This window comes from Rhinoderma darwinii, chromosome 12 (assembly GCF_050947455.1).
Source record: "Rhinoderma darwinii isolate aRhiDar2 chromosome 12, aRhiDar2.hap1, whole genome shotgun sequence".
Classification (NCBI taxonomy): domain Eukaryota; kingdom Metazoa; phylum Chordata; class Amphibia; order Anura; family Rhinodermatidae; genus Rhinoderma; species Rhinoderma darwinii.
Window position 1 is genome coordinate 12,974,606 of NC_134698.1, and position 72,089 is coordinate 13,046,694.

The window sequence follows — 72,089 nt, forward strand, 5'->3', positions numbered from 1 at the left end:
AAGTCAACACATTTGTTTAAAAATGCAATTTGATTCTCAGGCATACATGTTTTAGTAGATAATGCAGAGCTAATGACCTTTAGGCCTTTGGAGTGGGGAATATTGCTATAGAGGGCAGTTACATCGGCTGTGAGGAAATTGATGGGGTACATAGAATTGGTGATGTTAAGTGAGTGAAGTTCTCTGATTACTTGGGTCGAGTCCCTAAGGTATGATGGAAGGCTGGCTACTAAAGGTTGAAGGTGAGTATCAATGAAATGAGAGAGGTTGCTAGTGAGGGACCCGATCCCTGATATGATCGGACGACCTGGGGGGTTAGTTATGGATTTGTGCACCTTTGGGAGATGGTATAAAAAGGGAATGCTTGGGAAGGGCATATTGAGAAAGCCTCTTTCTTTTTTGGTGATGATCCCTTCATGGAAAGCTGTATCTATAAGAAGGGCGTATTTAGGTATATGAATGGGTAACAGGTTTATAGCTAATTTAACATAGAAACTGCTGTCGTCCAAAATTCTGTAAGATTCATCCAAATATTTATCCTTGTCCATAATAACAATCCCACCGCCCTTGTCAGCAGAACGGATCACAATGGTATTATTTTTGGCCAATGATTTCAGGGCAATTCTCTCCTGGTAAGTGAGATTATGAGGAGTATTAATGGGTTTATCGAGAGATCTGAGTTCATTACCTACTAAAGCAGAAAAGGTTTCTATAAAAGAACCTTGGTGGTGCAAAGGGTAAAAGTTTGATTTAGGCTTCAAATTAGTGGCAATGATTACTTGGGGATTAACTGAAGTGGATGGTTCAGAAATCGCAGTCGGTAATGGAATGGTGGGGGTCATTTTGGACATAGAGAAATGCCTAGTAAGGGTAAGTTTACGGATGAAACGATTAAGGTCCATGAAGAGATCAAAAGTATTGGGTGGGGAGACAGGGCAAAAAGAGAGACCTTTGCTAAGGAGACTAATCTCATGTGTATTAAATTCATAAGAGGATAAATTGAAAAGTTTGATTTTTAATAAATGGTTCGATGTTTCTTCAGATTGGTTGGTGAGGTTCTCTTTGTTTGCATTTCGTTTACCTCTGCTAGTCCTTTTGAATTGTCTCTACCCACCTGTACAGAGAATGGCGCCTTTGCATCATTGCCCAATGATGCAATTTTTGTTACATCTGAAGCAGCAGCCTCAGCGCCTGTATCCTTTCTAGACACTACCACTTCTTTTTTAGGACTTCCTTCCCAACTCACAATGCCACCTGTCACGCCGACCATCAACAGCAACGACCACCTCATCACTTACCTCATAAGTCCAAAAATTCAAACAATTACACATTTTTTTCCCTTAGTTCAAAAAATATCGACAAAAAGAAAATTAGATATAGAGGAAGAAGAGGAGGCCGTAAACGAAATGCAAACAAAGAGAACCTCACCAACCAATCTGAAGAAACATCGAACCATTTATTAAAAATCAAACTTTTCAATTTATCCTCTTATGAATTTAATACACATGAGATTAGTCTCCTTAGCAAAGGTCTCTCTTTTTGCCCTGTCTCCCCACCCAATACTTTTGATCTCTTCATGGACCTTAATCGTTTCATCCGTAAACTTACCCTTACTAGGCATTTCTCTATGTCCAAAATGACCCCCACCATTCCATTACCGACTGCGATTTCTGAACCATCCACTTCAGTTAATCCCCAAGTAATCATTGCCACTAATTTGAAGCCTAAATCAAACTTTTACCCTTTGCACCACCAAGGTTCTTTTATAGAAACCTTTTCTGCTTTAGTAGGTAATGAACTCAGATCTCTCGATAAACCCATTAATACTCCTCATAATCTCACTTACCAGGAGAGAATTGCCCTGAAATCATTGGCCAAAAATAATACCATTGTGATCCGTTCTGCTGACAAGGGCGGTGGGATTGTTATTATGGACAAGGATAAATATTTGGATGAATCTTACAGAATTTTGGACGACAGCAGTTTCTATGTTAAATTAGCTATAAACCCGTTACCCATTCATATACCTAAATACGCCCTTCTTATAGATACAGCTTTCCATGAAGGGATCATCACCAAAAAAGAAAGAGGCTTTCTCAATATGCCCTTCCCAAGCATTCCCTTTTTATACCATCTCCCAAAGGTGCACAAATCCATAACTAACCCCCCAGGTCGTCCGATCATATCAGGGATCGGGTCCCTCACTAGCAACCTCTCTCATTTCATTGATACTCACCTTCAACCTTTAGTAGCCAGCCTTCCATCATACCTTAGGGACTCGACCCAAGTAATCAGAGAACTTCACTCACTTAACATCACCAATTCTATGTACCCCATCAATTTCCTCACAGCCGATGTAACTGCCCTCTATAGCAATATTCCCCACTCCAAAGGCCTAAAGGTCATTAGCTCTGCATTATCTACTAAAACATGTATGCCTGAGAATCAAATTGCATTTTTAAACAAATGTGTTGACTTTATTTTAAATCATAATTCTTTTACTTTTGATAATCAATTCTACAACCAAATCAAAGGATGCGCCATGGGCTCAAGGTTCGCACCGTCCTACGCTAATTTATACATGGGACAATTTGAAGATCAATATATTTACCATGATCACCCATTCAAAAGTAAAATTCTATTTTATAAACGTTATATCGACGACCTCCTCTTCGTTTGGTTGGGCAATGAGACCGAAGCTTCATCTTTCATTGAGCATCTAAATTCGAATAACTTAGGACTGTCTTTTACATACACTTTTTCCACTCTGTCTATCGACTTTTTAGACCTGACTATTTCATTTGACACCAGAATTAACAAATTTTTAACAAAGACACATTTCAAATCTGTTGATGTAAATAGCTACTTAAATTTCAACAGTGCCCACTACCCCCCATGGATTAAAAATGTTCCCTTTGGACAGTTTAGAAGAGTTAGAAAAAATTGCACAACCGACTCTGATTTCACAGAGGAATGTAACCTTTTGGAAAAAAGGTTTAGGGAAAAACATTTTCCTTTAAGTTTGATCAAAGGGGCACGTCAGAAAGCTTCCCTACTATCACAATTTTCGTGCATTAAGCAAGATAGGGCAATCAAAAACAAACAGAACTTTAGTAATAATTTTATCACAACTTTTAATAGTGGAAACAAAAAAATCAGAGAGGTCCTTGATAAACATTGGCACATTTTAAGAAATGATCCTTTTTTAAAAACTGAATTACCGGATAGACCCACCATTACCTATCGACGATCAAAATCTCTAAAAAATATTTTAGCACCCAGTAAACTAAAAAATCCCATGGTACCTGATTCTATTTTGCTTCCTAGAATTTTAGGCTCTTTCAAATGTGGCCGGCAGCGATGTATGTGCTGCACCAATATCACTCACAAGACCTCCATTTACACATCCACAATGACTAAAGAATCCTTTAAGATCAATAGCTTTCTGAACTGTGGAAGCTCTTTCGTTATTTATTTGTTGGAATGCCCGTGTCATCTCCAGTACATTGGCCGTACTACGCAATGTTTACGGACCAGAATCAATAGCCACAGATTCAACATAAATACTGGTTTTTTAAAACACAGTGTCTCTCGACACTTCTCCACTACACATAATAGTCAGTTTAGTAGTTTGCTCATTACACCTATAGAGCAAATTCCGCATAATATCACTAATCGATTTAGCAAACTGAAACAGCGCGAAAACTACTGGATTTTTAAAATGAAAACTCTTCAACCTGATGGCCTTAATGATATCTCTGAGTCCACTTTAGATTAATAAATGGCTTAATTACTAATACAGTATATTTCTTATTCTTTTCATTTATTGCTTTATGTTTCAGTTCATGATATTACATCATTATATATTCATGGCTATACTGTTTTTTGACCCGTATTGTCGTTTTAAATATATTTGTGCAATTTTATGTTATGTACCATTAATGCTTTATCTTCATTGTTGCTTATTTTAAGTTTCCCTTGCATTATCAGTGGTTCTTTCCGTTATAGACAGATCCTTGGGTTCTTTGGAATATATTTAGGACATATGCCCTTTGCCATCATTAGTATTAATAGTACATACTACTTATTATCACTTATTGTCCTTTACAATTGTACATTTCATTATTCAACCTCTTGTCTCTACATCATTCTTCATCTTTATTATTTCGTTCTTCACCTATTATTATTTACCGGCTGCCGGCTTAAATATCGGCTTTATAGCATATCACTATACCGTACCAGATTCATTTGTTCATAAATTTCATATAAATTATTGATATACAGTAGTGGTACCCCTATTCTTTAAGTAAGGCTCACATTTATGTTTTTGTATTCTAAATTTATACAATTGACATCCCTTTTTTCTACATTCGTTGAGCCGCTTTTTCTGTTTTACCGGCATTTACCGGCTGCCGGCTCAAATATCGGCTTTATAGCTTATTATTATACCTTACCAGTTTCAACTGTTCACATATTTCATATAAATTATTCATATGCAGTATTGATACCCCTATTCTCTCACCAATGCTCACATTTATGTTTTGGCATTCTAAATTTATACATATGTCATCGCTTCTCTCTACATTCGTTGAGCCGCTATTTATTAATGTTTTAACGGCAATTGCCGACTCCATTCTTTTGAATGTGTAAGGATTAATGTCCATTTGTCTTTCTGACTTTATTGTTTATTTATTTTACATATTTTATTATGTTCTTATACTGTTTATAATTGTTTTATATCTTATATTGACACCATCACCTATTTATCCGGTTATTTCACGGATTACCCCTTATTTTGTTTTGTTTTGTTTTTGTTCTGCATCCCCTGCGATTCATTCTGTACCATTTGTTTCATTGTTCCTATATTGTTTCCCAGCACATGGACTTTATCTTTCCTTGTTTAACATTTTATTTTTTGATCATTTTTTATGTGCCGGTCATCGTTATCTGTCATTTTTTAACCTCTGAACTCTGACGTCACTTGAACGCCCTGCCCTTGTTCACATTGGCGGGTTTTTTCGAACTTTGAGATTCTATTTAAACTGAGATGTCTGTGTTCTTTTTTCATGACCTGATGAAGATGCCGGTACGGCATTGAAACGCGTAGTCATATTACCATTAAATTTTATTATTTATTACCTTCAATTACCATTGAATATCATTGAATATTTTCATCGAATATTATCATCATTCCGAAGTTTTCACTTCGGTCTCATCCGTGTGCAGCAGCGCCCTTGCAGACTCTTTTTCTCCAGCTCACCCAGCAAAGAAATATAGTGAAAACCTGTTCTATGTAAAATCCCCTCAATAGACAAGGGGCACTCCCTCCGCCTGGGGAAAAAAATGTTCAATCTCCAGAGGCGACAAGCCTTCTTTACTGTGAGAACTGTGAATCTGTGAAATAGCCAACTAATCTATGGCTTTAAAAAAAGGCATAGATAATTCCCTAGAATTAAGAAATATCAGCTCCTATGTCAATGTGTAGATTTTTTGTTTCATCACTTCCATTTTTCCTATCCCTTTGTTGAACTTCATGGACATATGTATTTTTTCAACCATTCTAACTATGTAACTATGTAACCTCTAGGAGAGGAATTCCCTGCCAGAGAGTTTCCGACACTCTGGCCAGGGATTCCTCTCCTGATGGAGCCCCTGACGTCACTGTACATATATGGACTGTGACAGCAGAGGCTACCTCTAGGAGTGGAATTCCCGGCCAGAGCATCGGCAACGCCTCTGTCTTATGTCAATGTTTAGAATACTTGTTTGAATGTTGATTCAGTCAGATTGCCACTTGGGATCAGGAGAGAATTGTTCCTTTCTGAGAGTGCGGCATGTGTCCAGTGTGTGAGTAGGGGGAGTGCTGCATGTGTCCAGTGTCTGAGTAGGGAGAGTGCGGCATGTGTCCAGTGGGTGAGTAGGGGGAGTGAAGTGTGTGTCCAGTGTGTGAGTAGGGGGTGTGCGCCATTTGTCCAGTGTGTGAGTAGGGGGAGTGCGGCATGTATCCAGTGTCTGAGTAGGGAGAGTGCGGCATGTGTCCAGTGTGTGAGTAGGGGGAGTGAAGTATGTGTCCAGTGCGTGAGTAGGGGGAGTGCGGCATGTGTCCAGTGTGTGAGTAGGGGGAGTGTGGTATGTTTCCAGTGTGTGAGTAGGGGGAGTGCGGCATGTGTCCAGTGCGTGAGTACGGCGAGTTCAGCATGTGTCTTGCAGTTTAGTGGTCTGTGGCCAGAGGGTGAGTGGCATGTGTTTATTTTGTGTCCTGGGTCTGTATGGCATGTGTGTATTTTCTTTATTCGTATTATATATCTTTTATTAATATCACTAGAAGTGAGCACATTTTTTCTTGTTTCATATTTGCCAAATCACCATCTGTCTATCTATCTGTCTATCTATTCATCATCTATCATCTATCGCTCTATCTATCTATCTATCTATCTATCTATCTATCTATCTATCTATCTATCTATCTATCTATCTATCTATCTCATATCCAGTGCCGCACCTGCCATGAGGCGAGGTGAGCTGACAGCCTCAGGCGGCGCCACCTACCCGAAAATGGGGGGCGGCATTTTCAGCCAGGGACGGACTGGACCGGGGGAGGGGTCATGCAGACACACATAGCAGACGTGCCGCATGATGGGCACGTCTGTAACACTCCTCCTCCTTTTCCCTGATGCTGTACGCAGTACATGCCGCCAGAGAGGAGCAAGTTCGCAGGAGGAGCGGTCCGAGCGACGAAAAGTGACGAGACGTGACGAGACGCACAAGGTACGTTCCTGCCTTGCTGGGACTGGGAGCTGGGATTATACTGCAAGGGGGGGTCTGGGCATTTTACCAACAGCAAAGGGCTCTATGGGGCTGGAATAATCCACCTCATAGAGCCCTCACATCACTATAATGGAAGGATTAGTGGGAGGGGGGGTCTGGTCTGAGCGCCTGACTTACTGCAGAGGGCTCTGTAGGGGGGATTCTGCCCCCCCTTTAAAGCAGTCAGTCAGATGCTCAGACCCCCCCTAAGCTGGCAGTATAGTAACTAGTCAGGGCTCTATGGGGAGGATAATTCCCACCTATAGAGCTCTCTGCTGTCAGTAAAACGCCCAGACCCCCCCTTTCAGTATACGCCAGGCCCCCCAGCGTTGGCCGAACCCTTTTAAATTAATAGGGGCAGGAAGCTGAGCGCAGTATAAGGGCCTGATCACATCAGCGATGACTTTCCGTTCCGGGGTTCCGTCGGAGGTAACCCCGCAACGGAAAGTCAAACTGAAACCACAGCTTCCATTTCCGTCACCATTAGCGCAGTCGACTGTGCTATTGATTCCGTCAGAAAAACAGAAACCTGCCAAAATGGTGACGAACGGAAACGATTAGCAATGTTTCCGTCACCATTGATATCAATGGTGACGGAAACGGAAGCTGTGGTTTCAGTTTGACTTTCCGTTGCGGGGTTACCTCCGACGGAACCCCGGAACGGAAAGTCAACGCTGATGTGATCAGGCCCTTATACTGCGCTCAGCTTCCTGCGCACACGTTCTCACTCTTCAGCTCTCGGCAGGCAAGTACAAGAGTATATGATCTCTCGTGAGAGATCAGGCTTGTCGTCCTTGTCTGCCGAGAGCTAAAGAGTGAGAGCGTGCGTGCGCGCACAGCTCCGATGCCATGAAACAGAAGAAGAAGAATTCACGCTCTTCTTCTCCTCTTCTGTTCCGTAGTGGTGGTGGAGCTGCGCGCTCACTGGCACGCGCTCTCTCTACCAGCTCTTGCTGTAACGCTGTCCGTTGCTGATTGGACAGTGTCACAGCGATGTTACATGCTCCCTTGCCAATTACCTCCCCATTGACAGCTCATGGGGTTATTTAAATATCGGTCACCAAATATTACAGCACCGATATCTAAATAACGAAGGAGGCTAGGGAAAAAATGTAAAAGTACCCCAGAGTTTGTGCAGCCCTCCCCATTACATACTGCACTCAGCTTCACATGTATGGGGAGGTGAAAGGTTCTCTTTAAAAAAAAGGTGTTATAATTTTTTATTTTTTATTTTATGTTTTATTTTATGGGCCTAATTTTTCAAATTATTTTAATTATTCATATGTTTGTACTTTTGTGGGGGCAGCCATCTTTATTGTTATTTTTCATACTGCTAATTTTTGTTTTGCAGGTTCCGCTGGACCATTTGGACTACGTTGTAGATTCGTTGGACTACTTCACTGATTTCAGCTTTTTTTCTTTTTTTTTAATAAAATGGTTAAAGTGGATTGTGTGGAAGAGTTGTCATTTCAATAAAATAAATTTATTTATGTCTCTGTTTTTTTATACTTCATTACCGCCTTAGTAATGGCAGCTGCCTGATTGGGAGCGTCCATTACTAAGAAAGGGCTTAGTGTTAGCCAGTAATAAAGCTGCAACTAACCCCGTTACCCACCGCCACCTGGAGTACTGGGAAGAGCCGGGTACGATCCAGCACCTGACCGTCTGAAGTGAAGGGCGGGTAATGGGGTGGCCGCAGGTTGGTAATATCAGGCTCGGAATGGGCAAAAACCGTGGCCCTTCCCACCCTGGTAATGCTAGGCTGATGCTGCTTTATTTTATCTGGCTGGTTATTAAAAATGGAGGGGATATTACGTAATTTTTTTCTATTATTTTTTTTTTTTAAATGACGTGGGGTTCCCGCTATTTTTCATAACCAGCCAGATACAATAAAGCAGCTGCAGCCTAGCATTACCAGGGTGGAAAGGGCCACCGTTATTGTCCCTTCCCATACTGGTAAAACCAGCCTTTGGCCGCCCTGCTGACTTACCGTTGCTTCAGATGGTCGGGTACTGGATCATACTCCCCTCGCGGCAGTGAGTACAGGGGTAATAATGGTGGATAGTTGCAGCCTTTTTACTGGCTAACACTAAGCCCCTTCTTAGTAATGGACACTCTCAATCAGACAGCAGCCATTACTAAGGGCGTAAAAAAGTATTAAAAAAACAGACATAAGAAATTTTTTTTTTTACTGAAATCTAAACTCCCCCTTGCAACCCTCTTTCACCATTTTATTTTTTTTAAAAAGTAGATCATTGGAGTAGTCCAAGGAATCTACGACGTAGTCCAAACGGTCCAGCGGACCCTACCAACAAAAAAGTTAGCAGTATAAAAATTAAAAAAAATTAAATGTGCCACAATAGAAACTAGAGGTCAAGGAAAAATAATTCCCCTTCATGTAACTCTGCTACCTATCAACTCAAAAGTCATCCACCAGAGAGAAAAATGTTTCCCCATGGCGGAGTACAAGAAAGTCTTATTCCCAGGTGGGGCTTTCTTGTAGTCCGCTAACAAGAAATGTTTTTCCTCCTGGCGGATGATTTTTCCGTTGACAGGTAGCAGAGTTCTTCCGTAGCGGTGTTAGGGTGGCAAACTCACCAATTGACCTATCTATCTATCTATCTATCTATCTATCTATCTATCTATCTATCTATCTCATATCTATCTCATATCTATCTATCTATCTATCTATCTATCTATCTATCTATCTATCTATCTATCTATCTATCTATCTATCTATCTATCTCATATCTATCTATCTATCCATCATCTATCGTTCTATCTAACACCTATCAGAGTAGGTCCCCACCTATGGAGGACGCCGTGTCGTGGCAGGTGGGCAAACACTTTTTGATCAAAAAGTGCACTAAGAACCTCCCTATTGTAAGTAGATTTAGCAGTAATGCATATTTATTTATATTTAGCGGTTTAGGTGACATTGGTGTTCGCAGTGTGCTGTCGCCATTTTTTTTGTGTGCTATCTCTCCTATCTATCTATCTATCTATCTATCTATCTATCTATCTATCTATCTATCTATCTATCTATCTATCTATCTATCTATCTTTCTACAGTATCTATATATTGATATCTTTATTTAAACAAGGAGGTGCATGAGTAGGTATATAACTCTACAGAGGAAGATTTTCAAACAGTCTAAAAATATTTTATTTCTGAAGAGCTCTATCAGATATCACTATAACTTGGTCCGATGAAGCCAACTGCAGACTTTCAAATGCTGTTAATAGTCACAACTGTGTTTATTACTCAACAGAAAACCTCCTTGCAACAAATGAAGAACAGATGTGTCTCCCTGGGGTTACAGTTTGGGCGGCCCTTTCATGTAAAGGGGTAATTGGACAAATCTTCCACAATACAACGGTTACATCAGACCTGGACCTTATCATGCTCCAAGAAAATGTAATACCACAACTGTAGATGGAGCATGAAAATGAAGACTTCGATATCCAGCAAGATGGAGCCCTCCTCACTTTGCTTTAGCAGTGCATCATTTTCTTGACGAAAAATTACCCAAAAGGTGGATAGGTAGACTAGGTCCGGTTGAATGGCCACCACGATCATCAGACTTTACCCCGATGGACTTTTTCTTTTGGGGAGTTATCAAAGAGCAGGTATATTCAAGAAAACCACACACTGTTGATAACATGATGCAGTTCATAAAAGAAGCAGCCAAGTAATGATGCCACTACAGGACTATGCGCCAAACTTAAAAACTAGATCACAGCAATGTGTAAATAGTGAGTCCGCCAATGTGATCATATAAGAGGTTGTACTTCATTGTTGTGTTATTCTATAAAATACTTTTTAAACTGTATACCTATTATTATTATTATTATTATTATTATTATTATTATTATTATATTTACCTGTTATTTAAACTGTATACCTACTTATGCACCCCCTGTATATACAGTGAAGGAAATAAGTATTTGATCCCTTGCTGATTTTGTAAATTTGCCCACTGTCAAAGACATGAACAGTCTAGAATTTTTAGGCTAGGTTAGTTTTACCAGTGAGAGATAGATTATATATATATAAAAAAAAGAAAATCACATAGTCAAAATCATATATATTTATTTGCATTGTGCACAGAGAAATAAGTATTTGATCCCCTACCAACCATTAAGAGTTCAGCCTCCTCCAGACCAGTTACACGCTCCAAATCAACTTGGTGCCTGCATTATAGACAGCTCTTACATGGTCACCTGTATAAAAGACTCCTGTCCACAGACTCAATTAATCAGTCTGACTCTAACCTCTACAACATGGGCAAGACCAAATAGCTTTCTAAGGATGTCAGGGACAAGATCATAGACCTGCACAAGGCTGGAATGGGCTACAAAACCATAAGTAAGACGCTGGGTGAGAAGGAGACAACTGTTGGTGCAATAGTAAGAAAATGGAAGACATACAAAATGACTGTCAATCGACATCGATCTGGGGCTCCATGCAAAATCTCACCTCGTGGGGTATCCTTGATCCTGAGGAAGGTGAGAGCTCAGCCGAAAACGACACGGGGGGAACTTGTTAATGATCTCAAGGCAGCTGGGACCACAGTCACCAAGAAAACCATTGGTAACACATTACGCCGTAATGGATTAAAATCCTGCAGTGCCCGCAAGGTCCCCCTGCTCAAGAATGCAAATGTACAGGCCCGTCTGAAATTTGCAAATGAACATCTGGATGATTCTGAGAGTGATTGGGAGAAGGTGCTGTGGTCAGATGAGACTAAAATTGAGCTCTTTGGCATTAACTCAACTCGCCGTGTTTGGAGGAAGAGAAATGCTGCCTATGACCCAAAGAACACCGTCCCCACTGTCAAGCATGGAGGTGGAAACATTATGTTTTGGGGGTGTTTCTCTGCTAAGGGCACAGGACTACTTCACCACATCAATGGGAGAATGGATGGAGCCATGTACCGTCAAATCCTGAGTGACAACCTCCTTCCCTCCACCAGGACATTAAAAATGGCTCGTGGCTGGGTCTTCCAGCAAGACAATGACCCGAAACATACAGCCAAGGCAACAAAGGAGTGGCTCGAAAAGAAGCACATTAAGGTCATGGAGTGGCCTAGCCAGTCTCCAGACCTTAATCCCATCGAAAACTTATGGAGGGAGCTGAAGATCCGAGTTGCCAAGCGACAGCCTCGAAATCTTAATGATTTACAGATGATCTGCAAAGAGGAGTGGGCCAAAATTCCATCTAACGTGTGCAAACCTCATCATCAACTACAAAAAACGTCTGACTGCTGTGCTTGCCAACAAGGGTTTTGCCACCAAGTATTAAGTCTTGTTTGCCAAAGGGATCAAATACTTATTTCTCTGTGCACAATGCAAATAAATATATATAATTTTGACAATGTGATTTTCTTTTTTTTTTTTTGTATAATCTATCTCTCACTGGTAAAATTAACCTAGCCTAAAAATTCTAGACTGTTCATTTCTTTGACAGTGGGCAAACTTACAAAATCAGCAAGGGATCAAATACTTATTTCCTTCACTGTATATATATATATATTTATATAAATCACAAAGAAGTCGCAGCCCTCCAGCAGAGCTTCAATTAAATTTGCAGCTATTTGGCATTATACTGTGTGGGAGGCACTATGGTAGCATGATACTGTGCGGGAGGCACTATGGGAGCATTATACTGTGTGGGCTGAACCGGGTGTGTATGAACGTGGATTGAGCGGCATTAGAGGCGTGACTTAAATGAAAAAAGTTGTCCCTCTTTGCAGCAATTGAAAGTTGGGAGGTATGTTCATTGTACAACTTCATCTGTAGCCCAGCCGTTTATTGGGGTCTATCTTGGGGTCCGTGACCTTGAAATCCCCCTGCAGCTAAATCCATATACCCTTTTGAGGGTTCAGGGTGCATACCCAGGTTAGCCGGCGCCAACCCAATTACTGCTGTTCCTTATTCTAGTGTGCCGCACTACAGCTCCTAAATTGCTACAAACTCTGCATTTCTACTAACTATTATTGGGAAGTGTGTTGTTGCCTCGCCTGTTGGACTTCAGACCTGAGAACCGGCATCGATACATTTGCTTTATCAATTAAAGCAACATTCAGAGGCTTAACACTCATCCTGATCTAGTCCTGCTCACAGAGCTGAAAGCCTAGGCAGTTCTCTGTGCGCTGAACAGCCTGGACAAAATTTTACCTATGATCATGACTTGTGATGTTAATTTATTTAGCCTGCTCAGTATTGTCTACAATGGTCACAAATCTTTTAGCTCCGTGGGCAGAACTTGAAGAGGATACGTTTTCAGCCTTTGAATGTTGCTTTCTTCCAAAACCGGGAAGGGGGTGTTTGAAGTAGAGTCACGGGTTAAGTCCACTCCATACATAGGTATTGCATTGTATTGTACCAGCACTCAAATGATCGCTTGTTCAAGAACCCGTGGGGACTGTAAAAACAATTTAATAAAGTACAAACAAATATTAGAAGTTCAAAAACCCCTTTACTCTCTAAGGTAATGTAAAATATATTAAAAACAAGTCCTAATTATTACAATATAAGATAATATATGGAGATACAACAGGTACTGCCAGTGTGTAAGAGAAAGCCTGTCTGTCTGTCCGTCCATCCATCCATCCATCTATCTATCTATCCTATCTATCTATCTATCTATCTATCTATCTATCTATCTATCTATCTATCTATCTATCTATCTATCTATCTACCTATCTATCAATACATATTATTAGAAATTCTTCAGACATGGCAGACAATGTCATACACCTTTATATTATCACATACATATTCATGCATTCAAAATAATTGAAACTGGAACATATTATTATTGATGATGCAATAAAAACTTTATTTCCCAAACAAAGCAAGTATATAGGAGAAATGGAGTCTTGTGAAATAATTTCCTAATCACAACTACAATTTACTAAAGTAAAAGAAAGTCAAGAACAATAAGAGAATTTATCTTCAGTAATGATAAGTCATTTCCAGAATGAATTGTTAGAATTGTATTATATTCCGGTGTGTAGTGATCTCCAGTCATACTGTAGAGAAAAGAAATAAAGATTCATTAGAAAACTAAATCTGTACAATTCTCTACATTTTATTCCTTGTTATTATCAATAGTTGAGCCAAGCATGTGTATGTAGGAGTCAGGAGGAATAGTCAGAAGAACAACCTATTATAAGTATATGGACAGCTTTATAGTGTCTCTCAGCCTGGAGGACCTAGCACTTCTATATATGACATGGACAGCATAATGATCCTCAATGTGTAATGCTCCATATCCCCTGCGGTGGTGCTGTAGGGTAGTTGAACACTTGCTAATCTCCTTCATAAAGAGGGTCTAACAAAGGGATACCTGTGATTTTCCTATCAACAGGATACACTCCTAACAAAAAAGGATTGTCCAATGTGGACTACCCCTTTATTTAATTGTACAAATACATATCTAAAGATTTCATGAAAAAATTGTACATTCAGTTTCTGAAATCTTAGTTTTTAATGTTTAGATTTCAATTAATTATTGATCACTCGACTGAGAGAATTTAGAGGTTTCCATTACTCTCATTGATGACAATGCAGAGATGGTTGTTAATATGAGGTCATGTCTACATAAAAGTTAAGGCCTGGATCCAAATTTTGTACACCTCAGCTGTAATTATCACTGTGAATGATGTGATGTATAATTGACCTGTAATAAAACTCTATAATCAAAACCCTTAAAGGTCTATAGATTTATAATAACAATCATTGGTAACTTGTGTTTTCTAGAAGAATAAGTTGTCATAAAAGCTTCTACTTGTCTGACTCGTGTTCCTTCTGTGTAAAGATTGTGCCATGTCGGCCTCTGCCTATGTGACCCGTGTCAAGGTCTTTACTGGAGGATACAGGTTGACTGTGGCAGTGGAATTAATTCTTCATTAATAGTTGTATGTCTGCTTCACTTGGGAGATAAATAGTATATGTGCTATGTATGTGAAGAAGATATATAGAGGAGACTGTAATACTCACTGAATATATATGACGCCTGGAACCCTCTCATCTGAACGGTGACATCACTAACAAATGTCAGCACCAGGGTGGTCCCAGTAGAGGTGATGGTAGGGATCATGTAGTTACCACAGAATGGACCCTTTTCTCTGGACCCATCCATTATCTTTAATGAATCAGAGAAGCAGAAATAGCCATTTTCCGTCTGGAAATCATTAACAGTCAGGGAAACCTGTAAAGATCAGAAGCAAACATTGTAATTATCCAAGGTAACACAACTGTAATAGAGAATATCGGTATATTTTATAATATATACATTATCAATAAGCCATACATGATAGTAAATTGTGAATGGTTGTGAAAATTCATGTCGATAATTCATGCATTGATTTCTCATTCAGCACTTTATATTATTATGGCTATTATAAATAACATTTGCTTAGATAGATAGATAGATAGATAGATAGATAGATAGATAGATTGAAAGATTGAAAGATTGAAAGATAGATAGATAGATAGATAGATAGACAGATAGATTCATTAGACAATCTTCTTACCCTGTTTCCCACAGGAGCTGTGATTGTGTAGACACAGTTCAGGTTTGGAGGATAGGCATTGGGATAACCGGGGGATGTAATGTTTCTGTCCGGTGTAAAGAATGTTCCTCCACATCGTACTGGTGAGAATATGTTTTAAAGCAGTAAATTAATATAAAAAATGTATAAACAATGGGGAAGATTTGTTCATAATTGTGCAATGTATGAATGGTGTGCCAGTCTGCAGAATGTGCCATATTCATCAACAAGGTGAATCTACCATTCATATATAGCAATGACGGGTCTGACCAAGCCTTGTTTTTAACACTTAGTGTTGTCAAATGTTGACCAATGTGTCATGCCTGATGGAAATGTAAAGTCCTGTCCACTTTTCTTCTTCCATTATGTTCTGCTGATCATTGGAGGTCCTGGAGGTCAGACTCCCACTGATCACAAATGATTGGACTCTCCTAAGAAGAGTCCACCAATATAAATTCCAGGAAAACTGTTTTAGGTAGTGGAACTGAACTACAATGACAATGTATTGAGTTATAATACAAGAATTAGGATCTAATACTGTACCTGAGCTGTATGAAGCACTGAAGCCAGCCCCGGTAACACTGCCATCACTGGAAAACTCCACCAGTAACTGGCTAGTTGACGCAATAATTGGAGGGATCAGTCCTGATCCACAAGTTCTGTCCAACAACAGAGGATATGTCTTAGTGGGACCATCATAAATCTTTATATAGTCAGATATACAATTAGGAGATGACTCGACATCAAATGCCACAAATTTCAGTGCAACCTAAAAATAAAAGAAATAAATAAATATTAGATGTCAAATTAGCTGAATGAACCACCGACGACAGTAGTAAAAAAAGAAAAGTGAAAATAATTGAGACACCTAGAGCGACTTAACTCTAGTATACATGTGTGACAATGAACTTATCTCTGGTATATCTTGAGAACCATGAACAAGAGAAATATTGGAAGAGTAAAGGCCATTTTACACTAGTCAATTATCGGGCAAACGCTCATTCATAGAACGTTTATTGCTGATAATTGCCCTTATAAAAGGAGAAAATGAGCACCGATCAACAAGCTGTCTCATTGATCGGCACTCGTTTACACTGCCCAGGTCGGGCCGAGTAAGAGGGCCTTAAGTGCTGAACATCAACCTCAAAAACAAGAAAAATCATAAAGGATGGTTTAAATCCATTACATAAGGGACGATTAGATTATAAATAATTTCACTAGGGTGATTAACAAAATATGAACAGAAGAGAAATATTAATCAAATTAATATGTTGTGTGACCACCCTTTGCCTTCAAAACAGCTGCAATTCTTCTAGGTACACTTGCACACAGTTTTTGATGGAATTTGGCAAGGATGTTGTTCCAAACCTCTTGGAGAACTAACCACAGATTTTCTGTGGATGTAGGCTTCCTCAAATCCTTCTGTCTTTTCATCTAATCCTAGACAGACTCGATGATGTTGAGATCAGGTCTGTGTGGGGCCATATCATCACTTCCAGGGCTCCTAGTTCTTCTTTATGCTGAAGATAATTCTTAATGACATTGACTGTATGTTTGGGGTTCTTGTCCTGCTGCAGAATACATTTGGAGTCAATCAGATGACTCCCTGATAATATTCCATGATGGATAAGTATCTGCCTGTATTTCTGAGAATTGAGGACACTATTAATCCTTACCAAATCCCAACTCCATTTGCTGAAATGCAGCCCCAAACTTGCAGGAAAACTTCACAATGCTTCACTGTTACTGGCAGACACTCATTATTGTACCACTCTTAACCTCTTCAGCAAACAAACTGCCTTCTGTTACTGCCAAATACTTAAAATTTTGACTCATCAGTCCAAAGCACATCGAAGATATGGCTTTTTGGCCGCAATTCTTCCATGAAGACCACTTCTGGCCAGACTTCTTCGAGCTGTAGGTGGCTGTACCTACGTCCTACTGGTTTCTGACAGTATCAAGTTAATGGCAGTGCTGGACAGCTTGATGTGTCTTTGATCTGCTGCACTAAATTTCCTTGGCCAACCACTGCCCATTTGTTTCTGCTTCTACAAAGCAGTTTGAACAGCATATCTTGAAACCCCAGTCTGCTTTGAAATCTTTGTCTGGGAGAGACCTTGCTGATGCAATAAAACTACCTCTTATTGCTGTGCTCAGTTTTGCCATGGTGGACCTCTGACATGAAACTATCTTCCACAACCTCACATTTGTAGCAGAGTTTGGCTGTTCCTTATCCAGTTTTAAGCCTCTTACACAGTATTATACAAATAATGAATATGTTTCCACCTACATATGAAAATGATGATGGTTAGCACCTGTTTTGTATAATTGGTTATTCATAAACCTGACTATAATCCTACAAGATCCATGACTTGTGTGCAAGTGTACCTAGAAGAATTGATGCTGTTTTGAAGGCAAAGTTTGGTCAAACCAAATATTGATTTGATATAGATTTCTCTTCTGTTTATTGTCTTTGTGTTTTGTTAATTAATAAAAAAAAAATATTAACACTTCTATTCTTGAAAACATTCTTACTTTTCAGCTTTGTTCCACAACTGCCTAACACATTTTGCACAATACAGTATATATAAAGTCCAAGGGTTATTCCATTCTGGATTCAGGTAAAAAAAAAAGCTACAACTTTGGCTCCATGTATATAGTTCTGATTCTTCATTTAGCTACCTGATTCGATGGTGTTCTTATCAGCCAGACACAGTTGGCATTATTTGGGTAGGCTGATGGGTAATTGTCTGAGGTCAGATTTCCAGCATTGTTATTAAGCAAATTAGCACAAACATCTATAAAAATAAAAATAAAATAAATTAATGACTGTTCATATGTATGAAAAATGTATTTATTGGTCCATTATGGTTCTATGGTATAAAGGTGACAGATCTTGGATACATCTTTCTAAAGATACTAGACCTGCAGGAACTTACTGCATTGATACAGACGGTTAATTTTAGCGACATCTAGAACACTCAGTCCATCTCTTTGTCCGATTGGGACGTTTGGGTCCGGCTTGGGCACAATGGTGGGCTTTCCTGGATTGATAGTGAATGTGTACCTGTCAGATACAGGAGACAAATGAGAAAGCACGAAACATGAGATTGTGACAGAAAGATACATCATAGAACTGAATATTTCAGAATTTTAGAATGATTTTTGACTTTATATAATATTCTATTATTACAGTTTACAGTAAACAATGAACTTACTTGTTATAATGCATCACTGATCCATAGTCATACGCCAGACCAAGATTATTAGTCTTTTGAATGTCAAAGTTTGAAGTGTCATCTTTAAGACAAGAAATCTCTATTGTTAGTCTCATTGTTGTAATAAGAACAATATAAAAGTATCATGAGATGAATTAATTATATATTTATGATGAGGCCATTACTTGGTAAAATATTCTCAAACATGATGGTGACATAGTCATCCCGGTCACTCCTCGTATGTTCATGGTAGAAGCCCAGGGCGTGGTCGAGCTCATGTTGTATTATTCCTCTAAACATGCAACCATTTATACCTAATCCAACATACTGACTACCACCTACTCGTCCGATATATCCTGTACACCTGAAAATATATAGGAATTAACATTTTATTATAAATTAGAGAGCGATGAAATTAATCTAAAAACAAGGAAATATAACCAGTAGAATTAAAGAAGACACATAGGTTATCACTAATACATAGTCACATTGGGTCTGTCAGAGTCGGAGTTGATCTTTGTATGAGTTTTGCTCCTGATCATAAAGAGGGGTATAGAGTAGAAAATCCTTTGACATGATATTCAAATTCCATAACACCAGTATATGAACAAAAAGTTGTCTTGACTACAAGTCCATAGACAGAAGGCCAATACAGACTGCCATGGATGTCTTTATTCTACTGACATAAGACAAACTCTAACTGCTCTGTGTTCTCGCTAATAAATAAAGATCCTGAAGGGGAGATCCCACTTTATCAACTCAGAATTCCCTAAAAGAGTTTCTGAAAATCGGTTTTATAAACCAGACAACCTTTTTAAGCTCTTATGATCAGAATGTTCAGTACTGAAAATCGATATAGTCAAATAATAAGACTTCATTAGGGGATTGTTGACTACCAAGGCTCATACAAATAGGAATTCCCCAAATAAGTTAGTAGAAGAGATATAATTCCCATTGCTTCACTTGATTTCAGACCTATAAATTATAATGATATCTTATAATATTCTGCATGAACTACTGTAAAGTTTTATCCCAAGAATCTCAGAGCTTAAATAGTAGAACCTACCCGCCTGAAGACGAAATGTTGAGAAAGTCATTCTCTGCTGTCCGGGGCACAAACTTCACACAGGTAAGTGCTTCAAATTCCTCCATGGAAGTCTTAAACAAGTTGCGGTGCCAATCACCTGAGGATAAAAGAACAGATAATGAATGTATTGTAGGACAGTTATAATGGCCACCTTAGGTATAAATAATAAAACACTCACTATAATTAGAGGAAAGAGTGTAGGGCACAATGACAGTGCCATCTGATGATTTGGGCCACAGGCATCCTTTACAGTTTATAGCGCTGCGTCCTGTTCGTATTAATATGTCTCCTTCTTTTACGGCCATGGTAATTTCTAAATGAAGAAAACAGTGAAATTTGAAATGCTATATTTATGCTTTACAAGACCAATAATTGTATATATATATATATAACATTTAATCTACAGTATGATGAGATCAAGTCTTATGGACAACATAGAGAGAGATTAATAAATGGTTGGACTTTAACTTGAGGGATGATTTTGAAGGAAACTACTTTGTATAATACTGCTTTATGCCCTATTCCACTATGTGTTTGAGGTTTATAGACCACTCTATACACAGATGTTTCCTGAATGTGTTCTGAGTAAGGTCCAGTAATGTATCACCATATTGTTGGGGTTAGTATAAGATATGATGATGGTTGAAAGTGCTTGAACACTTTGTGAGATTATTCTAAAATCTATATAAGTTTTGTCATCTTAAAGAGCCTCTGTCACCACATTATAAGTGCCCTATCTTCTACATAATGTGATCGGCGCTGTAATGTAGATTACAGCAGTGTTTTTTATTTAGAAAAACTACCAATTTTGACTAAGTTATGACCTATTATAGATTTATGCTAATGACTTTCCTAATGCCCAACTGGGCGTTTTTTAGCTTTTGACCAAGTGGGCGTTGTAAAGAGAATTGTATGATGCTGACCAATCAGCGTCATACACTTCTCTCCATTCATGTACTCAGCACATAGTGATCCTGCGTTGTTCACAATGTGCTGTCACTTACTCACACATTAACTTTACTGAAGTGTCTTGAGAGTGAATAGACATCGCCTCCAGCCAGGACGCGATGTCTATTCACAATCCCAACACTTTGGTAACGTTTGTGTGGGACTTAATGACAGCGAGCGTGATTATCAATATGCTGTTACCTTTATTGGCTTCAATTATTCTGTCAAAGGTTCCTGGATCCTCCTCCTTATTCTTAATTTCTGTAAATATTGTAAATATAAGAATGAATATAATGTGGTAATCTGGTATCATACATTTATCTTCATCCATTCACAATATATATATATATATATATATATATATATATATATATATATATATATATATATATATATATATTTATATAGTATTAAGTATATCTTAATACTACTGGTAGTTGTCATTCTACTATTATCTGTAATTCTACCATTCAATGTAAGAATTTAATTATACATCCTATATTATTAGGAAATTTATATCACATCTATTTGATATATAGTTTACCCAGAATAGGGCAATTTTCATATCTCAGTTTCAGATATTTAAATATCGATCAATTATAAGAAAGTCTTTAGATGTTGATGACATCACAGTGATGGTGTTATGTAACTCCTACTAAGGCCTCATGCACACAACCATAGTAGTGTGCACGGCCCGTGATTTACGGCTCGGATGGCCGCGGAGTGTCATCCTCAGGCTGCTCGCAAATCAAGGACCGTGCACACATTCATTTTAATGAGCCCGGACCGCAAAATGTATTTTCTGTTGAAGTAAATGAGAAGTATATAGATGATTACAGAAACCACTGAAGGCTAACCAATAATTATTTGGCTGTTTCCAGCAATTTATGTAAAGACGCTTTAGGGCAAAGCCTTCCACCACGTTCCACCATAAATCACATTGGATGTAGTTAGTTACTACTTAATGTACTCCGATACACATATTTTCTGAAAATGTTTGGCTGCCTTTTCATGTCTTATATATAAATCACTACAAATATGCTGTTATCTTTACATAGTTAGTTAGTTAGTTAGTTAGCAGGTTAGTTAGTTAGTTAGTTAGTTAGTTATTTAGTTAGTTAGCAGGTTAGTTTAGTTAGTACTATGTACTAATGACAATTACTCAGCCAATTTATAAGGATTTATAAAAGTTGAATATAAATATGTGAACCATTTAGATCATGTTGTGTTCATATATGTTACCATGTTTTCAGAGTTTTCAAGTCTAGTAAATATAAAATAAGGGACTAAAGATACATTTGAAGATTATAAAAAGAACAGGAACAGCCCAAATAACATTAAAAAAGTTCTTACCATATTTATTTAGTCCAGGTACGGAAAGCTGTAGAAGAAATATCATTACTAATATATCAATATATATGTCATATATAGAAAGTTATGTATGCCAAAAATGTTTGATGTAAGAAAATAAAAATGTCTTTAATACTCAAAACATAACGGATTTTGATGTACTACAATTCCCATCATGAATTGTTGATTTAGTGTAAAGAAATGTCTTCATTAAAATAAAAATATAATTTTTTTGCCAACTATATCCATGAATCCCTTGGAAACACTACCATTTTTTGTTTTTTCATTTTCTTTATTTCCTCCCTGCCCTCCAAACACCAAAACTTAGCCATATGTGGGCTTGCTTTTGCAGGACGAGTTGTTGTTTTTTTCACTAAACCTTTTAATGTACCATATAATGTACTGGAAAACTGGGAATTCTTTTTTTTTTGTGGGGGGGAAGTAGAAAAAAAAATCTATTCCACCATTGTTTTTGGAGTTTGTTTTTATGGCGTTCACAGTGTGTTAAAAGGGACATGTCAACTTTATTCTGCAGGTCAATACAATTACGGCGAAACCAAATTTGTATCATTTTTTTATGTTTTACCACTTTTAGAATGAAAAAACTATTTGTAAAAAAGAATGTTTTGTATTGCCACATTCTGAGAGCCATGACTATAATTTTATCATCGATTGAACGGTGTAAGGGCTTATTTTTTGGGTACCATTTTAAGGTACACGTGACTTTTTGTTCACTATTTATTACATTTTTTTTGTCGGGTTAAGGTGACAAAAAAATAACAAGACTGGCACTTTTATTTATTCTTTGACAGTGTTTCCTGTGCAAGTTAAATAACGTTATATAAGAATAGTTCAGACTTTTACAGACGTGGCTTTACAAATTATGTTAATATTTATTTATATTTACAATACATTAGGGGAAAATTTAGAAATGGGAGTTTTTTGGAACTTTTAAAAATGTATTATGTACATTTAAAAAACCTTAATTTAACTATTTTTTTTTTATTTATTAATCCCTAAGAGACTTGAAATAGTGATCGCTGGATCGTTTGCACAATATACTTCCTGCAGATAGGCCATCAGTTGTCAGTGCCTGGACAATCTCTTTAAGAATATATATGCAGGTCTCACATACAGTCTTTAGCACTATTTGGCCTGGCTTCATAGTATTATTACAAAAACATGTATTCAGACAGTGTATGAATGCAGCACAATGCCATAGAATATTATCTCCAGGGTCTGATATATTTATTTTATTTTGTGGTCTAAGTGACTTAAATCTGGGGTTTGATTCTGAGCAAGGAGGAGGTACATATAATATGTGTGTGTATCATACACACATATTATATGTACCTCCTCGGTGCTCCTCCGTGCTGATTCTATGGTAGAGACTCTCTGTCTGACTGTTACTGCTTTTCAACTACCCGCCCGCTTGCCTTCACGGACGAGCAGAAAAACAGCAATGCTGAAGAAGGGAGCCCCTTTAGGGATGAGGGCCCATGACAATTGCCTAGTTGCCCTCCCCCATTAATGCCGGCACTGCATGTCGCGAAGAAGTTAAGAATAATAATAGAAATTCCACGGCCTGAGTATTCAAAAGCTGAGAATTCTCAAAAAATAAAAGTTCCTAAATGAGAAGTTGTAAAGTAATGGAGGACTTAAGAACACCTAGGAGAAGACCAGAATTAACTCAAGTAAAAACACTGGTCACTCAACATGAAATACCAGATTATTGGATTTTAAGATTTGGTTTTAAGCAGAATAGAGTGTCTTCCATTGAATGGCGCTGAAGGTTTCAGACATGACAAAATCTGTCCAAAAATCTACCAATAGCATTTACCATGCTGTCCACTATAGAAAAAAAATGATCCTACTGTGTTGTAATGCTGTCCATTATAGAAAAAAACACATATATATATATATATATACAATGTGGAGAAGTGAGTCTGTTATCTTACCTGTAATGATGGAGATAAAGGTACACCTGTCACAGGTCCCGCTACACATAGCAGGAGGAGGAGGCAGATCTTCTCACCCATGTTGCTGAGATATCTCTACAATATTGGAAGGATTTGTTCCTTGTCTGGATGAATGCTATCCTACATGTCAGGAACGCCTTATATACATGTAAAGTGTAGAAATCTATCCAATCACAAAGCAGAAATAAAGATATCTGTAATGGTCAGAAGAAGAGCCTGGAGCTGGTATATGCCTGTTACCGATGTATAATTATCTTTAAATGTGACCTCATGGTGACCACCATGGAGATGTTCCTCAATTCGTTCAGCAATTTGCTTTGTGGTCTACTGACATTGTTTTACATACCGATAATTTTGTGTAAATGTGTCAAATCTGAAACCTGGTTTAAAGCTGGTAACTAATACCTATAATTATATAATTTTCTTTGCTACAGTTAGATTCACACAACGTAGGTTACAGTATTGTTTAGCCTGCAATCACACAAAATGTAGATAAACCTTTCTTTCTTTTTACATTACACTGTATGCTTTCAGTTTTCAATGAGATTTTATGTAATAATTAGATAGGGGAGAAGGTTTTTTAAGGGGAGGGATTTGATTCCTTCATGAAATGTTTACTTAACAATAAGTAGTACGACATTTAGGTAACAAAAAATAAAAATAATATAAGAGGTAATAAGTCTGTGCATCGCAGAGATGGGACTGGGTGGGGGGTTTCCACTTTATTATTTTATTGTATTTTTTTTGTAAGTTGTTTGTATTGTTTGTATTTTTTGTATGTTTTGTATTGTTGATGACCAAGTTGATGATGTGATAAACAGCAGGAGCACGACTGCATCTAAGGATTTTGACAGAGGGAAGGGATTCCCTTTGTGTTGACAAATGGAAGGGGCCCCTCTGTCTGCCCTTTTACACTCTGCAACATAATTGTGGTGTTCCAATGGGTTATAATGGCAACCGATTGTCTAAAAAAAGGTCCCCAGCACTGCCATAGGTATAAGTCATTTGGTAACAATGACAGGCAATAATGCTTTGAAATACAAAGTATTCTAAAGCATTATATATGATTCAAGTCAACTAATGGGAATTAAAATAAGTTAAATAAAGTTTAGTTAAAAAAACTAAAGCAAAAACTACTCCCCTAAAGCAAAACCCCTTATTTTTTTATTAAAATTTTTTTTATTATATACAGCATTTATTATTTTAGTGTATACGTGTGAAAATGTATACAAAAATTCTATGTCTCCTAAAATGGTACTAGTATAAACACAACGGCAAAAACAAGCTTTCTTATGACTTATCAATGGAAAAATAAAAAAAGTTGTGTGTATTAAAATTTGGCTACAGAAAAATAACTTTTTTCCATAAAACATACAGATTCATAGAATTAAGTTAATAACGTTATTTTTACCTCACGGTTTTTTTTCATTCTCCCCAGAAAAAAACGAATAAAAACTTTGAAAAATACATTTGTCCCACAAAAGCAAGCCCTCATACAGCTCAATCAACATAAAAATATAACAGTTACGACTCTTGAAATGCGTCGTCCTTAAGGCCCACAATATGCCAGACCTTAAGGGGTTATATCCAATCCATTGGTGGGAAAATACTGCAAATCAGGCATGTGCCAAAAAGAGTACCTGAGTGGGGGTTGTGGAGCTAGCGCCGAGACTGAATGGACGTTTCTCGCTGAGCTCCATACATCCAGAACCCAAACACAGCCTACGAAAGCTACTCAGATCTCGAAATGGTCAAGATCGGGGGCAGTAAAGCCAGGGAAGCATCGAAGAATGCCACTCCGGCTCCCTCTCAAACTGAGGTGGAGAAATTATTTAAGAGAAAACTCTCTTCACTCCCTCTGCGGAGTCCCAAGATGGTGCTGTCTTCCCGGCATCAGAGAGAGGACGAGGTCTCAGACGCCTCTGAGGCAGAGAGTGAAGCAGCAAGTATGTCAGCAACCAGAGACTTACCATTGACGAGAGCTTTCTTCAAACAGGTACTAATAAAAGCCTTAGTTCCTGCTATTAAGGACTTAGCTGACATTAAACAACATGTCCAGCAAATTGGCAACAGAGTGGAAGTCTTTGAAAACTCCCAGGCTACGATCCTGGCGTTTAATGGAGCTACTGTACAAAGTTTTTCCTCCTGTCAGACTGCCTTTAACACCATTTTCAGATCAGTAGAAGACCAGGAAAATAGGAGTCACAGAAATAACCTGTGTTTCCAAGGTTTCCCCGAATCTGTGTCCTCTGAGGAAATCCCAGATGCCATTTTGTCTATTTCTCGCTCTATTTTGGGATCTGACTATACAGACAACAAGATTGTCATTGAAAGGGCCCATCAAGCCCTATGTCCAAAGCCCAAAGTAGATGATCCCCCTAGAGACATAATTTGTTGCTATCTCAACTTTAAGGTGAAAGACAAGAGCCTCTTTAAATCCAGGGAAGCTACTCCTTTTCTATTTAAAGGTACAGTGATCTCAATTTACCAAGATTTAGCCATTGTCACTCAAAAAGGACTCAAAATATATATAACTATATATATATATATATATATATATATATATATATATAATGAATACTACTACACACCCACACTCGTGTGTAAAAGGGCTGGTATAATAGCTGGGTTTCACCTACTTGTGTAACCCACTATTACTACCCCCTTTATAAATAGGGTTACTAGGGTTATGCCTAGTTCCCCTACCTTTTCCTTATGCTAACGTCTACTTGCTTTCTTTGCTTCTACTCAACGGAATAAGACCGTACAATAAATACAATTGTATAGTAAATAACAGGTAATATTTATTACTAACAATAATCACACTTACATATAAAATACACCAAACTAAACACAGACACAGTTACCGATCACAGTATAGTATCAGTATACCCCAATACATATAACACATTAATATATACTGAGTATGCTCACACTATACGTAGTACAGTATAAACACGGTATCCTATGTTATGCCTCCACCCACATACCTAAACATACATATGAATACAGTCACATTACAACACAATACACATGCACATGCTCACTGTTTCTGCCCCACTTCCAGTTAGCAATAGCTATGCCTGTACACTAAGGGTTAATTTAGGAACTCAGGGCTACAAGAGTTTACAGGGTATGGGAATGTTCAGGTGAGGTGCTGGAGAGAAAGGGTTACTTAGGGGGTATAGGGGAGAAGATACTTAGCGCTTCATGTGGTACAAGTTGGTGTGGTCTCTCAGGAAGTGCCATGAGGCAAGAGCAGGCCAGGAGGGAAGAGGAGACCCTTAGTGGAGTCAGGGAGCAGGAACAAGGGAGAGAACTTTGGGACTGTTTGTCCTTTTAAACCCCCCGTGCACATCTGTGTGACATCACAGGCTCATGAACGTGAAAAGGAGGGGGCCTGGGCCTCCTGGCTACCTCATGGAATTCCATTATCTAGTAGGGGCATGGAAGGGCAGTTGAAACATCCTGCTTCCTAGATTAGTTCATTGTTTGTTTTACATCCCCCAGGGTGTCTGATTAGATGACACCTTTCTGGAGGGACAGATATATATATATATATATATATATATATATATATATATATATATATATATACTACCGTTCAAAAGTTTAGGGTCACTTAGAAATTTCCTTATTTTTGAAAGAAAAGCACAGTTTTTTTTCAATGAAGATAACATTAAATTAATCAGAAATACACTCTATACATTGTTAATGTGCTAAATGACTATTCTAGCTGCAAACGTCTGGTTTTTAATGCAATATCTACATAGGTGTATAGAGGCCCATTTCCAGCAACCATCACTCCAGTGTTCTAATGGTACTTTGTGTTAGCTAACTGTGTTAGAAGGCTAATGAATAATTAGAAAACACTTGAAAACCCTTGTGCAATTATGTTAGCACCGCTGTAAACAGCTTTGCTGTTTAGAGGAGCTATATAACTGACCTTCCTTTGAGCTAGTTGAGAATCTGGAGCATTACATTTGTGGGTTCGATTAAACTCTCAAAATGGCTAGAAAAAGAGAGCTTTTATGTGAAACTCGACAGTCTATTCTTGTACTTAGAAATGAAGGCTATTCCATGCGAGAAATTGCCAAGAAACTGAAGATTTCCTACAACGGTGTGTACTACTCCCTTCAGAGGACAGCACACACAGGCTCTAACCAGAGTAGAAAGAGAAGTGGGAGGCCCCGCTGCAAGACTGAGCAACAAGACAAGTGCATTAGAGTCTCTAGTTTGAGAAATAGACGCCTCACAGGTCCTCAACTGGCAGCTTCATTAAATAGTACCCGCAAAACGCCAGTGTCAATGTCTACAGTGAAGAGGCGACTCCGGGATGCTGGCCTTCAGGGCAGAGTGGCAAAGAAAAAGCCACATCTGAGACTGGCTAATAAAAGGAAAAGATTAATATGGGCAAAAGCACACAGACATTGGACAGAGGAAGATAGGAAAAAAGTGTTATGGACAGACAAATCGAAGTTTGAGGTGTTTGGATCACACAGAAGAACATTCGTGAGACGCAGAACAACTGAAAAGATGCTGGAAGAGTGCCCAACGCCATCTGTCAAGCATGGTGGAGGTAATGTGATGGTCTGGGGTTGCTTTGGTGCTGGTAAAGTGGGAGATTTGTACAAGGTAAAATAGATTTTGAATAAGGAAGGCTATCACTCCATTTTGCAACGCCATGCCATACCCTGTGGACAGCGCTTGATTGGAGCCAATTTCATCCTACTACAGGACAATGACCCAAAGCACAAGAACTATTTAGGGAAGAAGCAGGCAGCTGGTATTCTATCTGTAATGGAGTGGCCAGCGCAGTCACCAGATCTCAACCCCATAGAGATGTTGTGGGAGCAGCTTGACCGTATGGTACACAAGAAGTGCCCATCAAGCCAATCCAACTTGTGGGAGGGCCGTCTGGAAGCATGGGGTGAAATTTCTCCCAATTATCTCAGCAAATTAACAGCTAGAATGCCAAAGGTCTGCAATGCTGTAATTGCTGCAAATGGAGCATTCTTTGACGAAAGCAAAGTTTGAAGGAGAAAATTATTATTTGAAATCATTATTTCTAACCTTGTCAATGTCTTGACTATATTTTCTAGTCATTTTGCAACTTATTTGATAAATGTAAGTGTGAGTTTTCATGGAAAACACAAAATTGTCTGGGTGACCCCAAACTTTTGAACGGTAGTGTATCTACACTACATGTACATAGATATAAATATAAATATATAAAACACTTCCCTTTACAGTCACCCTGCAGAAACGCAGGAAGCTTAAGCCTCTAACTCACCTTTTAAGAAACAAGCAAATTCTCTATAGATTGACTTTCCCTTTAGGACTTTCATTCTCAGGCTGAGGGTCGCGATTTACCATCTCCTCATTGGGAGATCTTGAGGAAGTGTATACTTGCCTTGGAACTTCACCATTACCTATTGAATATTGGGACATTATGACTGATCTTGCCTCTCTCCCTCAAGTTACCCAGACCACCCCTTGGAATATGAAGCCTGCTCCTAAATCCCAAAGAAACAGGAAAAGATCTGGTCATTTAACTCCCCGTAGATTGCTTGAAGAGCACAATTAATGGACTGCCATTGTTGACAAATCTCCTGGCCCCTTGCTAGTTCTTGCCGGTACTTACTTTATGCATATCATATATAACAAGTCTTTATTTATCTGCTTGACAGAATATATTTTGATGTTTCTTACGTCCCTCATCTTCACTATATATGACATACATTCTGTATTGATTTTGGGGTAGGGAGATGGACAGGTGAGCCCTAATCTACCCGCAACTCAGTCCCTGCCTACTTGCACGGCCCGTCCTAAGTGACGGCGTACAACTGGGCGACGGTCCCTACGTTCAGTAAGTGCAAGACAGACAACACAAGACAAGGGCACACAGAAGCAAAATGGGGAAGTAGGGGCAGTTGCCCACGGCAACACCGTGAGCAACAGGCAGAGGTGAACAAGCCGAATCAAACCAGGAGAGTACGTAGTAGCAAAATCAGAGGAGGAGAATAGTCAGGCAAGCCAGGGTAAATACGTTACAGCGATCAATCAGGTAAATAGCAGGAATAGCAGAGCCAGGAAACCAGACAATCACAGGCAAGGAACATGCTGCAAGTGAGGGTATAAATAGACCAAGGGCGGGAGCTAGAACCGTCAGGCCAGGCTGTGATAGGTTCTCCCTCTCTTCAGCCTACAAGCCTGAGAGGTAACAGATCGTGTCACTCTGGCAGACCTTGGAGCTGAGGAAGGCTGATTAACCCCGGGCGTCGACACAGAACCTGTGTTTGGCAAACCCTTTACACATTCATTATCTATATAACTGCCTTCGGGTTGCCCATGGAGAGTTCCTAGCTTTTGGGTTTGGAACATATTCACAAAGTATTACCCCCCACCCCCTAAACATTTTCATTAATCTTGCTTCTGATATTGTTACGCATACTGATATGGATAACAGATCCATAAGTCCATAAGATATGGTCTACTCTATTGTTAATTACAAAGCTTCCTCTGATACGTTCTTCAGAGGTTTTTATCTGTTTTATGTACATGTGTGATTATGCTTTCTTGTATCTGTTTGGTACGGTCAATAACTACATCTTTTATTCTGTTACATCACTGTGTTTTGGGAAGTGGTCCTGCCTATGCTCAGCCTTTTGGTTGTTATTATATACCCACTTCCCAAGGCTTACCTTAACATTGTATTCATGGCTTCCTTAAAGGTAGTTTCTTATAATGTTAAGGGATTTAATTCCCCTTCCAAAATGTATCAGATCTTTTCATTCCTCAAAAAAGCTTTATGTGATATTTTATCACTGCAAGAAACACATTTTAAATTGAACCATTTCCCCAACTTACCTTTTTCAAATGTCCCCGTCTTCCCCATTGTGGCTCTGCAAACTCTGCCTCCAGAGGAATGAACATAGGCTTCCACCGTAATTGTCCTTTTAAATACTCCTCTCATCTTCAGGACCCAGAGGGTAGATACTTGTTTATAAATGGTAAAATTGGTACTCAGACATTTACCTTCACAAACCTATACGCCCTGAGCTCTGGTCAAATAGATTGGTTACTTTCAACATTTGCTTTGTTCGGAAGGGGCTAGTCATTATTGGGGGTGATATTAACCTGACCATAGACCAGCTGGTTGACTCTTCTTCCATAAAGTCTACTTTGTTTTATAGGGCATTAAGTAAAATTAAATCCCTATTAGTTATTTACGGACTAGTTGATGTATGGAGATGTCTTAATCCAACCCAGTTGTACTATACTTTTTTCCTCCTGCAAACTCCTCCTATCATAGATTGGACTATTTCTTCCTACCTAAACCTTCCCTTAAATTTTGCTCCTCAGTAGAGATTGGTTCACAAATACACTCAGACCATGCCCCAATTTTCCTAACCCTTAATCTCCCTGACATGAACCAATGATCAGTTAAGTGGTGCTTAAACAACTCTGTACTTGGTACCCCTAAAGTTGTAGATGACTTTAGTGCTAAACTGGCAGACTGTTTCCAATTAAACGAAACTTGAGGTTTCCCCCGGTATAGTTTGGAATGCCCATAAAGCCTATATTCGTGGCCAATTTTTTAGTTATTGTACCCATCTGCAGAGGGAGAGGACCAAATGTGTTGATGAACTGTTCCTTAAAATACAGACTTTAGAAAAATTGCATAAAGCCTCCTTAGGCTGAGTTTACACGAGCATGTTATGTCCGTAATGGACAGAACGTATTTCGTCCGCAAGTCCCGGACCGAACGCACTGCAGGGAGCCGGGCTCCTAGCATCATGATTACAGTATGGGACAGTTGTCCTGCAGCGAGGCAGGGACTCCTAGCATCGTACATAACTAAAAACTGAGAGGGAAAAGATAACTCCATTAGAGTCCTTCATATTTTAACCCCTTGGCGACATACAATGTACTATTACTGCGTTGTCTCCAAGGGGAAGTATGGAGCACGCTCACGGGCTGAGTGTGCTCCATACTCAGCGGGTGATGGCTTTGTTATACAGCCGACACCTCACTCCAATGGGCAGAATCAAAGATCACTTTGATTCCGCCTGTTTAACACTTTAAATGCCGCGGTCAATCGTGACCGGGGCATTTAAATTGATAGAATCGGCCATTTAGAATGGTTGTTATGGCAGCTTGGGGCCTAATAATCCCTTGTTCAAGTCTCCTAGGGGGAATATGAATAAAAGTAAAAAAAAACAGTTAAAGAAAGTTTTTTTTTATGTTTAAGAATTTTTTTTTAATTAAAAGTTAAAAAAACCTTTTCCCATTCTTCCCCTAAAGTAATGTTAAAAAATATAAAACTTAACATAACTGGTATCGCCGTGTCCGTAAAAGTCTGAACTGTCACACTATAGCGTTGTTTAACCCGCTCAGTGATCGCTGTAAAAATCAAACATTATAAAACACACAAATTGCTGTTTTTTGGTCACCTTAGCTCTCCAAAAAATAAAATAAAACGTCATCAAAAAGTCGCATCTACCCCAAAATGGTATCAGTAAAAACTACAGCTCGCTTTGCAAAAATTAAGCATTTAGATTGCTTAATTGACGAAAAACTTTAAAAGTTATGGCTCTCAGAACAGGGCGACACAAAACATTTTTTTTAGCAAATCGTTTTTTGTTTTTAAAAGTGGTAAAACATAAAACAAAACATATAAATTTGGTATCGTAGTAATTGTATCAACCTGTAGAATAAGGTGCACATGTAGTTTTTACCGCCTGATGGGCGGCGTAAAAACAAAACCCCCAAAAAATAGCGTAATCGCAGGTTTTTTATGATTTCACTCCACAAATATTTTTTTAGCTTCCCAGTACATTATGTGGTACAATAAATAGTGCCCTGAAAAACTACAACTTGTCCCGCAAAAAACAAGCCCTCATAAGGCTATGTCAACAAAAAAACAAAGAAGTTATGGTTTTTGGAATGAGGGGAGGGAAAAACGAAAATGAAAAAACTGAAATTGGCCGTGTCTCCAAGGGGTTAAATTACTCCCAAAAAAATAAGATTTCCTTAGTCCTTCTCAGCACAGACGCTGAGAAGGCCTTTGATAGAATTAATTGGGTTTATATGAAACAGGTCGTACTCGCCTTTCACTTTCCTATCCCCTTTATTGATGCAATATTTTCCATATATGCCACTCCTTCAGACTCTGTAGCAGTTAATGGAATTTTATGTAGCTCCTTCAAGATATGTACGCGGCACAGATGTCCCTTATCTTCTTTGCTGTTTTTAACGGATATAAAGACTCTTATGCAGGCAATTAGATTGGATGTTGATATTAATGTAGTACATTCGGGGAATAGAGACCACAAAGTAGCTACTTATGCAGACAATATGTTGTTGATGGTTACAAACCCAGAAAAAGCACTTCCCAAAATGTAACAAATATTAGACTCCTTTAGTACCATTTCAAATTTCAAAATCAATAAGGGGAAGACCCAAGCTTTGGGGTTCTCCTTATCTGAATCTCGTAAGAAATTATTGACGGATAGCTCTGATTATAATTGGACTTCTCCTTATATAACCTTTTTAGGTATTAAGATTGGTACTAACTTAGGTCATCTGTTTTCTCTAAATTATGCCCCCTTCCTTGCATCTCTACCTGGTCTGTTGAAACAATTTGACATACCTTATATCTCATGGTTTGGCGGATAAAATATTCTAATGTCATTTATTCTCCCTAAGCTTACTAATGCTCCCTATTCTCCCTAAGCTTACTTACCTTATGCAAGTTTTACCAATACCGCTCACCAGGGCCTTTTTCACAGATATTAGCAGATTATTCCCCAAGTCAAAAACTCTGTAGCCTTTCAATTTAAGAAGTTGAAGCTAGATACATCGGGACCATATTTACCTTACTGCTAAAAGTGCCGAATATCTCCTATTTAACATATACCTCCTTTATGTGACACAATATTTTTTCAAAAGATTCTAAAATATTATTTTAAGTACAGGAGCATTTTTAGATGGCCATTTCAACTTTGCTATTGACCCTGATTTGGCCAACTGAACCATAGGTGTAACCACAGCCATAGCAAACAAAACAGCTGCTTCTGAGACCAAACGGCCCACTCACACGGGTGACATTCTGTTGTCTGGATCTTCTATATGGTTCTCCTCTGTACAGAAGATCTGATTTACAGCATGACAATATTATCCCTCAATTGGTTGTTGCTCAGGTTAAATTAGATAAGATGGGCGAGGTATAATCCTGACTTTTCTATGGGTCCTTAGGAATTTTAGTTACACCCATGCTTAAATGTTTCTTTTATAGGAAAGACCTGTAAAATGTGAAGAGATAACCCCATGGCTCAGAGCATGACTTACATATTATTCTTACTCTATGAATAATTTTGTATTTTTTGGTAAGTGGGCTTTGCAGAGGGTGACGAGGTAACTGTGGACAAAATACATGGTCTGACCATTATACTATTTTAATTACCATTAAGAAAATGAATATGCCACCACCGTTTCACATTTAGAGACTTAATGTTTTATCTTTCATTGTACATTTTGTGACCATATTTGTGGAGGAGGAGAAATTTAATTACATTTTTTATTTAACACAATTTTGTAATCAGACATTTATGTTGTGGAATACCCATAAGGCATACATCTGTGGTATATTTATAAAATTCAGCTCTATCTTAGAACAAGGTAGGGTAGAATTGCTTTATTCTGTAACAGAGCCAGCATTGAGCCCTCTATTTCACCAACAGTTTTTAATTGGGGCTAATCCAGGAAACGGAGTCTAAGGGATTCCAACGATTTTACTCATTAATCCCTGTAAGGCGATGTGGTCTTTGTTGCTAGTAATCCCCAGGTTACTAATCCCAGAGTAGTCTCCGTTAACAGCAGATGACATGAACGGAACATAATTATCTGATAAAATGTACCTTGGCAGCTGGTAATGTAATCAGGGCACGCGGAGTATGATCAGCATGGTTAGGCTGGCAAAAGGTCAGGGCAGGCGGCAGACAATAGACTAGGTCAGATTACAATCCGGATTGGCAACTGTAGATCAATAGCAGAGAAAAGGCCCTGATGAAAAACCGTCTGTGTGACGTGAAACAGCCATAGGCCAGTTATTTAGCAAAATAACACTTAATACAGCAATGTATTAAGGAGGGATTATAGGAAGCACGTGTATCAGATTTGTTCATTCAGACCAGATGGATCCATAGTCTGCATACATTAAATCCATTGCGCCTCTTTCTGCAGGATTTTCTTGTCCAGGTTTTCACCTCTCACTGACAATATTATTTGTTCAATCCCTTGAAATTTAAGGGTAGTCGCATCCCCTAGTGACTTTCCCACACATGACATGACACCGGAGTGTCCTCTTTTTTCCTGACATCCTCTATATGGTCCCAAATTCTTCTTCTTAATTTCCTAATAGTCTTTCCTATATATTGGAGCTGACACCCACATGTAACGAGATATACAATTCCCTTTGTTTTACAGTTTAGGGGGTTTAGCGGGGATTCTCCCTCGATTACATAGAGGATGAGAAGGACTATTAGGAATCGGTAGAAACAAGAGCTGCCACTTGGCTGAATAGTGGTTTGAGGGGCACAGTTAGATGTGCCTCATGTAGAGCATGCAAATCCGTCTGGTCAGTAAGAGTTTTAAGAGTAACAGTACTGGTCAGACCTTTTATATTAGATCATATCTTAACTCTAAAACAAAGGATATTGTATATCTGATTATATGTGGGACCTCTGCAGACTGTTTCGCACCATCAAACTAAAGTTAATAACTCAACTAACTCTGTTAATACTGAATTGTCCCTACAAAACTGTAATTTATTCTTGAAAGTGATTTTGTTTCACCCAGTTGTCCACCAGCTATTGAAACTTTCATCATTTCAATGACGGAATGACGTGAACGACATTCCGCATTAGCAACACAATGTACCTATATGTTGTGTTGCGTTAAGTGCCTAACTTCAACAACGTACTAGTACATTGGATGTCAAATAAGGGGTTAAATTTAACAGTTGCCACCCTAGGAGTATGATCCGCTCCTTCACGTATAGCCAATTACTATGGGTTAAATGTATTGTCAATAATAAATCAACTATAAAAGTGAGACTCATGGAGATGAGTAATAAGTTTAGACACAGGGGGTACCCTAAACGGATGATAAATTTTAATCTGAATAGGGTGAATGATGTACCCAGTGAAATGCTCCTCACTAATATATTAGTAGCTCCTACCAAGACTAAGATTGACAATAGGGTTCCGTTTGTTTCTACCTATACGGAACAGAGCCATCAAGTGGCACAAATCATCAGGAGACACTGGCCTATACTCCATAGTAATCTTAGATATGTCCCAGAATTCAGTACTCCTCCACTTTTCTCCTATAGACGCTCGACGAACCTTAGGGACAAGTTGTTCAAAACAGCCATAGAACCTTCGAAACAGTCAGGACAGCATTTTTTTGGCCACACACAGGATGGGATGTTATCCCTGCGTGCCCTGCATTGACTGTAGCCTTATGATTAAGGGCACTACTTTCATTAATTTAATCACAGGGAGATAGCTACACATCACCATTACCTTACACGTGACTCTTCTTTTGTTGTTTACTTGTTAGAATGTCCCTGCAAATTATGGTATGTTGGGAAGACCACTCTTGAACTTAAGAATCGGTTTAACAACCATCGCTTTACTATCATAAATTAGAGATTAGATCTACCAGTTTCTAAACATCTTTCCGAACTAGGTCATATAGAAAAACATTTGAGGTTTCGAATCATTGACCATATCCCACCTTTGAGACGAGGTGGTGACAGGGTGTCTTCCCTCAAAAAGAAGGAACTTGAGTGGATCTTTAGACATAATAACCTTAGACACTATGGCTTGAATGCAGACATCAATCTGGTTGGTGTGGGTTAGGGGTGACTTGTGCTGTGGTCCACAGCAGTATGTTTCCTTATCTTCCCCCGATGGGTTTTGATGAGTGTTAACATCAAAGTGAAATTTGAAACTGTTTTTCTTTTCTTTTTCTAGAGAATTTTAATGCAAAAAATGACACTGGATGGAGAAGACTCACCTTCTATGGACACACATAGCGTTTTTCTGCACTTCAGCTTTGTAGCAACCCCCTAATTTTTTTATGTCGTGATTTTTTTATGTCTCATTTTTCAATTTGGCATCTGTAACTCTATATTCTTTTTCTGTCCTTGTACAGGATCGATTGATTTATTTATTATTGGCTATAACATATACAACACCATATTGCTTTATTGTGTTAGTTAGTGCTTGAGAGCGTATTTCGATTCCACAATGGTTCCACCACCTCTTGCCTTTGGCATCCCATCTACACCTCTTGGATACCAGGCGGGTGGCAAATTTTCATATGCGGAAGCGAATTACTTCTCCTCTTGCCGACCATATCCGAGGCTGAGTTCCTCTCTATGTGGGGTTCCTGCACTGGGTTGTATTCTTTGATTTGGGTCTGAATGGTGCATGTGGTAGATCAATGCTACAACTTATTTGGATACGGCACTATCCATTATTGACATATGACAATCATACATGTCATTTTTCTCCTTCTTTATTTGGTGTTGCTACCATAATCATATTTTGAGATACGATAAGTGTTACTGTATTATAGGAGGCCTTATTTTCTGTCTGACATAATTTCATCATCATCCCCTAGATGGCACTATGACCAATATTTATTTACCATTACCATCTACCTAAGACTACTATTTATGTAATATTACTAGCCTTTTATGCCAGCCAAGGCTGTTCTTTCCCCAGTTATGGCTTTTCTCTAGTAATGAACGTGTGTCTTGCAGTGAGTACAATCCAGCTACAATATAGCTATATGTGCTATTTTTTTTACAGTTCATGTCTACAGCTGATTTGCTTATAATAATTTTATTGTTCTAGTTATATCTATGGTATTATCTCTTGCACTTATTTGGTACACAAGGCATATGTCACATGCAATAAAGCTTGCACATGTATTTATCACAACACAAGATGATTATTTTTTGTCCTATAAATATATATAGTACAAGAAACTATGCTCAGTACATAAATACAGCACCACCAGAAACAAGCTCAGTACATATATACAGTACCAGTACCATGTTCAGTACATAAATATAGAACTAGAACCAAGCTCAGTAAATAAATATAGTTCCAGAACCAAGCTCAGTGCATAAATAAATCTTTTCTTTTCCATCTGGTCCAGACGACTTTTCAAGACCACGACTTACAGAGTTTGCTACCGAGATGTCTTCGTCTACTCGCTTTCTAACACATCCGCACTTATATGCTTACACAAAATCTTCATAGTGCCACCAACTGAGCCCCTTAATATAATAGCTCTACTTACTGTGGCCCTACATATACAGCCACACAATGTGCACCTGAATATACATGCATCACACATTCTGTATCCAGAATACAATCGTGTCACACACTATGCTTCCTAAAAATAAAGCGCCACACACACAGTGCCCAATAAAACTATTGTCACACGCTGTGCCACTGGCAAATAGTGCCTGTCACGAAGCGGGTTAGTTGACCCACTGGGCCGCACCGCCGCAGCGGGGAGGCAGCTGGCCAAACAACAGGATACCCCAGAAATACAATGTCCCGCACAAGGGTACCTGAATAGTCCAGATGGTGACCGCAGCTCTGGCACAGATGAGATGGGTGCAGCAGATGGCGCCAAACGTGGCGGATGACACAGGAGCCGCAAGTTGCGCCAGACGTGGCGGATTCCTCCGGACGTGGCAGATAAAACAGGACGTGGCGGATTCCTACGGACGTGGCAGATGACACAGGACGTGGCGGATTCCTCCAGACGTGGCGGATTCCTCCAGATGTGGCAGATTCCTCTAGACGTGGCAGATGACACAGGACGTGGCGGATTCCTCCAGACGTGGCAGATTCCTCTGGACGTGGCAGATGACACAAGATGTGGTGGATTCCTCCGGATGTGGCAGATTCCTCTGGATGTGGCAGATGACACAGGACGTGGCAGATTCCTCTGGACGTGGCATGACTAGATACTAGGGCAAAGCACGGGAAACAGGAACGGGGAACAAGGTACGGGTAACAACAGGAACGGAAAACACTAAGGGACCATTTGCAAGACAGACTGGGAAAACTAACAACGCTCAGGCATCAAACTAGGGGGCTGGACCCCTCTTATAGCCCAGGGTACTCATGGGTCAAAGGTCGTTCAAGATGTCCGGTGCGCGCGCTGCCCCTTTAAGAGCAGGGACGAGCGTGCGCGCGCACCCTGCGGGCTCCGGCGAAGGTGAGCGTCAGCGGGAGGCTGGAGCTGACAGCCCGCAGCCACGGATGTTACAGTATCCCCCCTCTTACGCCCCCTCTTCTTGGGACCGGAGCGAGAGAGAAACTTCTTTGGAAGAGTAGGGGCATTGAGGTTCTCCTCTGGCTCCCAGGACCTCTCTTCGGGACCAAACCCCCTCCAATCCACCAAATACAAGGTCTTTCCTCTCACTCTCTTGGTGTCCAAGATCTCCTTTACCTCAAAGATGTCCGAGGAGCCGCTGGGAGCAACCGCAGGGCTGGGAGTCTTGGAATAGCGGTTTAGGATCACAGGCTTCAGGAGGGAGACGTGGAAGGAGTTGGGAATCCTGAGGGTAGGAGGCAGCCGAAGCTTGTAGGCGACAGGGTTGATCTGCTGCAGGACCTCGAATGGTCCAAGGAACCTGGGACCGAACTTGTATGAAGGCACCTTCAAGCGAATGTTCCGAGAGGACAGCCAGACTTTAGTCCCCGGAAGATACTGAGGCGGCTCTTTTCTCTTAATATCTGCCTTTCGCTTCATGCGATCTACTGCCAGCAAAATAGAGGACCGGGTCTGTTGCCAGATTTGCAGGAAGTCCCCATATGCAGAGTCAGCAGCGGGAACCTGAGATGAAGTCGACACAGGGAGAGGAACTCTGGGATGTTGACTGTACACGATGTGAAACGGAGTGGAAGTGGTGGACTCACTTGTGTGGTTGTTGAAAGAAAATTCGGCCCATGGTAGCAGCTGTACCCAGTTATCGTGCTGTGAAGAGATGAAATGGCGGAGATAATTTTCCATGATCTGGTTGATCCTCTCAACTTGCCCATTGGATTGGGGGTGATAGGCAGAGGAAAAGTCCAATCTCACATCCAGGAGTTTACAGAGGGCTCTCCAGAACTTAGAGGTAAACTGAACCCCCCGGTCGGACACAATGTGAAGAGGCAAGCCATGCAAGCGGAAGATGTGCTGAATGAAGAGACTTTCCAGATGAGGAGCAGAAGGTAGGCCGGTCAGCGGGATAAAATTAGCCATCTTAGAGAACCGGCCCACCACCACCCAGACAGTGTTACATCCTGCTGAGGGGGGAAGGTCTGTGACGAAGTCCATTGCAATGTGCTGCCAGGGGGCATTGGGTATAGGCAGAGGTTGAAGCAGGCCGGCAGGCTTGGAGTGAGTCACTTTGTTAGAGGCACACACCGTGCAAGCAGAGACAAAGTCCAGAACATCCTTAGGTAGCGTGGACCACCAAAAGTGACGAGCAATTAGGTCTCGGGTTTTACGGACACCGGCTTGCCCAGCAAGTTTAGAACTATGTCCCCAGCGGAGAATTCTACTCCTGTCCGCCAACCGAACAAAAGTCCTCCCAGGAGGGATGTCTCTAACCTGCAGAGCATTAGCAGTGACGATGCAGGACGGGTCTATGATGGTCTGGAGGGACTCCACCGTGTCTTCCGTCTCAAACGATCTGGACAGGGCATCGGCCCTCACATTCTTGTCTGCGGGACGGTAGTGGAGCGCAAACAGAGAACGGGTGAACAACAGCGACCACCTGGCTTGACGAGGATTAAGTCTTTGAGCGGACTGAAGGTAAGTGAGGTTCTTGTGGTCGGTGAAGATCAGGATGGGGTGAGCAGCGCCCTCCAGAAGATGTCTCCACTCCTCCAGAGCCAATTTGATGGCCAGCAGCTCCTGATCTCCAATGGAGTAATTGCGCTCAGCAGAAGAAAACAGTCTAGAGTAGTAGCCACATACTACTGCCTTTCCTTTGGAGCTCCTCTGGAACAGGAGTGCACCTGCACCGACAGAGGAAGCGTCCACTTCCAGTGAGAACTGCCGAGATACGTCAGGATGATGGAGGATCGAGGCTAAAGTGAAGGTACTCTTCAGGCTATTAAATGCAGACTCTGCCTCTGGAGTCCACACTTTGGCGTTCACACCCTTATTGGTAAGGGTCGAGATGGGAGACGTCAGAGAAGAGAAGTTAGGAATAAACTGCCGGTAGAAATTGGCGAATCCCAGGAACCGCTGTATGGCCCTTAAGCCTTGGGGACGTGGCCACTCCAGGACAGCCTTCACTTTCTCAGGATCCATCTTGAGGCCTTGATCCGAGATGATGTAGCCCAGGAAGGGCAGAGAACTCTTCTCAAAGACGCACTTCTCCAGCTTGGCGTATAAATGATTCTCCCTCAATCGTAGTAGAACCTGCCGAACATGCCTCCGATGAGTCGTCTGATCTGGGGAGAAAATTAAAATATCATCGAGATAAACAACAACACAGACATAGAGTAGATCTCGGAAGATGTCGTTAACGAACTCCTGAAACACTGCGGGAGCGTTACACAGTCCGAAGGGCATCACCAGGTATTCATAGTGCCCGTCCCGGGTGTTAAATGCCGTCTTCCATTCGTCACCCCGGCGAATCCGGACTAGATTGTAAGCCCCACGCAGGTCTAGCTTAGAAAAAATTTTGGCCCCTCGTATGCGATCAAATAGCTCAGAGATGAGTGGCAACGGGTATTTGTTCTTGACTGTGATCAGGTTGAGGCCCCTGTAGTCAATGCAGGGACGAAGGGATCCATCCTTCTTTTTAACGAAGAAGAATCCAGCCCCGGCCGGGGAGGAAGATTTTCGTATAAAACCCCTCTCCAGATTCTCCTTTATATAGGCCGACATGGATAGAGACTCAGGCACGGAGAGAGGATATACCTGTCCACGGGGAAGAGAGGCATTAGGAACCAGTTCAATGGGGCAGTCATAGGTGCGATGTGGAGGCAGCGTCTCAGCCTCCTTTTTGCTGAAAACATCTGCATACTGAGCAAAATGGGGAGGCAGTCCCGACAGCGACTGAGGCAAAGAAGGCTTGACAGGATGGATCTGCAGCAGACAACGACCATGGCACTTGGAGCCCCATTGGAGAACCTCTCCAGAATTCCAGTCCAGAAATGGGGCATGTAGTCGAAGCCAAGGCAGGCCCAGCAGAACAGGATTGATGGCTTTGGGCAAAACAAGGAACGAAATAAATTCAGAATGAAGTACTCCAACCTGGAGCTTCAACGGCTTGGTTTTAGAGGTAATGGGATCAGGCAGAGGCAGTCCATTAACTGAGCCAACAGCCAAAGATGTCTCCAGGGGAACTGTGGGCAGCTGAAGATGATCCACAAGCTCTTTCTGGATGAAATTTGCAGCAGAGCCAGAGTCAAGATAGGCAGAGACTTGATGCGTCCTGTCGCCGGATACCAGGGTCACAGGAATAGTCAGTTTGTAAGCGAATCCTCTGTTAGATTCTGTTCCACCTAGTGTTGTCTCTCCAACCAATCCCAGGCAATGGGGTCTCTCCGGCCTCTGGGGGCACAGACGCACAACATGGCCTCCATGGCCGCAATACAAACAAAGAGCAGAAGTGCGTCTGCGTTGTCTCTCCTGGGTAGACAATTTAACATAATTACTCTGCATCGGGTCCTCTGGTGGGACGACTGAGGAGGATTGCGGGACAGCAGACTCCAGCCTGGGAAGTTCTCTTCCCCGGAGAACCTCTTGGGAACGTTCCCGGATCCTCATGTCGACACGGGAGGCGAGTAGGATAAGATCGTCCAGGGTAGATGGCAGATCGCGAGCAGCCAGCTCGTCCTTGATCCCTGAAGACAGTCCCTGCCAGAATGTAGCCACCAAAGCCTCGTTGTTCCAGGTCAATTCAGCAGCCAGGATACGGAACTGAATGGCATACTTGCCCATGGAGAGGTCTCCCTGGTGTAGGGTCAGCAAGGATGCAGCAGCCGATAAACTCTCCCAGGTTCCTCAAAGATCAAGCGGAAGGTCTGTAAGAAGCACTGCAAGTCCCTGGTCTCTGGTCCCTGATGTTCCCACAGAGGATTGGCCCATGCCAGGGCTTTGCCGGTAAGGAGAGAGATGATAAAGGCGATCCTGACGTCATCCGAACAGAAGGACCTGGCATGTAGTCTGAAATGGATCAGGCACTGATTCAAAAATCCCCTGCAGGACCTCGGATCTCCGTCATAGCGTGGAGGTAGCGGCAAGAAACACAGGGGGTTGGTACCGGTACAGACAGGAAGTGTAACAGGCGGAACCGCAGGAACGGGTGCGGTGATGACTGTGGACGGAGCAAGCAGCCGATGGGCTATGGCGTTCACCGACAGGAGGAGCTGGTCTTGTCATAACTGGAGATCCTCCATCTCAGCCAGCATGGCTTGTGTAGACAACGTCGCAGGTTGACCAGCGGGGTCCATGGCATGAGCGTACTGTCACGAAGCGGGTTAGTGGACCCACTAGGCCGCACCGCCGCAGCGGGGAGGCAGCTGGCCAAACAACAGGACACCCCAGAAATACAATGTCCCGCACAAGGGTACCTGAATAGTCCAGATGGTGACCGCAGCTCTGGCACAGATGAGATGTGTGCAGCAGATGGCGCCAAACGTGGCGGATGACAAAGGAGCCGCAAGTTGCGCCAGACGTGGCGGATTCCTCCGGACGTGGCAGATAAAACAGGACGTGGCGGATTCCTACGGACGTGGCAGATGACACAGGACGTGGCGGATTCCTCCAGACGTGGCAGATTCCTCCAGACATGGCAGATTCCTCCAGACGTGGCAGATGACACAGGACGTGGCAGATTCTTCCAGACGTGGCAGATTCCTCTGGACGTGGCAGATGACACAGGACGTGGCGGATTCCTCCGGACGTGCCAGATTCCTCTGGACGTGGCAGATGACACAGGACGTGGCAGATTCCTCTGGACGTGGCACGACTAGATACTAGGGCAAAGCACGGGAAACAGGAACGGGGAACAAGGTACGGGTAACAACAGGAACGGAAAACACTAAGGGATCATTTGCAAGACAGACTGGGAAAACTAACAACGCTCAGGCATCGAACTAGGGGGCTGGACCCCTCTTATAGCCCAGGGTACTCACGGGTCAAAGGTCGTTCAAGATGTCCGGTGCGCGCGCTGCCCCTTTAAGGACGGGGGCGAGCGTGCGCGCGCACCCTGCGGGCTCCGGCGAAGGTGAGTGGATGCAAGCGCTGGCGTCTCCTGAGGAGGAGGCTGGGGCCAGCGCTTGCCGACTCGTGGCTGCGGCTGTCAGCGGGAGGCTGGGACTGACAGCCCGCAGCCATGGACGTTACAGTGCCATAGACTGCACCATATGGAAAAAAAGATCATTACACACAAACATTGCCCTCTGAAAATAGTGCCACACTCTGTGCCCCCCTGAAAACAGTTCCCCATTTAGCTAGTGCCCCACACACAGTACCCACTGCAGATATTGCCCTCTGTAGATGGTGCCACAGACATGTTGCCCCTGTAGATAGTGCCCCAAGGACAGTGGCCCCGGTATATTTTACTCCCTCTGTATAGTACCCCACACACACAGTGCCCCTTGTAAATAGTGCCCCAATCAAAGTGCCCCCTGTAGAGCGTTCCTGAGTCTATGCCCTTGGAAATGTAAACGCCACACACAATGCCCCCTCAAACAAATGAACATTACATACTCACCTGTCCTCGTTCCCATGCTGTCATCCAGTGATGCAGGTCTGGTCTCCTATGGCCAGTCTTGTTCCAGCGGTAGCATCACAGAAAAACGACGACTTACGTGGCAGGGGACTGATGGTCTGATGGTCTAGACTTTTCAATTATATAGGCATACTGAAGATGTGTTCTGGTAAATCGGAAAAAAACATCTTGATCCCACTTCTGTTGAACTACTGTTACATGACCACTCTTGCTAATATCACCCACCTTCCAGATTGTTTCAGCCACTGGACACTGAATCTGCTTCCAGACATTCGAGCGTGGTCCTGTCATAGGACGCCACCATTGCAACAAGTCAACTTGTGAAATGTAATTTGTCCTAGCTATTTCACGATCAACTGTGAGTGTAAAATTGCAAAGTGGAAGCATTTAGAAACCACAGCAACTCTGCCACAAAGTGGCAGACCACGTAAAGTTACAGAGCGGGGTCGCCGAGTGCTGAGGCACATAGTGCATAAAAGTCGCCAACGCTCCAAACCTTATCTGTAATTAACATCCGCACAAAAACTGTGCCCCAGGAGCTTCATGGCATGGAGACCGAGCAGCTGCATGCAAAACTTACATCACCAAACACAATGCCAAGCGTCAGGTGGAGTGATGAATCACACTTCCCTATCTGGCAGTCCGATGGATGAGTCTGGGTTTGGTGAAAGCCTGGAGAATCGCATTGTGCCAACTGTAAAGTTTGGTGGAGGAAAGATAATACTATGGGATTGTTTTTCAGGGTTTGAGCTAAGCCCCTTAGTTCCAGTAAAGCATCTTAATGCTTTAGTGTACCAAGGCATTTTGGACTATTATGTGCTTTTAACTTTGTGGGAGCTGTTTGGGAAGGGCCCTTTTGTATTCCAGCAAGGTCTATAAGAGGATGGTTATTTGAGTTTTAAGTGGAAGAACTTTGGGATGAACTAGAACGGAGATTGCGAGCCAGGCCCTCTCGTCGAACATTAGTGTCCGACCTCACAAATGTTCTTCTGGATAAATGGGCAAATATTCCCTTAGACAAACTCTAAAATCTTGATAAAATAAATAATTTTATTGGTACAAGATATAAGAAACACACATTAAACTCAACGATGATTTCCACAGTGTGAAGCAATTTAGGCCAGACAGTTGTCAATAGTTGGATAATAAATACACATATATATGAGTTTTGAAAGTTTCACGGGTAAGGCTTGGAGTAACTGCAACCATGAAAGCACATTCAGTGCTCTACATAGTGTATACAATATATAAACCCAGGAGACATGCAATGTGTTCTAGATAATATACAAAGAGTCCCAGGTCTGAGTAATCATTTGAAGGTAAAGATGCAGTCAGCACCAGACCCAAACAAATGGTTACATAACAAGTATATGTGGATATATAATATAAGCAACTTACCCATAGATTTGTGCTGTCTGGCGTCACACCCGATGTACGTTTTGGCTGAAAGCCTTCGTCTGGGGGTCTTTATTCTGATTATGTTATGTGTCACCGCTGACGTCACCCGTAGTCATGGGCGTTTTCTAATATATGCCCTCCCCCCATATAATATATTATATATGACCTACTGATATCTATTTTGTTTCTTTATAGAGGGGTATTTAGGTTGTCCTCTATATTGGTTAAATAAACTCTAAAATCTTGTAGAAAGCCTTCCCAGAAGAGTGGAAGCTGTTTTACTGCAAAAGGGGGGACCAACTCCATATTAATGCCTATGGATTAGAATGTGATGTCATAAAATCTCCTGTAGGTGTTAATCGTAGGTGTCCTATTACTCTTGTCCATAAAGGTTATCGCTTAATATTTCAGGAATTACTACCACTCACTGTATAATTCAGGTGTTGACATTAATACACCCCAGCCCTTCCTGGAGGCAACTAACTATTTTTTGCACTTATTACCTTGACCTTCTTTGAGTAATCAGCAATTTGGTCAACTTTAATTATAATTTACCATCGAGAAAACAGTTAAAGTTGTGAAATCTTTAATATACCATAAATCACCTTGCCCAGATAATATCTAAAATGACTAATATCAAAAATGTGTTTTCATTTTTTTAGCCCTTACATAACCCAACTATTAGATGGCACATTTCCAAAAGAGATGTTGGCAGCCATACTTATAACATTGCCTAAACCAGGCGTAACAAACCAATGTTCAGGAGAACTTTTGCCCAATATCTTTACTAAATACAGACAAGAAAGTATTTTATAGCAAAATTATAGCTAAAAGGCCCGTGGTGAAACGGCTGGATTTGATAAATCCAGATCAAGTTGGCTTTTGTACCTGGAAGACCATCCTCCAATGGCATGAAATGCTTTATTGATTTGATGTAGAGATTCAAACGTGTACGCTGCTGGTAGCATTGGGTAGCACAATACAAAATCTGTAACATGGCCCTCCATCTACCATATGCCATTTATATACTGGTGTCTTCGTATGTGGCAGATAAGTCTTTGAGCCCCCTCAAGAACCACAGCTGGGGTGCGACTGCTACCGCTGTACTCCTATAGCCGCACCCCTGGGTTGAAGCAAACAAAACAAGGAAAGGTATAGAAGCATCACAACACAAGATTAGTATTCATCATACACACTGACTGTTTGAAAAACTTCATTTAGTAGCATTCAATGAAGAAACTTTTAATCTTCTCCAGGTTGTATAGAAACTCATTCCACATGATCCCGGGACAGATATCATAAGAATCTAATTAAAGCTTTTGAGAAATTTTTTCGGTAGATCAATATAAAGCCTCTGTTTACAATTTTTAGACAGTAGTAGACAAAAATGTCACAAGAGGTTAAAACTCACATACAAAATGAGGTTGTCTCCTAAATGAAGCTTTTTCCGAAAGGTGCGTAGAAATTATATACCAGAGGGCTAAACAGTAGTAGAAATCAGAAATAAAAAATACTAGTGGATTCACAGAATTTAAAAAAATCACTTTGAATGGAAGTCCCTTTGATCTCTAACTTTTTGTACTTGTATTCATTCCATGGCTAAAATGTACGGAGATATGTGATACTGGTATGAAATTCAATTTAGAGAGCATGCAAATCCTATAAATATTTAACTATGTGCACCCAAGATATGCAAAGCTCAAATAATCAGGACTATGATGAAAAAAACCTGATATTTAGTTGCTCATATACCTAAATTTAACCCAATAGTGCCCTAAAGGGGATTAGAGTCAAGCAAGAATCAGATCTAGGAGGTATGTGTCATAGAGACAGCCCATGTGGCTGCTATGGTGGCCTTGGAGAGTGGGCTCCCAGACCTGGTTTGTTATTAGTGGGATGGACTAATGCAATACTACCCTCTCCAAAGGACCTGGAATGTTAGCACCATGTTGGGAAATTTTAAAAAGGGGCATGGAATAGAGGGTGGAGGGGAAAATAAACAACAGGCTCGTCTCTTCTGCAAACACCTACCCTAATGGGTATCTCAGTTAGATTTTTTGCTCTCTACTTTGCATACAACTAGTCGGAGGAGCCCTCTTGGCACTTCTGATTGGCAAATAAAATTCAGTGAATGATATTTTTGTCATTTACAAACAACTACAGAGAGTCTATAGGCCAGAAAAGATTAACTACAAGCTGGAAAGTGAAGAAAATGACACTTTCCCCAAGTTTTACATATTCCAATGTACTACTGGTTTATAAAAACAAAAAACAAAAAAAACCACTATAACGTAGCTTAGCCATAGGGGGTGCAGAATGGATAAAAAAAAAACCTCCTCCACATAAGAAGATGACAGTATTATATTTCATTTTTATAGCATTGACATAGCAAAGATGAGAAACTCATAACAACATACATTGCCATATAAAGAGGGGGAGGAAGAAAAAGGGGACAGGTGAGATGGGGGGAGTGAAAAGAGTATGGTGTAACTCAAAAAGAGTGCAACAAATTTCGATCATCCAATACAGACATTTTGCTACAAACATTCTTATGTTATAGAATAATTACTATGACATGAACTAATACCTTGTTACATTCATTACAATACAATTGTTCTGAAGTTAACCCAACGCTTCCACATCATGATGAAACCGTACTGCGTTATTTTCTCCCAATGAGCCAACTCTTTGATTCTAAAACTGATAATTGTAACGTCTATGGCCACGTCCCGTCGTTCTGACTTACCCCTCGACGGCCGTGGTCATGGACATGTGTGTTCCCTGCAGCGTCGTCCTCCTGTGAGGTGCCGGCACTCACTTCCTGGTATCGAGACTGCCTCCGGAGGGCGCGCGCACCCACGCGTGCACAGTCTTAAAGGGCCAGTGCACGCATAATTGCAGGAAGTCTGCAATCAAGCCTAGAATACTACTGGACTATAAAAAGGGCTCTGCCATCTTGTTCTGTGTCAGGCTGGTATACGTTAGTATACCTTTTTTTTGGAGGATGGAATAACGTAACGCGGTATACATTTTTTTAACATGGAAGCCTATGTGTGACATTAGAGGTATACGCCCCCTTTGACGGACTACCCAGTAAGGACATCTGGCAGTGCTTGGCCCAGAGATTCTGGCCCTGGCGAAGCCACTGATGTCACTGTCCATATATAAACAGTGATGTCAGGGGCTTTCAACTACGGAGTCACTAGCCAAAGCATCGATAGCACTCTGGCCAGGGACTTCGACACTGGAGAAGCCCATGTCATCACCATCCATATATGGACAGTGACGTCCATGTCTCCTCTAGTCCCATGGTCCCTGGCCAGAGCGCTTACGATGCTCTGGTCGGGGACTCCATAGTTGAAAGCCACTGTGTCCACTTAAATACAGTGATATAAGGGCTTCTCCAGTCCAAGAGACCCCGACTAGAGCACTTCCAATGCCCTGGCCAGGGACTCCGTAGTTTCAAGCCCCTGACATCACTGTCCATATAGGAACAGTGATGTCAAAAGCTCCTCTAGGAGTGAAATCCCCGGCCAGAGCATTGCCAATGCTCTGGCCGGCGATTACAGCTTCTCAAAGTTCTTAACGTCACTTTCGATATATGGACAGTGATGTCAAGAGCTTCCCCAGCCAGAGTACTTGTGATGATCTTGCCCGGGAATCCGGCATTGTAGCTCCTGACATCATTGTCCATACATCATTGTCCATATACAGTATATAGACAGTATTTACATTTGTATTTTTTCTTCCGTCTGACGTATTCATTGGGCGGAGTAGCAACATACAACACTTTATAGGCAAGCAGTGGTATATGTTTGGAGCCTTCCCAGGCACAGTGCTTCTAGTAGAGCTCTGCCCAGGGAGTTCGGGCGACGTATCCCACTGTATGCCTATACAGGGGGATATGTTGTTTCCTCCTACGGAAGAATAAAATGACATGTGAACCAGACCTTACTGGTTTGACATTGGGGACTCAATTTGGGATACAGAGGTATAACTTTAAGCTCCTGGGCCCTAATAAAAATCTATAACATGGCCCTCACCTACTTCGTTTTCAATAAAAAAAAACTTTATTCAATTATAAAAAAAAAAAGGAAAGTAATATAAGTATGCCACTATAATGAGCAAAAATTTTAAAAATAAAATTTTATTTGACTAGTGAGGAAGGATTTGTTTTCCTCGTGTAAAGCAAAAATGGCCACTTTTACCAAGAAAGTTTTGTTTGTCTTGGACATTTGTGTTTTTTGACAGGTTGTTGTTTTTGTGTGTTTCTTTTCTTCTACATTTAACACACAAAATTATCAGTATGACAAAAAAAATGATGTCGTCAGTAGACCATAAAATTCAGTTGAATTGCTAAACGAATTGAAGAATATCTCCATGTAGTCACCATGAGATCACGTATAAAGATAATTGTACATCGGTAATAGGCATATACCTGCTCCGGGCTGTTCTTCTAACCATTACAGATATCTTTATTTCTGCTTTGTGATTGGATAGATTTCTACACTTTACATATATATAAGGCATTCCTGACATGTAGGATAGCATTCATCCAGACAGGGAACAAATCCTTCCAATATTGTAGAGATATCTCAGCAACATGGGTGAGAAGATCTGCCTCCTCCTCCTGCTACTTGTAGCGAGACCTGTGACAGGTGTACCTCTATCTCCAACATTATAGGTAAGATAACAGACTTGTTTCTCTACATTAGAATACTATGCTCTCATATGTCCTAAAATTCTCCCTTCCGTTCCCAATTTTTTTTTTTTTTAATGTTTGAACAAAATTGGATGACATTGGAAGACAGTAGAGACATTTAGTTTTATTCAACTGATATCTGGAGATTTTTGGATAGGAAGAAGAGTCTACCCTTCAGTTTCTTCCCGGAGACATTCAGCAAAATTCAATGGAAAACACTCGACTCTGAATTATATTAAATCATAATTAAATAATAAAATCCTAATAATCTAGTATTTCATGTTGAGACATCAGTGTTTTTACTTGAGTTTTTGGAAGGATCTCTAATGCTTCTCTTCTTCTCAAGCGTTCTTAACTCCTCCATTACTCCACAGCTTCTTATTCTGCAACTTTTATCTTTGTAAATTCTTAACTAGTGAACAAACAGGTAATGGATTTCCTCTTATTATTTTTTTATTAGACTTTTGTTTATACTAGATGAATAGTTTATGATGAGGATTTTAGTACATAAAAATCCCTCATGTAATTAGTAAAAAGGAAATTATTTTCTCACATCAAACATTTTTGGCATAGATTAGTTTCTGTGACACATATATTGAAGTATTATTAATGATTATAAATATTCTTCTACAGCTTACCATTCCTGGCCTAAACGAACATAGTATGAACTTTTTCTGTGTTATTTAGGCTATTGTTCTACGTTTAAGCCGCCTTTACTGTTGAAATATTTCTTTAGTCTCTGATTTTATATTTATTAAACTATTGAACTGATGTGTAACTATAAAGATAACTGGGCCTGTTCACATCTGCATTGGAGGGTCCATTAGGGGAATCCGTCACAGAGCCAGCAGAGATTATTAGAATCAATAGAACACAGAACCCCGGCGGAAAGCCGACGCAATCCATTAAAGTAAAGGCATTATATGTTATAATTTATACATTAAACATGAAAATGCAGCAAAAAAATGAAGGAAAACATGAGTACTGGAGAACATTTAGTAAATCTCAATACTATTTATATATATACACATGAAAAGGCAGCAAGAAAAAAAAAAGAAAAACATAAGTAGTGAAGAACATTTAGTAATTCTCATTACTATATATATATATATATATATATATATATATATATATATATATATATATATATATATACACTACCGTTCAAGAGTTTAGGGTCACTTAGAAATTTCCTTATTTTTGAAAGAAAAGCACAGTTTTTTTCAATGAAGATAACATTAAATTAAGCAAAAATACACTCTATACACTGTTAATGTGCTAAATGACTATTCTAGCTGCAAACGTCTGGTTTTTAATGCAATATCTACATAGGTGTATAGAGGCCCATTTCCAGCAACCATCACTCCAGTGTTCTAATGGTACATTGTGTTTGCTAACTGTGTTAGAAGGCTAATGGATGATTAGAAAACACTTGAAAACCCTTGTGCAATTATGTTAGCACCGCTGTAAACAGTTTTGCTGTTTAGAGGAGCTATAAAACTGACCTTCCTTTGAGCTAGTTGAGAATCTGGAGCATTGCATTTGTGGGTTCGATTAAACTCTCAAAATGGCTAGAAAAAGAGAGCTTTCATGTGAAACTCCGCAGTCTATTCTTGTTCTTAGAAATGAAGGCTATTCCATGCGAGAAATTGCCAAGAAACTGAAGATTTCCTACAACGGTGTGTACTACTCCCTTCAGAGGACAGCACAAACAGGCTCTAACCAGAGTAGAAAGAGAAGTGGGAGGCCCCACTGCACAACTGAGCAACAAGACAAGTACATTAGAGTCTCTAGTTTGAGAAATAGATGCCTCACAGGTCCTCAACTGGCAGCTTCATTAAATAGTACCCGCAAAACGCCAGTGTCAATGTCTACAGTGAAGAGGCGACTCCCGGATGCTGGCCTTCAGGGCAGAGTGGCAAAGAAAAAGGCCATATCTGAGACTGGCTAATAAAAGGAAAAGATTAATATGGGCAAAAGCACACAGACATTGGACAGAGGAAGATTGGAAAAAAGTGTTATGGACAGACGAATCGAAGTTTGAGGTGTTTGGATCACACAGAATAACATTTGTGAGATGCAAAACAACTGAAAAGATGCTGGAAGAGTGCCTGACACCCTCTGTCAAGCATGGTGGAGGTAATGTTATGATCTTGGGTTGCTTTGGTGCTGGTAAAGTGGGAGATTTGTACAAGGTAAAAGGGATTTTGAATAAAGAAGGCTATCACTCCATTTTGCAACGCCATGCCATACCCTGTGCACAGCACTTGATTGGAGCCGATTTCATCCTACAACAGGACAATGACCCAAAGCACACCTCCAAATTATGCAAGAACTATTTAGGGAAGAAGCAGGCAGCTGGTATTCTATCTGTAATAGAGTGGCCAGCGCAGTCACCAGATCTCAACCCCATAGAGCTGTTGTGGGAGCAGCTTGACCGTATGGTACGCAAGAAGTGCCCATCAAGCCAATCCAACTTGTGGGAGGGGCTTCTGGAAGCATGGGGTGAAATTTCTCCCGATTACCTCAGCAAATTAACAGCTAGAATGCCAAAGGTCTGCAATGCTGTAATTGCTGCAATTCGAGCATTCTTTGACGAAAGCAAAGTTTGAAGGAGAAAATTTTCTAGTCATTTTGCATTTCATTTGATAAATATAAGTGTGAGTTTTCATGGAAAACACAAAATTGTCTGTGTGACCCCAAACTTTTGAACGGTAGTGTATGTATATATATATATATATATATATATATATATATATATATATATACAGGGTGGGCCATTTATATGGATACACCTAAATAAAATGGGAATGGTTGGTGATATTAACTTCCTGTTTGTGGCACATTAGTATATTGGAGGGGGAAACTTTTCAAGCTGGGTGTTGACCATGGCGGCCATTTTGAAGTCGGCCATTTTGTATCCAACTTTAGTTTTTTCAATGGGAAGAGGGTCATGTGACACATCAAACTTATTGAGAATTTCACAAGAAAAACAATGATGTGCTTGGTTTTAACGTTACTTTATTCTTTCATGAGTTATTTACAAGTTTCTGACCACTTATGAAATGTGTTCAACGTGCTGCCCATTGTGTTGGATTGTCAATGCAACCCTCTTCTCCCACTCTTCGCACACTGATAGCAACACCGCAGAAGAAATGCTAGCACAGGCTTCCAGTATCCGTAGTTTCAGTTGCTGCACATCTCGTATCTTCACAGCATAGATAATTGCCTTCAGATGACCCCAAAGATAAAAGTCTAAGGGGGTCAGATCGGGAGGCATTTCTTCTGCGGTGTTGCTATCAGTGTGTGAAGAGTGGGAGAAGAGGGTTGCATTGACAATCCAACACAATGGGCAGCACTTTGAACACATTTTATAAGTGGTCAGAAACGTGTAAATAACTCATGAAAGAATAAAGTAACGTTAAAACCAAGCACACCATTGTTTTTCTTGTGAAATTCTCGATAAGTTTGATGTGTCACATGACACTCTTCCCATTGAAAAAACGAAAGTTGGATACAAAATGGCCGACTTCAAAATGGCCGCCATGGTTAACACCCAGCTTGAAAATTTTCCCCCCTCCCATATACTAATGTTCCACAAACAGGAAGTTAATATCACCAACCATTCCCATTTTATTTAGGTGTATCCATATAAATGGCCCACCCTGTATATATATATATATATATATATACAGTGAAGGAAATAAGTATTTGATCCCTTGCTGATTTTGTAAGTTTGCCCACTGTCAAAGTCATGAACAGTCTAGAATTTTTAGGCTAGGTTAATTTTACCAGTTTGAGATAGATTATATAAATTAAAAAAAAACAGAAAATCACATAGTCAAAATTATATATATTTATTTGCATTGTGCACAGAGAAATAAGTATTTGATCCCCTACCAACCATTAAGAGTTCAGCCTCCTCCAGACCAGTTACACGCTCCAAATCAACTTGGTGCCTGCATTAAAGACAGCTGTCTTAAATGGTCACCTGTATAAAAGACTCCTGTCCACAGACTCAATTAATCAGTCTGACTCTAACCTCTACAACATGGGCAAGACCAAAGAGCTTTCTAAGGATGTCAGGGACAAGATCCTAGACCTGCACAAGGCTGGAATGGGCTACAAAACCATAAGTAAGATGCTGGGTGAGAAAGAGACAACTGTTGTTGCAATAGTAAGAAAATGGAAGACATACAAAATGACTGTCAATCGACATCGATCTGGGGCTCCATGAAAAATCTCACCTCGTGGGGTATCCTTGATCCTGAGGATGGTGAGAGCTCAGCCGAAAACTACACGGGGGGAACTTGTTAATGATCTCAAGGCAGCTGGGACCACAGTCACCAAGAAAACCATTGGTAACACATTACGCCGTAATGGATTAAAATCCTGCAGTGCCCGCAAGGTCCACCTGCTCAAGAAGGCACATGTACAGGCCCATCTGAAGTTTGCAAATGAACATCTGGATGATTCTGAGAGTGATTGGGAGTATTTGCTGTGGTCAGATGAGACTAAAATTGAGCTCTTTGGCATTAACTCAACTCGCCGTGTTTGGAGGAAGAGAAATGCTGCCTATGACCCAAAGAACACCATCCCCACTGTCAAGCCTGGAGGTGGAAACATTATGTTTTGGGGGTGTTTCTCTGCTAAGGGCACAGGACTACTTCACCGCATCAATGGGAGAATGGATGGAGCCATGTACCGTCAAATCCTGAGTGACAACTTCCTTCCCTCCACCAGGACATTAAAAATGGCTCGTGGCTGGGTCTTCCAGCACGACAATGACCCGAAACATACAGCCAAGGCAACAAACGAGTGGCTCAAAAAGAAGCACATTAAGGTCATGGAGTGGCCTAGCCAGTCTCCAGACCTTAATCCCATCGAAAACTTATGGAGGGAGCTGAAGATCCGAGTTGCCAAGCGACAGCCTCGAAATCTTAATGATTTACAGATGATCTGCAAAGAGGTGTGGGCCAAAATTCCATCTAACATGTGTGCAAACCTCATCATCAACTACAAAAAACATCTGACTGCTGTGCTTGCCAACAAGGGTTTTGCCACCAAGTATTAAGTCTTGTTTGCCAAAAGGATCAAATACTTATTTCTCTGTGCACAATGCAAAAAAAAATATATAATTTTGACAATGTGATTTTCTGTTTTTTTTTTTTTATATAATCTATCTCTCACTGGTAAAATTAACCTAGCCTAAAAATTCTAGACTGTTCATGTCTTTGACAGTGGGCAAACTTACAAAATCAGCAAGGGATCAAATACTTATTTCCTTCACTGTATATATATATATATATATATATATATATATATATATATACAGGTGAAAAAAATCTTGCAGCACTCCAACAGGATGAATGAAAAAAACTGTGATTTATTCAAGCCAACATACAGAGGTGCGACGTTTCAGTCCAACATTAGGACTTTTTTCAAGCATAATGGTGTGTACAACAGTCATGGTTTATATAGTGTGCATCAAATACAAGCAATCAAGCTCATTACAATAGTATCAAAAATACAAACAGCATTTAGTTACGTGTACACGTTACACGTAACTAAATGCTGTTTGTATTTTTGATACTATTGTAATGAGCTTGATTGCTTGTATTTGATGCACACTATATAAACCATGACTGTTGTACACACCATTATGCTTGAAAAAAGTCCTAATGTTGGACTGAAACGTCGCACCTCTGTATGTTGGCTTGAATAAATCACAGTTTTTATCATTCATCCTGTTGGAGTGCTGCAAGATTTTTTTCACCTGAATATTGATACAGTCCTAGGATCTGGACTGCTTGCTGGCACCCGTTCACATATGTAAGCTTTCTCTTACTGAGATTGAGTGCTGCTGCTTTCTCTGTTTGAATATATATATATATATATATATATATATATATATATATATATATATATATATATATATATTTATTGTGTTTATACTATTAACATTATTCTTTCATTGTTACTATGTCAGATAACTGGAGTAATTTCATTGTTACATGACCCCCTAGTCCAGAGGTCTCCACCCTTTTGTAGGTCATAAACTACTTTCAAATACAACAGATGGTGTTGAGCCACGCTCATTATTAAAACATTACAAAAGCCTAGTACAGCTATAACAGCTTAATATGGCTTATACCGTAGTGTAAACTCTCAGAGATATCATTTTTGCACTAAGTTCTAGTAATGCTAAGACATCTCTAATGCCACTAGTGCACAACAACATCTACAGCTACCAAAATCTGGAGAACCACATGCAGGCACCCTTGAACATGTCATGTGGCTCTTAAGCCACTGGTTGAGGAGCAGAACCCTAGTCTTTGATCAAAATGAAGGCACAATAAACATCATGACCATGATAAAAGTCATTGACTTGAAGAGCTTCCAGGTCCCAATTCCTTAAAATATATTTCCTCCAAACTTCTTCTGGCCATCAGAATTTGAGTGTTTTCTCAATCAGAAAGCCTTGGTTAACCTTCAGTGGTTGTTTTAATCATTAAAATATTTCTCATTTACTTCAACAGAAAATACATTAAATGGGGTCAAGAAAATTGCAAGGTCAGGCCCAGTTAAGAATAAATTATATTTTTCTCCAGGGGAGGATGGAGACAGCAGAAGGCCCCTGTGCAAGCAGAGTAAATGGGCCCCTTTCTCTCTAATAGCTCATTATAGAGCACCCCCTTATGTCTCCCGAAAAATCCACTACTAATTGTCAGATATGAAATTCATTAGCTCAAACCCTTACATGCAAATTGATGGACTCGAGACTCTGCACAACTTGCACATATGTTATCACCACCAATGTGAAATAGTTTTGGTCATGTAAAGTCTTATGATATGCCACATTAAACAGATTCTCTGCCAAGAAATCTGATTACTGAAGCATCCTGAGATAGGGAGTAGAATGGTGTGACTGCTGCCGAGCTGCTTGTTTCCTTCTCTAATGTCAGCACAGAGACAATACAGCCTTCAGATGATCTATCATAGCTGAAAGTCCGGTTACTAGGGATTCTTTGAATAGCAACCATGTTCTTTTAAATGGACTTGTCATAAACTGTGTCTCTAGCAATCAATTTGTGTTAAAATAATCATGTTTGACCTGAAGACACCTCCACTAAGCTGTAGGAAGAGAAGGGGCTGTGAGTCTGCGTAGGACTTATATAAAGTCTTTTGCTGCAGAGACCATCAGTGTGATATATATCACTGTCCAAAACCCTTTGTACATTTTAAGCATAACTAGATGCTGAAACTGAGATATGAGTTTTCTTATTCCCTATTAAACTATATATATATATATATATATATACATATATATATATATATATATATATATATACAAATATATATATGTAGATGTGATATCAATTTCATAATGTGAGATAAACAGTATAAATATAATTCTTTACTCTTCTGCTTTTTCAATGAAACATTATAGGACAAGTCACAATTGACATTAACATTGATGGTAAGTATTTTTACATTGAACATTAGAATTACAGATAAAAGTAGAATGAAAACTACCAGTAGTATTAAGTTTTATATATATATATATATATATATATATATATATATATATATGGATGAGGATAAATTTATGATACCAGTTTACCACATTATATACATCCTTATATTTGCAATATTTACAGAAATTAAGAATAAGGAAGAGGATCAAGGAACCTTTGGCAGGATAATTGAGGCCAATAAAGGTAACAGCATATTAATAATAAAGAAATATTTGGCACACAAAGTGATGATTTTAGCAAATATTTTGGTTTAATTTTATCAAAAATTGATGCCAGAGGTTTAGTGCGACGTTTCGGTCATATATTAGACCTGTGAGTGTCATTATCTACAGAGGGGCTCTATTTACAGGGGACACTATCTGCTGAAGGGGGCTATATGTGTTGCACAATCATGGGAGCAATATGTTGGGCACTATCTACAGGAGGTGGCTATATGTGGGACACTATCTACCGGGGGGCTATATGTGTGGCACGAACTACAGAGGGGGCTATATGTGGGACACTTTTTTTATGGGGCTATATGTGGGGCAATATCTACAGGGGGCTATATGTAGGGCAGTATCTGCAGGGGAGCTATATGTGGGGTACTATTTACAGGGGGGCTTCATGTGGGCAACTATCTCCAGGGGCTACTTATTACAGGGGGATCTATGTGGCCACTATCTACAGGGGAACTATGTAGGGAGCTATATACAGAAGGCTCTATGGGGTCACTAGCTACAGGAAGATCTCTGTAGGAGACTATCTACAGTGGGTTTTATGGGGACACTATCTACAGGGGGCTCTATGGGGGGCACTAACTACTGGGTCACTGAGCGTGTCGGACACAGCGTATGGTGTTATAATCAGGGGCACAGTGTATGGCGCTATCATAATTAGAGGTGCAGTATATGACACTATTATTTTTAGGGATGTAGTGTGAGGCACCATAAGAATTTTATCTTTGTTTATAAGTGCAGAAATGTTTGAAAAGCGAGAAGCTGAAGGCATCTGAGCAGCAAACTGCAGATTTAGGCTGTTGCTGTGAGAAGTCATCACAGACGTCTGGACCATATGTAGAAGAAAGGAGAAAAAGAACAACTAGAATCTGAGAGGATGTCACCTGTGAGTCACTTAACCTAAATGTTAATTCTGCCTCTAATCAGCACTGTAGTTAGTGTATGATCTGCAGCGAGATGATAGATGGTTTAAGTTTTTTTTGTAAAACAACAACTCCCAGCATATTCTTACTATTTTTTGGGCCATGCTGGGAGGTGTAGTTTTATGCCTTATTTGTGCTGGTGTTGTATTTATGTTATGAGCTTTATTCTAGTATAGTATATATGTATTGAGCTTGGTTCTAGTGCTGTATATATGTGGGGAGCCTGGTTATAGTACTGTATATATGTACTGAGCTTGCTTCTAGTATTGTATATATGTACTGAGCTTGGTTCTAGTGTGGCATTTATGTAATAAGCTTTGTTCTGGTGCTGTATTTATCTACTGAGTTTGTTCTGGTGTTGTATATATGTACTGAGCTTGGTTCTGGTGTTGTATTTACAGTATGTACTAAGATTGATTCTGGTGCTGTATTTATGTACTGAGCTTGGTTCTGGTGTTGTCTTTATGTACTGAGCTTGGTTCTGATTTTGTATATATATATACTGAGCATTGTTCTGGTGTTGTATTTTTGTACTGAGCTTGGTTCTAGTGCTGTATATATGTACTGAGTTTTGTTCTGGTGCTGTATTTATGTACTGATCATGGTTATGGTGTTGTATGTAAAAACTGAGCTTTGTTCTGGTGCTGTATATATGTACTGAGCTTGGTTATGGTGCTTTATATATGTATAGAGCTTGGTTCTGGTGCTGTATTTATGTATTGAGCTTCGTTCTGGTACTGCATATATGTCGGAGCTTGGTTCTGAAGTAATTATATAGGATATATTTATAATAACAAAATTGCAGGGCAGGTGTTATTATTTTTAATTCATTGTCTATTTAATGGGAACCTATCAGGTAGTTTTAACCCCTTGAACCGCCACCATGTGGTAATACATGACCTGACAATATTTCCAAACATTCCCCTGTATGCTGTTTTCAGATGCAGAAAAATATATACAATCAACTTTTAAAACGGCGCACTCTATATGCTAATTACTCATTATAGGGTCATGGGGCGGTGCCGCTACCCACCTTTCCATGCTTGATTTACATCCCCCTGCCTGTTATACATCACTACCAGTCTCCTCCTGCTTTCTTGGATGCACCATTGCCTTGTACTACTTGGGCACGCACCATGCAGCGAGGTTTACTCTGCTCAGCTTCATCGCTGCACCGAACATGCCAGGGGACTACAGGGAAATTGCGCATCCACAAGAGTTGGAGGAGGCTTCTAGTGATATAGAACAGTCAGGGAGGTGTCAAACAAGATCTGGGGGGCACCATTTCAATTTTCACCTGAGGGAGAAGAAAAGCTAGAATCCGCCCTGACTCTATACACAGATGTTTTCTCAATGTGTTCTCAGTAAGGTCCAGGAATGTTACCACCATACTCTTGTGGTTAACATAAGATATGGTGGTGATTAAAATTGCTCGTATACATTGGGAGACCATTATACAATCATCTTAAATTATTTGCTTGTTCATTGTCTGGGCAGAGATTTATTTGGTGATATGAATTTCGTGAGGTGCAGACTTTACACAAGGCACAGCACAGCAATATAATATAGGAAAAACTACCTGTCCCATTACATTATAGGAACTCTTCGATACTCAATGGTGTGTCTGACTACTTGTTTCCAATACAAAATGAAGAATTATGAATGTAACGCTGGGCTATAAGATAGACTGTAATTGAAGATGAGTACATTATAGGTAATATGTTTAGCTGGCCAAAGAATAGTCAATGGAAGTCTCTAGGATAAGAGTACATGGATAAGAAGTGTGGCAGACACTTGACATGATGACACTCGGCCCAGATGACACTTGGCGTGACAGATGACACATGGCACAGAGGATGAACTCGACTCTAACACTAGACTTCACTCAGGAACAAACACAATTATTGGACACAGGATACAAGATACAGGATATGGAAACACAGGATACAACTAAGGGACCATTAGCAATAATGAATAACAACGCTCAGGCACAGGAAGGAGGGCAGGACAGATTTAAGTAGGACAGATTGCACAGGGATAGGCTAGGTAGGATTATAGTAGTGCGTATGCTGGCCCTTTCAGACATCACCAGGGCGTTCGCATGCACCCTACGGGAGCGAGCCACGTGAGGGATCAGTACATGCCTGCGTCTCCAGGGAGGAGAACGTCGGCACAAAGGTAATTGATGCTGGCGGCCGCTAGGGGAAGCCAGCGGCCAAGTGTGTTTCACTATAGTTGTGTCTCAGTTCCTATGTGAGTTATCACAGGGATATTTTTAAATCCTAGGTCATCCAAGATGATGGATTTAAATCAATAATCATAACATTTTTGTTTTTCAGGTTGATGTTCAGTACTTACTCTTCCAATATTGGTCTTGTGTATAGTTCTTAAGATATAAGAGAGATCAGGTCATTGTTACACATCTATAATAGAGTTAAGTCGCTCTAGGGGTCTAATATTTATATATATTTTTTTCTTTTTAGGTTACAATGAACTTTGTGGCATTTGATGTCCAGTCATCTCCTAATTGCATATCTGACTATATAAAGATTTATGATGGACCCACTAAGAAATATCCTCTGTTGTTAGACAGAACTTGTGGATCCGAATTGATCCCTCCAATTATTGCATCAACTAGCCAGTTACTATTGGAATTTTCCAGTGACAGCAGTGTTACCAGGGCTGGCTTCAGTGCTTCATACAGCTCAGGTGCAGTAGTAGACCCTAATTCTTGTATTATAATTCAATATATTGCGATTCTAGTCCAGTTCCAATACTTTAAGTTTTTCCAGGAATTTATAGTGATGGACTCTTCTTAGTAGAGTCCAACCATTTGTGATCAGTGGGAGTCCAACCCCCAAGACCTTCACGGATTAGCAGAGCATAATTGAAGAAGAAAAGTGGGTTGAGCGTTAGAGTCTCATAAATCTAGATATATTTTTGTCAAAACTTGACAACGTTAAGTATTGGAAACAAGGCTAGGTGTAACCTGATTTTTATTTATGGTTATGGCAGATTCATCAACAATAACAACAATAAATCTGGTGCATGCTGCCCTGGGAAAGAGACTGGCACAGCATTTATACATTGCTCAATTATGAATAAATCTCCATTGTGTATACATTTTTTATAATTATTTACTGTTTTATATTAAATTCTTACCAGTACAATGTGGAGGAACATACTATACACCGGACAGAAACATTACATCCCCCGGTTATCCTAATGCCTATGCTCCAAACTTAAACTGCGTCTACACAATCACAGCTCCTGTTTGACGCAGGGTAAGATTTCCTTCTTTTAAGATTGTCCAAAAAGAATCTATCTATCTATCTATCTATCTATCTATCTATCTATCTATCTATCTATCTATCTATCTATCTATCTATCTATCTATCTATCTATCTATCTCATATCTATCTATCTATCTATCTCATATCTATCTATCTATCTATCTATCTATCTATCTATCTATCTATCTATCTATCTATCTATCTATCTATCTATCTATCTATCTATCTATCTATCATCTATCAGTCTGTTTATCTGTATGTCTATCTAATAATAAGATACATAAATTCTATTTGAAATAGCTATAATATCAAAAATTATCAAAGAAAAAACTCAACACATGAATTATTCACATGATTTTATACAACTATTTACAATTTACTATCATGTATGTCTCATTTATAATGCAAATATTATAGACTCATCTGCTATACATGATTACAATTGTGTTACCTTGGATAATTACAATGTTTGCTTCTGATCTTTACAGGTTTCCCTGACTGTTAATGATTTTGAGGCCGAAAATGGCTATTTCTGCTTTTCTGACTCTTTAATGATGATGGATGGGTCCAGAGAAAAGGGTCCATTCTGTGGTGACTACATAATCCCTACCATCACCTCTACTGGGACCACCCTGGTGCTGACATTTGTTAGTGATAGCACCGTTCAGATGAGAGGCTTCCAAGCGTCATATATATTCAGTGAGTATTACAGTCTTATCTATATATCTTCTTCACATACATAGCACATATACTGTTTATCTCCCGAGTGAAGCAGACATTAAGGGTTTTGACTATAGACAGGTCAATTATACATCACATCACAGTGATATGAACAGCGGGGGTACCAAAATTTGGATCCAGGCCTTGACTTTTATGTAGACATGTCCTCATATTAACAACCATCTCTGCATTGGCATCAATGGGAGTAATGGAAACCTTTGAATTCTCTCAGTCGATTGATCAATAATCAAAAGAAATGTAAACGTTTAAACTTATTTCGATTTTAGAAACTGAATGGACAAAATATATTTATAAAATGTTTAGATATTATATGTAGAAGTAAAATTGGACATTTTTTTTTTGTTAAAAGTGTTCCCTGTTGATAGGAAAATCACAGGATATCACATTATTAGACATTCTGTATGAAAGAGAGTAGCAAGTGTTCAATTACCCTACAGCACCATCACAGGGGAAATGGAGAATTACACATTGAAGATCAATAGGCTGTCCATGTAAGGTAAAGAAGAGCTAGGTCCTCCAAGCTTGGAGACATTATAAAGCTTTCCATACACTTATAATACGTTGTTACTCTGACTGATATTCCTCCTGACTCCTCCATATATATGCATGCTTGGCTTAACTCATGATAATACCAAGGAATAAAATATATTGAATTGTACAGATTTGGTTTTCTAATGAATCTTTATTTCTCTCCTCTACAGTATAACTGGAGATCACTACACACCGGAATACAATACAATTCTAACAATTCATTCTGGAAATGACTTATCATTACTGAAGATAAATTCTCTTATTGTTCTTGACTTTCTTTTACTTTAGCAAATTGTAGTTGTGATTAGTAAATTATTTCACATGTCTCCATGTCTCTTATATACTTCCTTTGTTTGGGAAATACAATTTTCATTGCATCATCTATAATATTATGTTCCAGTTTCAATTATTTTAAATGTATTAATATGTATGTGATCATATGAAGGTGTATGACATTGTTTGCCATGTCTGAAGAATTTCTTATTAGAATTATTTATAGATAGGAGATGGAGATAGATAGATAGATAGATAGATAGATAGATAGATAGATAGATAGATAGATAGACAGACAGATTCATTATCCAAAAATTGCGACAGCAGTCTGCGAACACTAATGACACCTAAATACTATAAATAGAACAGAATTGCTGCTAAATCTACTTACAATAGTGAGGTTATTAGAGCACATTTTGATCAAATTGTGTGAGCCCACCTGCCACCACAAGGCGACCGCTATAAGGTGGGTCCATACGCTGCTCATAAACCCAAAACTGGGACTAAGCCTACAAATACCTGGGGATGGTAGAACCCAGCATTATACTAATTAAAATCACCCAGGGCAGAATGAGGGGAGTGCAAGATTAACAATGGAGGCAATCAAGCCGACATATATGCAATATATAAGAGACAACAAAATTTGAACAGCACATTCCAATAAAATTATACAAAACGTGTATACAGGAGAAAGGAAGCCTAAGACTTGAAACTATACAATATCCAAGAATTATGACAGCACTCTGCGAACACTAATGCCACCTAAACACTATAAATAAATAAATATGCATAGCTCCTGAATCTACATACAATAGTGAGGTTCTTAGCGCACATTTTGATCAAATTGTTTGAGCCCACCTGCCACGACCTCTATAAGGTGGGTCTATATGCTGCTTATACACCCAGAACTGGGACTAAGCCTACATATACCTGGGGATGGTAGGAATCAGCATTAACCCCTTCCCGCTCCTGGACGTACTATTAGGTCATGGCAGCTGTATCGTTCGCGCTCCATGACCTAATAGTATGTCTCGGGAGTAACGGCCGTTTCGGCTGTCCTCCCGACACATAAAGGAGCTGTGACAGCTTCTGTCTTGTTCAGCAGCTGTCACAGCTCCTACAGCGGGGACCGATCGCTGTGTCCCCGCTGATTAACCCCTTAAAAGCTGCGTTCTATAGAGATCGCAGCTTTTTAGGGGTTAAGCTGCCATCGCCGGCCTGCTACACGATAGCGGCCGGCGATGGTGACTATGGCAACCGGACACCAAACAATGGCGTCCGGCTATGCCATAGACGGAAGCCTAGTGGGTCCTGACAACGTCAGGACCCACTATGCTTGCTGTCAGTGAGTAGCTGACAGTTCTAATACACTGCACTATGCATGTAGTGCAGTGTATTAGAATAGCGATCAGGGCCTCCTGCCATCAAGTCCCCTAGTGGGACAAAGTAATAAAGTTAAAAAAAAGTTAAAAAAAGATGTGTAAAAATAAGAAAATAAAAGTTTTAAAAGTAATAAAAGTAAAAATCCCCCTTTTCCCTTATCAGTCCTTTATTATTAATAAAAATATATAAACAAACAAATAAACTATACATAATTGGTATCGCCGCGTCCGTAACGGCCTGAACTACAAAATAATTTCGTTATTTATCCCGCACGGTGAACGCCGTAAAAGAAAATAATAATAAAACGAACGACAATCACAATTGTTTGGTCACTTCACCTCCCAAAAAATGGAATAAAAAGAGATCAAAAAGGTCGCATGTACTGAAAAATGGTACTGATCGAAACTACAGTTCGTTACGCAAAAAATAAGTCCTCGCACGGCTTTATTGATTGAAAAATAAAAAAGTTCTGGCGCTTAGAATAAGGTAACACAAAAAGTGAATGATTTTTTACAAAACTTATTTTATTGTGCAAACGCCATAAGACATAAAATAAAACTATAAACATCTGGTATCGCCGTAATCGTATCGCCCCGCAGAATAAAGTGAAAATGTCATTTATAGTGCACGGTGCACGCTGTAAAAAAAATAGAATAAAAAAACAATAGTAGAATTGCTGTTTTTTAGTCACCGCGCCACCTAAAAATAGAATAAAAACTGATCAAAAAGCACCCCAAGAAAACTACAATGGATTCCTCAAGGGGTCTAGTTTCCAAATTGGGGTCACTTTTGGGGGTTTTCCACTGTTTTGGCACCACAAGACCTCTTCAAACCGGACATGGTGCCTAATAAAAAAGAGGCCTCAAAATCCACTAGGTGCTCCTTTGCTTCGGAGGCCGATGCTTCAGTCCATTACCGCACTAGGGCCACATGTGGGATATTTCTCAAAATTGCAGAATCTGGGCAATACGTATTGAGTTGCGTTTCTCTGGTAAAACCTTTTGTGTTATAAAAAAAATGGTAAAAATAGGATTTTCTGACAAAAAAAAATGTAAATTTCACCTCTACTTTGCTCTACATTTCTGTGAAACACCTAAAGGGTTCATAAACTTTCTAAATGCTGTTGTGAATACTTTGAGGGGTCTAGTTTCTAAGATGGGGTGTTTCATAGGGGTTTCTAATATATGGGCCCCTCAAAGCAACTTCAGAACTGAACTGTAAACTAAAAAAATAAATAAATTAGGCAATACTTCGCTTCTTACATTATACTAATAATGAGCCGTGCCCACCCCGAGATGACCCCAGTTTTGACCGTTTGTATAAACGGAGACCCCTATTAGACCGTTTCAGTGCCCGGTTTTCCCAAGCATACACCCCCGAGAAGTGTATTTCTATTGATGAGTCCCTGGTACATTTTAAAGGGAGGGTTCAATTCTGCGAGTACCTGCCGGGTAAAAGGGCAAGGTATGGCGTGAAGATGTATAAGCTGTGCGAGAGTGCATCAGGGTATACCTACAGGTCTAGGATATATGAAGGAAAGGCCACCCCCAAACCAGACTGCATCCTGGACTACAATAGGTACATGGGAGGGATGGACTTGTCAGATCAAGTCCTGAAGCCCTACAGCGCCATGCGGTGTGGTATAAGAAGCTGGCCGTGCACATCATACAGATGGCATTGTACAATGCGTACGTGCTACATCGATGTGCAGGCCAGAGGGGAACTTTCCTGGAATTTCAAGAGGTGATTATCAAGAACCTAATCTTTAGGGACCAAGAAGGGGGGGCACCCAGTACTTCTGGAAGCGGGGCCACACGCATCGTACCAGGGCGGCAACACTTTCCAGGAGAAGTTCCCCAAACTGGCAAGAAGGGAAAAAGTCAAAAGAGGTGCAATGTCTGCTATAAGAGGGCGATAAGGGATGACACAATATATCAATGTGACACGTGTCCCGAAAAACCAGAGCTCTGTATGAAAGAGTGTATTAAAATTGATCATACATCCCTTGGTTTATAATTTACCCCAATTTTACTTACCCTGATGCACTCCGCACAGCTTATCCCCCCTAGTCTTTCCCCTCTGGGCCCTGCTGAGTGCACAGGCAGCTGATAACAGCCACATTGAGGGTATTGCCATACCCGGGAGAACCCACATTACAGTTTATGGGGTGTAGGTATCCGGTCAAAATGCTCACTACACCTCTAGATGAATGCCTTAATGGTGTTGTTTTGAAAACGGGGTCACTTCTTGCGGGTTTCAACTGTACTGGTACCTCAGGGGCTTCTGCATACATGACTTCGCACTAGAAAATCCCCAGTAGGCCAAATGGTGGGCCAAAACGACATATTATTTGAAAAAAATAATTTTGTTTTCATTCCCAGCCCAATTCAAATAAGTTCTGTGAAAAAACCATGGGGTCAAAATGGTCACAACACCCATAAATGAATTCCTTGAGGGGTGTAGTTTCCAAAATGGGGTCATTTGTGGTTGGTTTCTATTGCTTTGATACCTCTGGGGCTCTGCAAATGTGACATGGCATCCGAAAACCAATCTAGCAAAATCTGGACTCCAAAGAACACATAGCGCTCCTTTCCTTCTGAGGCCTCCCATGGGCCCAAACGGCAGAAATTTTGATCACAAATGACATTTTATTGGAAAAAATGACATTTTTTTCATTTCACAGCCCAATTCAAATACGTGCTGTGAAAAAACTGTGCTGTCAAAATAGTAACAACAACCATAAATGAACTCCTTGAGGGGTGCAGTTTCCAAAATGGGGTCACTATTGGGGGTTTCCTACTGATTTGGCACCTCAACACCTCTTCAAACCTGGCATGCTGCCTAAAATATATTCTAATATTAAAGAGGACTCAAAATGCACTAGGTACTTCTTTGCTTCTAGGGCTTGTGTTTTATTCCACGAGCGCACTAGAGACACATGTGGGACATTTCTAAAAACTGCAGAATCTGGACAATACATATTTAGTAGTGTTTCTCTGGTAAAACCTTTTGTGTTACAGAAAAAAAATTAATAAAATTGAAATTCAGCAAGAAAAATGAAATTTGCAAATTTCACCTCCACTTTGATTTAATTCCTGTGAAATGCCTGAAGGGTTAAAAACTTTCTAAATGCTGTTTTGAATAATTTGAGGGGTCTAGTTTTTAAAATGGGGTGTTTTATCAGGATTTCTAATACATAGGCCCCTCAAAACCACTACAGAACTCAAGAGGTACCTTAAAAAAAAGGTTTTGAAATGTTCTTAAAAATATGAGAAATTGCTGTTTATGTTCTAAGCCTTGTAACGTCCAAGAAAAATAAAAGAATGTTCAAAAAACGATGCCAATCTAAATTAGACATATGGGAAATGTGAACTAGTAACTATTTTGGGTGGTATAACCGTCTGTTTTACAAGCAGATGCATTTAAATTCAGAAAAATGCTATTTTTTCAAAATTTTCTCAAAATTTTGCAATTTTTCACCAATAAACACTGAATATATCGACCAAATTTTACCACGAACATGAAGCCCAATGTGTCACAAGAAAACAGTCTCAAAATCGCTTGGGTAGGTTTAAGCATTCCGACGTTATTACCACATAAATTTAAATATGTCAGATTTGAAAAATGGGCTCTGAGCCTTAAAGGGAATGTGTTGCCAGCAAAACATGCTTTTTTTTTTTTTTTTAGTTAAACAATTAGTGTATAGGTGATTAAACATTGTTCTAATTTTTTATTTTTTTTTCACGAAAATATTATAAATTGGATTCAATTGGATTCTAATTTATAATATTTTCCATTGCTGGTCACTAGATGGAGCCATTCCCAAAATTGCAGCATTGCATGTGGTAAAGCAACCACATTGCTTTATGCTGCAAAATTGGGTAAAAATCCCTCGCTCTAGTGAGCTCTCAGAATCCCCCCCTCTTTTATCCTGGCTAGTGCCGGGAGAAACGAGGGGATTGAACGGTCTAACCTCCTACACTGTGTGTCGCCATTTTTTGAGCTAACACACAGTGTAGTAGGTTTACATACAGTAGTAAACACACACTGAAACACAAACATACATAGAAATCCCTTACCTGCTCCAGTCGCCGCCGCTCCCTCCGGTGCATCCGCTCCGTCTGCTGCCGCTGCTCCATGTGCACAAGTCCGGAAGCCGTGACCGGAAGTAGTAATATTACTGTCCGGTGACGACTTCCGGTCCACAGGAAAATGGCGCCGGACGGCCCGCATTTCAAATTGAACTGTGTGTGAGCGGCGCATGCACCGTTCCCACACAGCGGCGTACATGATAGTGGATGGAACGGGCCCCGTTCGCAGTCCCTATGGGACTGGAGCTGCCGTATTCCATGTCTGTATGTGTCGTTAATCGACGCATACAGAAATGGAAAAAAAAATGGCAGCCCCCATAGGGAAGAAAAAGTGTAAAAATAAAAAAAAGTAACACACAAACACACAAATTAATCCAAACGTTTTTAATAAAGCACTAACATCTTTAACATATTAAAAAAAAAATTGTGGTGACACTGTTCCTTTAAGGCCAAAACAAGGCTGCGTCCTTAAGGGGTTAAACTAATTACAATCAAACAGGGTAGAATGAGAGAAGTGCAAGTTCAACAATGGTGGAAGTCAACCCCACATACATGCAATACATAAGAGACAACAAAATTAGATCAGCACATTCCAACAACATGATAAGAAATGTGTATACAGGTGCAAGGAATACTAAGACTGCAAACAGTACAATATCCAAAAATTGTGACAGCACTCTGCGAACACTAATGCCATCTAAACACTATAAAACATAAGTATGCATTGCTTCTGAATCTACTTACAATAGTGAGGTTCTTAGCGCACATTTTGATCAAATTGTTTGAGTCCACCTGCCACGACAAGGCAACCTCTATAAGGTGGGTCCCTATGCTGCACATAAACCCAAAACTGGGACTAAGCCTACATATACCTGGGGATGGTAGGAACCAGCATTAAACTAATTAAAATCACCCAGAGCAGAATGGGAGGAGTGCAAGATCAAAAAAAATAGAGGCAGTCACCAACCCCACATAAATTGATCAAATAAACAACATAAAAGTTGTTTGAACAGCACATTCCAGCAAAATTAAACAATTTGTGTATACAGATGCAGGAATGCCTGTGACTGCAAATTTATACAGCACACAAGAAAATGGTGACAGATTGACAGATGCAAGTGCAAGCCCTGGGTAACAGACCAAGGTCCCAGCTAAGCACTATTCAAAAAAATAGGTAGCACTCCGTAGTATATGTGAAAAAAGTGGGTACTTTATTGCCCCATGTGCAAGATTTCAGCTCTGTCCTCTAGAGCCTTTCTCAAGCAACTAACATTGATTTATTCAAAGTATATAACATGGTGTCAATCAACACTACAAAATAAGTTCAATCAGGCATAATATACGTCAAAACAGTATGCAGACAATGTACAAAACATACAATATAAAACAGTGCCTAAAATTCAAACACATTGTGTTGGATAATGTAAAACATATGTAATAAAAATAGCATCAAATCTAAAATGTCCAATTAAGTAAAGTGTGAACATATGTGTAGTTTGTGTATTAAAATAATTAAAAGAAAATCCCCTCCTGGGACCTCACAATCACGGTGCCGCCATAGTAGCGAACAGGAAGCGCTACTGCGCATGCATGAGAAATTCTAAAATGTTCAGGGTATTAAGGATACCCGGCGTACATCGACGCATACGCAGTAAAGCGAAGCCGCGGATGCGGCCATCTTTGAAATTGGAAAAGTAAGTGAATCAATCAAAGTGAACTATATTAAATCTATTAAATATCTAGAGACAAGGACTAAATTAGATTAATATATTAGGATGCCACTAGTATTGGGTGAAAGGAAAGGTAATATTAAGTACCTGAGGACAGTGAATATGAACATCGGTGTATCTATGTAAACTGTCTGTATGGAGACACTTCTGTGACAACTCGAAGGAGTAGGGAAAAAACCAACGGTCCCCTCTTAATTCTGATATATAAAAAAGTGGAGTGGAAAGAGTAGTCAATGGATATTATATAAATATCCATCACCACCAACCAGAAAGGTAGACACACATATCGTATATCCATGTGCCTTAGTGTCCCCTTCAGCTCCGAAATTAGCACATTAGTGCTTAAATGGATGAGTGAGGGGCCCATCCCGTATTTTGTGTCATAAACTCAGAACAGTATTGGAATCGCCTGCACATGCCAATGTCATTCATCTTATTCAGGTCCCTTCAAATAGCAATATCGACAGAAAAAATTA

The 72,089-nt window shown here is 40.0% G+C and overlaps 1 protein-coding gene across 1 annotated transcript; it reads right to left on the minus strand.

The window, feature by feature from the left end:
* Positions 1-14,770: 14,770 nt before the first annotated feature.
* On the minus strand, positions 14,771-19,978 carry LOC142664392 (embryonic protein UVS.2-like). Its single transcript, XM_075843462.1, has 9 exons — positions 19,852-19,978; positions 19,653-19,770; positions 18,772-18,950; positions 18,587-18,668; positions 18,308-18,435; positions 18,051-18,166; positions 15,912-16,137; positions 15,351-15,469; positions 14,771-15,025 (listed from the first exon to the last, which is right to left on the minus strand). Exons 1-9 carry the CDS (start codon positions 19,976-19,978, stop codon positions 14,771-14,773), a joined length of 1,350 nt encoding a protein of 449 aa, XP_075699577.1.
* Positions 19,979-72,089: the final 52,111 nt, after the last annotated feature.

Coding starts and splice junctions, on each gene's coding strand:
- LOC142664392 (XM_075843462.1), bottom strand. CDS start 19,978: ATGGCCGTAAAAGAAGGAGACATATTAATACGAACAGGACGCAGCGCT. Junction 18,951..19,652: donor AACATTTCGTCTTCAGGCGG/GTAGGTTCTACT, acceptor ATATATTTTCAG/GTGTACAGGATATATCGGAC. Junction 18,436..18,586: donor TCAGTGATGCATTATAACAA/GTAAGTTCATTG, acceptor TGTATCTGACAG/GTACACATTCACTATCAATC.